The 70,502-nt window shown below is 44.0% G+C and overlaps 3 protein-coding genes and 1 non-coding gene across 13 annotated transcripts in view; 2 read left to right on the top strand and 2 right to left on the bottom strand.

Annotated features, from left to right (window-relative positions):
* The window catches only part of IRF7 (interferon regulatory factor 7), an 18,551-nt gene extending 4,607 nt beyond the window's left edge, over positions 1–13,944 (top strand). For 2 of the 4 annotated variants that reach the window (XM_060276527.2, XM_088665920.1), the window contains 11 exons: positions 1,032–1,173; positions 2,556–2,721; positions 3,427–3,622; positions 3,850–3,935; positions 5,031–5,079; positions 6,796–6,876; positions 7,350–7,571; positions 8,458–8,670; positions 9,082–9,465; positions 11,350–11,468; positions 13,351–13,944. In XM_060276527.2, coding sequence (XP_060132510.1) covers positions 1,151–1,173; positions 2,556–2,721; positions 3,427–3,622; positions 3,850–3,935; positions 5,031–5,079; positions 6,796–6,876; positions 7,350–7,571; positions 8,458–8,670; positions 9,082–9,465; positions 11,350–11,468; positions 13,351–13,497 — 1,686 coding nt within the window. In that variant the 5' untranslated portion in view covers positions 1,032–1,150 and the 3' untranslated portion in view covers positions 13,498–13,944. Of the gene's footprint in view, positions 1–1,031; positions 1,174–2,555; positions 2,722–3,426; positions 3,623–3,849; positions 3,936–5,027; positions 5,080–6,795; positions 6,877–7,349; positions 7,572–8,457; positions 8,671–9,081; positions 9,466–11,349; positions 11,469–13,350 lie in introns of all 4 variants that reach the window. The other 2 variants (XM_060276525.2, XM_035122316.3) reach the window with 1 other exon arrangement.
* A 716-nt stretch (positions 13,945–14,660) lies between these two features.
* TRNAA-UGC (transfer RNA alanine (anticodon UGC)) lies at positions 14,661–14,728 on the top strand. Its single transcript has one exon. It is a non-coding gene; the product is annotated as a tRNA-Ala (tRNA).
* Positions 14,729–18,949: 4,221 nt separating this feature from the next.
* Positions 18,950–35,783, bottom strand: LOC118088548 (malignant fibrous histiocytoma-amplified sequence 1 homolog). 3 transcript variants are annotated; one of them, XR_015948909.1, is made up of 11 exons: positions 35,581–35,783; positions 33,244–34,123; positions 32,038–32,329; positions 30,469–30,658; positions 29,103–29,293; positions 27,537–28,018; positions 26,302–26,433; positions 24,427–24,586; positions 21,626–21,696; positions 20,354–20,454; positions 18,950–19,252 (listed from the first exon to the last, which is right to left on the bottom strand). XR_015948909.1 is itself a non-coding variant. In XM_088665895.1 (11 exons), the coding sequence occupies exons 1-11, from the start codon at positions 35,597–35,599 to the stop codon at positions 19,235–19,237; spliced, it is 2,586 nt and encodes an 861-aa protein (XP_088522021.1). In that variant the 5' UTR covers positions 35,600–35,742; the 3' UTR covers positions 18,950–19,234. The 3 variants fall into 3 exon arrangements, 2 of the variants coding, with proteins under 2 accessions (XP_088522021.1, XP_034978193.1); XM_088665895.1 differs by having other exon boundaries at positions 26,276–26,433; positions 33,244–34,147; positions 35,581–35,742; XM_035122302.3 differs by having other exon boundaries at positions 26,276–26,433; positions 35,581–35,742.
* A 1,136-nt stretch (positions 35,784–36,919) lies between these two features.
* On the bottom strand, positions 36,920–62,628 carry PHRF1 (PHD and ring finger domains 1). 5 transcript variants are annotated; one of them, XM_035122389.3, is made up of 18 exons: positions 62,451–62,628; positions 60,072–60,186; positions 59,106–59,219; positions 57,146–57,366; positions 56,367–56,450; positions 55,644–55,762; positions 54,397–54,497; positions 53,699–53,871; positions 53,408–53,537; positions 51,685–51,809; positions 51,177–51,364; positions 50,732–50,851; positions 44,724–44,878; positions 41,235–43,973; positions 40,259–40,335; positions 39,180–39,440; positions 38,141–38,269; positions 36,920–37,938 (listed from the first exon to the last, which is right to left on the bottom strand). In XM_035122389.3, exons 2-18 carry the CDS (start codon positions 60,160–60,162, stop codon positions 37,801–37,803), a joined length of 4,965 nt encoding a protein of 1,654 aa, XP_034978280.3. In that variant the 5' UTR covers positions 60,163–60,186; positions 62,451–62,628; the 3' UTR covers positions 36,920–37,800. The 5 variants fall into 5 exon arrangements, with proteins under 5 accessions (XP_034978280.3, XP_088521999.1, XP_088522005.1 ...); XM_088665873.1 differs by having other exon boundaries at positions 53,699–53,865; XM_088665879.1 differs by having other exon boundaries at positions 57,146–57,360.
* Between the last annotated feature and the right edge of the window lie 7,874 nt (positions 62,629–70,502).

Raw genomic sequence — 70,502 nt, 5'->3', positions numbered from 1 at the left:
AATTTCAAATCGGGAAGGGCGAAGCCACCTCTATCCTTTATATCTATTAGAATTCGATGTTTAATCCTGCGTCTCCTGCCCTCCCATATAAATTTACATATTTCTTGTTGCCATTTTTTGAGGCAGCCTAGCTCACTCAGAATTGGGATCATTTGAAATAAGAAAACCAGTCTAGGGAGAACATTCATCTTATGATCAAAATCCTACCAAGGAATGACAACTTCAATTTAGTCCAGGTTTCAAGTTTTTTATTTTATTTCTTGCCAAGCTTTTATATAGTTATCCTGAAATAAATTTAGATTTTTGGAGGTAATCCAGATGCCCAATTATTTTGCTTTCCGGCAAATCTTCAGTCCTTTCTTTCTCCATGTCTTTCTTTTCAGTCGTAGGTACATTTTTAACTATTAACCTTCAATTCTTTCATAAACTTCCAGTACGCATTATCGAAAGCCATCTCAGCATCGACAAACATGATGGCTGCTGGTTTATCAGTTTTAAATCCAAGTACTGTATTCAAATACATTTATCAGTATTCTTATACTGGATTGCATATATGTTCCAGGGAGAAAACCTGGGAGTTCTGGTAATATTTCTGAGAGATTGTGATAGTTGCTGGTGGTTCATGTTGCTGTTATTATGGTATTTAGCCTCATAGAGGACCCTCAGATTTTGCACAACCTAATGCAGAGCTTTCCAGACTTTTCATGTTGGTGATACACTTTTTAGACATGCATCATTTCACAACACAGTAATTCAGTTTTACTAGCAAACCAGAGGTTAAACTAACCCCTTTCCAGCCCAGGGAGGAGTGTGGGGAGCGTTTGCCCGACATACCTATACACTGCAGCTGGCACAGTGATGTGTCGCGACACACAGTTTGGAAAGCTCTGACCTAATGCATACACCCTGTGCTCGCTTGGTAGCAACTCAATCATACAGTAACTCTGTTTTCTAACATGTAATAAAGCCTATCAAAACTTCCAAGTCTGCTAACATGGCTTCCGCCTTTTGATTTTCTCTGGTCTGTACAGATTTTGCCTCATGATCTTCCATTAGTCCACAAGACATTAAGCAGTACAAGATTCAGAGTGTGTGACTCTCATATTTCAACTTGCCACGAGGCATATTTTAAGACATCTTTGACTCCAGAATGGCTGCACCAACAAATGAGAGGTGAGTGTTCTTGTGGCAAACAAGAGGCATGCAGGCGTGGGCAGGGAGGGAGAACTGGGTGCGCGTAAATACACACACACACACACACACACTTCTACACAATAACTCCTGAAACTGTGTTGGTTGAGTTTGTCAGCCAAAATTGACATATTTATTTATTTATTTATGTGGTAGCACCCCATGGTAACTAGAACATGCTCAATCCAATCCTACACATGTTTACTTAGAAGTAATCTGATGTGTTCAGTAGGGCTTACTAGTAGTAAATGAGTTTTAGGACTGCAGACCTTACTGCATGAGACATCAATGGCCAAACAGTAGCGCCATTGAGGGTAGCTAAAATTGAGGTAAAACCTAATATAATAATAGGTCCAGTGTTTGTTCTGCTACACTTTTTTTTGAGGTTGTTCCTTTGATTTCCTGCTCCAGATAGTTTTAGTTTCTCTTGAGTGTCCAAATCCACTTTATGGTGAGCCTGTGCTTTGGAGTTTGGGCTTACCCAACTACAGCCCTCACCTGTGGTGAGTAGATATGTACAAGTTTCATGATTATTGCGCAAGAATCCAAGTGCACCTTCTTTACCCCAGCCTTGTAACAATAATAATTAATCCAAGCAGTTTTCTCATCAAGGTGAATTGCCCTGATTTTCATGGTTCAAATGGTAGACAAGTTCAGGTTCAGACTGAAGTCCACATCCAACTCAACTGTTGCCCTCCAGCTGCTGATTTGTTGACCCTCTTCACTCTCACGTCTCTTAATGAATTATATTGCTGGGCTGTCCTGTCCTGGGGGTATCCAGGAAGCTGCTGCTTTAAAAGTATTTTTGACATTTGTATGAGGAAAAGTGTTGCCTTCAAAGGCCAGAGCAACCTGTTGCCGATCGGAAGGTCAGCAGTTCGAATCCCCACGATGGGGTGAGCTCCCGTTGCTTGGTCCCTGCTCCTGCCAACCTAGCAGTTCGAAAGCATGTCAAAGTGCAAGTAGATAAATAGGTACCGCACCGGCAGGAAGGTAAACAGCATTTGCGTGCGCTGCTCTGGTTCACCAGAAGCGGCTTAGTCATGCTGGCCACATGACCTGGAAGCTGTACGCCGGCTCCCTCGGCCAAGAGAGCAAGATGAGCGCCGCAACCCCAAAGTCGGTCATGACTGGACCTAATGGCCAGGGGTCCCTTTACCTTTATGGTAATTGCCATCTATTTTTGTGTAGGATCCATGTCTTTTCTTTTTCCTAGAGGTCTGACATGAGTGATTTCTAGAGCCATTGTGCCACCTGTGCATCCAGCATAATTGACGGTGCTGCTGCATGTTCTGGTGATATCTAGGCTACATTCCTTCAGTATTTTTGAACCTCCAGTTCAGTATTTCTCTTTGCTGTTTCAGGGGCCGTCAAAAGGTCCGTTTCTTTGATTGGTTGATCAATGAGATCAACAGTGGAAGATATAAAGAAAAAGTGACCTGGACTGATGACACCCACACAACCTTTCGTATCCTTTGGAAGCACAATTCAAGGAGGAACCTTGTGGCAAGTGATTACAAGATTTTCCAGGTAATACTCTTGTTCTACTAAGGCTGACTTCTTGCATGTATTTGCCATGGCCAGATTCAGCTAATGGGTCGTGCCATTTAAGAACTTTGGTAGTGCAATTGGGATCCCCCTCCTCTCCTGCACCCCCATCAAATTGGCTCTGGGGGTTTCAGGAGACACCCACCCCAGAACAGCACCAGGGGTGGGGAAGGGGAAGAGAGATCATTCCATCAGGCAAGCAGAATGATCTCTTTAATGCTACATTGACTTCCTCCAACTCTCTAGTATAAAAGCCATTTCTGGCACCTTAAAAAGATTAACAGATGTATTATGGCATAAGCTTTCACAGACTGGAGTCCAATTTACTAGAGGCTGCAGCAGAATAATATGGCAGCTTCTCTGGTAGGCATGCAGAGTGCCCATTTCTGCAAACATGCAGTGTACCCGGCCTCTGAATGCGTCCTGCAGCTGGTATAATTTCCATAGTGGTTTCACAGTCAATCCCTCTTCCTAGGGAACTTGGAATTGTAGCTCTGGGAGGGTCACCTAACAACTCTCAGTACTCTTAACAAACTACAGCTCCCAAAATTCTTTGGGGGAAGCCATGACTGTTCAAAGAGGTATCATAGTGCTTTAAAAACATGGTGTGAATGTGGTCTTCATCAAAATACGGTAGTTCTTTCACACTTTTCCATCTCTTACTCTCCCATGTTTCTGTGTGGAAAGGCGTGGGCTATGTTCAGCGGAAAGTACAATGAAGGTGAACCAAACCCAGCCAAATGGAAAACCAACTTCCGCTGTGCCTTAAACAGTACAAAAAGATTTGAAGAAGTTGAATCGGATAACCCTGACTACCACGTGTACCGAATCATCTCCCACAGCCACAACTCTACATTGCCTGCTAATCCTCCTGCTGACACAAGTAAGGACAGAAAAAGGATGCAGGGTTAGGGCTTGATAAATTTCAGGAAGTGTGGGCATCCACCACAGGCTTTCTTTGTGGCATGATACTGCTTTAAATGTATAGTGCAGATGGGACCATAGTTCTCTGCAGCCAGGTCATGAAATTATGTATCTTCTCATATTGGCATTTCATCCCGGAACTGTTGTTCATTGTGTCATTTTCCTATGTCTCTCCTCCTCTCCAAGTCAGTGGAAGTAACCATAAAGTTGATCAGTTGCATATGAGCCCCTGCAGTGAAGGATCCCCAGCTCTACACCAGTCTACATCCCAGGTACAATACAGTACTCCTTGAGCAGGGGAGAACATTGCTGAAGAACTAATGGAAGGACAGGCATCTCAAGTGGTGGCAGAGACATGAAGAATCCCTGTCTGTAGGGATTCAGTCTGTTAGAGGCAGCTTCTCGGTCAACTTAAAGGTTTTTAAATTGATTAATTCAGTAGCAGATCAGTGTATTTGTTTCTTGCATAAATTTTACATATATAAAAATAACAAAGATTATCCAGCAGCTTCAAGATATGGACACATGTTCATGATGTTTTCATGGGAAGTTGGGAAGTGTTTATGTTTATGGAGCTGCTGGTGAAAATGATGTCATTGCCACGTGGCAGGAAAGGAGGGAGATGTGCTTGTCTTTGTGCTTCGGTGCACTAGCAAATAGTATTTGCTCAAAGAGTATTGGTCCCGTTGCTGGCCAGCTTTGTGCAGCTGATTACAGGAGTAAATCCAACAAACTTTCCAGACTTAATACATACTGGACATTTTCACAGGGGATGGTTATGTTGCAATTAAGCACAAGCCACTTTAGCAGTGCATTCCTACACAGGCTGACTCCGTAATAGACATGCTTAGGATTTGATCCCAAATTTTGTATTTGAAAACGTACATTACTTTAAATACATGTGAGAGATTCAAAATGGTTGAAACCTCGCATATGAGAAATGCTCTTGAGATTGTAGCTCTGAGGGAAGCTTCCCTCAGTATTAGGCATGCACAGCTGATGTGAGGAAGCCTTTGGTCCCCCAGATGTTGCTGAACCACAACATCTGGCTGAACCATTGGCCATGCTGATGGGAGTTGTAGTTCAGCAACACCTGGAGGGCCAAAAGGCTTCCCAATCCTGAATGTAAGACAATTTAGAAGGTCCAGACTAGTTCTTGTCTTTGTTTGGCCTAACTTCAATTTTTGCAAATTAAAAGGCAAGGCTGTTGCTCTGAATCACAAGAGTTGAAAGACAGTTGATTACTAAAAATGTAGAAAGTTCCTGGGATAAGCTGCAATAGTATCATTTAAAGATGCTGAAAACAGCATCTTTTGTATGCATTGTCTTGGTCTTGGAGAAAACTTTATTTTTCTGGTTTGCAGCAGGAGATCGATGATATTTTTAAATCCCTGTCACTGGAAAATCCATGCCCAGGTAAGCTGTCAAAACTTGAATGCTCATTTTCTGGTTTATTAACATAAATTTGGGGTAGATGCTTAGAACATATTTTTGCTATATTTATTCATTTATCATATTTGCATTCCAACTTTCCTCCAGGTATCTCAAGAGAGCATACATAGTTCTCTTCCTCCCCATTTTGTCCCCACAACAACCTTGTGAGGTAGGTTAGGCTGAGAGTGACTGGCGCAAAGTCACCCAGTGAGTTTCATAGCTGAGCAAGACATTGAACTGTGTTCTCCCAGTCCTAGTCCAATACTCTAACCACTACACCACATTGGAATGAAACGTGCCTGACAGAGCTACCATTGGGAAGCATGCCTATCCCTGTAGGATCACAACACACCCAGCACAGCAATTGAAAAATATCAGTTGATACTGGAAGATCCACTGGAAGTTCTAAAAAAATGAAAACCCGCACAGGAATCCCTAATCCAACCATTTGGAATTAGGGGCTGCTCATGCAAATTTCCAAGCCTTGAATATGGTTTGCATCAAGCCATTTTGCCCACCATTAAAAGAAATAATGACCAGAGAAACTAGAAAGAGAGAAAGAAGCTTCACAAATGAGTGATTACTTTTGGAACTGTTTCAATAAAAGGATTTTGACTGTGTATACACTTTAAGCTTTAACATGGAAACAAAAACAAACAGCATCACCACTGTGCAGTTTTCTGCTGGGCACTGGCTTTTAGATATCACTTTTTTAAAAGCTTTGGCAGATGCACAGCCAGTTCCCTGTCACCCGTGGCAACTGAAAAAAATCAAGGCATCCCCTTGTTCATCTGACAAATTGGGAAACCACTACTCTATCATGTCCAGAGAGGCGCTTTCCAGGGGCGTTTTGCTGGCAGTTGGGGGTGGTGCTGAACTAGCTGTGCCTCTGATTGGATTCAGAATGTTGCTGTTTTGGTTGCTTGCCAAAAATACGTGGCAGTCATTCATGCCTTGATAATCTTGCAGCTTGATTTCCGTAACGTGCTCTGTGTGGGGCTCCCTTGGGTTCAGTCCAGAAGCTGCACCTGGTGCAGAATTAGTTGCTAAGCTGCTAATGGAACTTAATTGTCTGCAGTACATAATACTACTATGCGACTAGTCCAGGTTTAAGTATTGATCTATACAACCTTGCCCGCTATATACAGGTGTGGTTGGGGCGGAGTGTATGCCCGCACTGCCCAGGGCTGGCACGCAGACTGCACCCCCCGAGGGGGGAGGGGCGTGGAAGGCACCCTTCCGTGCACCACAGTTCAGGGTTGGAGAGGAACGGGGAAGCTGCTGCCCACTCTCCTCCTGCTCTCTGCTGCCAGGTCAGGCCTTTGTAGCCAAGGAGAGTGGGCGGCAGCATTGCTGCCAACTCTCCTGCTATCTGCTGCCGGGTCAGACCTGACCCGGCCACAGAACCACTGCAGCTGAGCATGCCTTGCTGTGGCCAAGGAAGGCTGCTCTCTGCCGCCGGGTCAGAAGAGCTGCTGCAGGGGGTTATTTATTACATACTTGGCACTGGCTTCTGTTTTGTGGGCTCTGTCTGCATACCCTCCTCCTCTAAACTTGCATGAGAGGAAGAGAGAATTTCAAAGGCATTAAATGCTTTAAAATTCGGACCGGTGCAGCACCCACATCAACATCATTCTGAACTAGTATAGACTTCATCTGCCCAAATGCATCACTGCTCATGCCTGTTTTACCATCTAGATGTGCTCCAGTGGGTTTTGCAGCAAGCTGACATGGAAGTTTCACAAGTCTCCTGGGCCCCTGTTCCAGAACATCCTCTAGGTGGGTCTTGCTGTGGGCTTGGCAAACTCACCTTGCATCTCTTCCTCTGAGTTCTAAGGATGGCTATACATTTCTCTTTCTGGCTGCTGCTCAGATACTTTTAATAACAAATGTGATCTCATGCTCAGGGGCTTTAATGTACAATCTCTCTCTCTCTCTCTCTCTCTCTCTTTCTCTCTCTCTCTCTCTCTCTCTTGTGTGTGTGTGTGTGTGATGGGGAGTGAGCCAGTGCAGAGAGAAGCTATATATCCCTATACTGTATCAAAATTTATTCAAGAGGCATGGCATAAAAATTTCACATTGTCTTTTTGTTAATTTGTTATAAAGGCTAGTATGTTCTCTTGAGTTGCATTATTATTATTATTATTAATTTTATTTATATCTCATCCATCTGGCCAGGTTTCCCCAGTCATTCTGGGCAGCTTCCATCATCTCCCTTCCATTGATTTGTTTCTTTTCCACCCCCAATACAGCAGGGGAAGTTCCACATGCAATCCCTTGTATCAACCAAAACAGCTGCTTGCCTCTGGGGCCTGGAGTAGTGAGTGAACCACTGGCAAATAACTGTTGTAAAGTAGCAGACAGCTGGCTGGCTGCACATCCACCAAATGTGAATTCCCAGCCAATTGCCGTTCATCCACTGCAGCATCCTCAACAAAACACACCTCCTGGGATAAATCAAGCTAACCATGTGGGTGAGTAGAGTTACTCTGCAGTCTGCATGTTACAAAATGAAGAATTGTGCTAAAAAGGAATTTACTGAGCTGTGCAGTGGTATTTGGAACGTTGGAGAGATTGTTTCATTGGATCTCCATTTGATTCCTGGAACTTGCATATGATAAACTATTTTAAGATTTTCAGCCTGTTTGAATTAGTATCAGATGTTCAAAGCAAATATGGTAGTTCCTAATGAACAAAAAATCCAAAACGGACAAGGTGTAGCAAAGCTCCTGATTTGCTTTAGCAACAAGCAGAAGACTGTGGTTTCCTCCAGACTGCCAGTCGTTTGCCCCAGGGATTCAATTACATACCAGAAATTTATGTTTGTGCCATTAAAGTGAATTAAAGCACCCTGGTGCAAATAATAATGATAATAATAATTAATGATAATCCACTTTAAAAAGAAACCTTTACTTTTTGCAATTAGGAAACTGAGGGGGAAATGCACTAAAAAGTGTTGGGCTAAGGTAGGCATCCCCAAACTGCGGCCCTCCAGATGTTTTGGCCTACAACTCCCATGATCCCTAACTAACAGTACCAGTGGTCGGGGAAGATGGGAATTGTAGTCCAAAACATCTGGAGGGCCGAAGTTTGGGGATACCTGGGCTAAGGGATGGGAAGATGTATAAACCCTGTACAAGTGTGAATGCTTATTGTCACATAACCTCCCCACAAAAGAAATCTGAATGAATGCTCAATAAAGAGCTACATGTATAAGCCTTGTGCAAGCAAATCCCTGCTATGCTGAGACTGTTGAGAGTTGGCATACCAAATATCTGGAGGGCACCAGGTCAGCAAAGGCTGAGCTAGGGCATGAATAACATTTGTTAGAATTCCCAAGGTGTTCCTCTTCTGTGCTAGGAGAAGCCCTGTATGATAACAACTTCATTGAAAACGTTTTTGTGAATGAAGAACCTCAGGGAAATGGAGTGATGAACAACCTGTCGAGAAATGACTGTCATCTGTTTCCAAACCAGCAAGCCATGGTGGAACAGAACACATTTCCACCTCCAGTTGTCCCCTCCCCACTAGAACAACTCCCCCTTCATGCTGCTCCATTGCAGAACAATGCAGGTTAGTGAATCCATCCTATTTTTGAGCAAGTCCAAAACAAATGTGGAATCATGAGGGCAACGGGTGTAGGTCTCTGGGCAGCAAAGAAGAAATAATTGTTTTTACTTCTGGGCCAAACCTTCACTACAACACTGTAGGGAATATGTGCTGTTTGCTTAGCTATGGCTTATGTGCACCAGAGCTGTAGTGCTAACTGCTTTAATTTAGCCACACTGATGATAATATAGCTTCCTCTGTGTTGGATATGATGGTTCTATCAATGTACCTGCCGCCACCACCAAATGGCATTTTCCCTCTGTCAGTGTAACCGCTGTGCTGTGCTGCAGATGGCTTGTCAGCCTGCACCCCTTAGCAGGCATAGAGCTAGTAAGCTTCCCCCCACTAGATTAAGCACGGTCTTGTCTCTTGCAGGATGTGCCCCTCTCAATCTGGATGTCTCTATCTACTACCGCGGGAAGCTGCTGCACGAAGCAGGAGTAGAATTTAACAGCTGTATGCTCACATACAACCAATACTACAAAATTGAAGGAAACCCACAGATACATCATGTTCTATTTCCAAACCCGGAGGTCCTCCCTGATCAAAAGCAAGTTAAGTTTACCTTGACACTGCTGCAGAATGCGGGTCTGCTGCTGTACCAGAAGAACAAGAAGATCTGTGCCCGGCGAATTGGTCGATGTAAGGTCTTCTGGGCTTTCTCCAAAGAGTTGGACCACATAGCACAGCGTCCTCCATCCAGGTTGTTGGGACGGGAGGTAGACACTGACATCTTCAACTATGAAAGATTCTGTCAAGGTGATTCTCTAGGAACATGGTATTTCCTCTGTGGGCACGAAATTAAACTGTGTGTTTATGCACGACTCATTTAAAAACAGGCACATGATGATACAATTGTGAAACTGCTTTTGTTGAGTCATTTTTGGAGCAGCCTCCACCTGGAGAAAACACCTGACACATGGGTCAGGCCCAAAGGCTTTGATTTGGAAGCTTTGTGCACCTGAAAACCTCCCCAGTGTCATAAAAGGCCTCCCTTAGGGGGCAGTAAGACTTTTTGCTTAGCTGTGATTTGGCCATAATATGCTATTTCAAAAGCGCTTTGTGCAATGAATGGTGTTGGGTGTTATCAGTAGCCTGTGACTTTCACCCTACCCAGGCCTTACCATTTCAGCTCTTATGGATATGAGTGAGATGAGGCTGTTATTGGGTGCAGAATGTATCATTCTCAGAATCTCTGCTCCCCACCCCCTTTTTTAAAAGAACGTCTAGTCCACAGAGCTTCAGAACATGGAGCAATAAGCAACAGGTATGGTGGGTTGAGGAGCATGTCTTGGCACAGAGTTTGGATTACTTACTGCAGGGTACACATGGCACTAGTTGTGGCCCGTTTTCATTACGCCTGTCAAGCTTCTGGCAGTGCCAAAGTGAAGGAGAACAGTAATACTGCTTAATATTTTTGGAGTGGTTTAGAGAATATGAGGCAGTTCACGTACCCTATTTTAGTAATTCTTACAGTGATCCAGAAAGGTAGGTCAGTGTTGTAAGGGCTAAAAGCTGAGCATCTGACGCTAAGGCCAGGGGTGAAGAACCTCTTAGCCTGCCAGGAGGTCCACTTTCACCCACAAGACCTTACCCTAAGCTCCACCCGCCCGCCCATCAGCTGACACCACTCGCCACATCACCTGATGGGTGCAAAGGCAGGGTTAAATCCTGCATCGACCGCACACACCTGTTCACAGCAGAGAGCAACAGCACACAGCCAAACTGAAACCGATTCAGTGAGGGGTTTGAATCACAGTCCCCTGCTTAAAACAGAGATGGCGTCCCCTGTTGTATTAGCAGAGGTTACAAAGCTAACCTGCTAATCCCTCTGCTTTAGCAGATCTTCACTGTTCAGCCTCTGCTGCTTTTGTTATTAAACTACATTAACAGAACTCATCCACACTTCTGCTTGTCCCTTGCTAGGAAGCACGTGTCAGAGCGGTTTTCTGCTTGACCCATACTTTCTAGGCATGGGTCAGAGCAGTTTTGCTTTTGCCCCACTCCTTTCCCAGGGAATACCCACTCTTTAGTGCTAAATCAGAGCAAATGTCAATCCAGAGAAAATCTCAATTGCCACCTGCTCTGATTGAGTGCTAGAAAGTGGATCTTCTGTGGAAAGAGGAAGTGTGGATAAGAGGAAGTGTGGATAAACCCACAGTTCAGACTCAGTTGTCACCTGTGTATAGAAGTCCATTCCTACACGTTAAATCTCTATATGCTGTTGCAGTTGCAAATTGGCACTTGCAAACGGGTGAAGAGCTTATTGATTAACTTAAAATCACTTCTGCCTATATACTGCTGTTATTCCAAAGTTCTTTTCACATAGAAGGCTTATATTGATTTCTTCTTAAACTGGCCTATAATGCAATGCAAACATGTCTAAATCTATATTGCCTAGAGCAGGGATAGCAATATGATGCCCTCCAGATGTTGCTGAACTACAGCTTCCTTCATCCCTGACCATTGGACTGGGCTGATTAGATTTGGGAGTCCAGTATTCTTCATTAACCTTCACACATGACACAAGTAGCTTTTTACCAAGACAAGTGAAAACACCTTTGGGTTTTTTTTATTGCCCTTTCTATTCATGGATCCCCAAAGTGACTTAGAAGAGCCTTGGATCTTTCTCTTTTGTAACAGAACTGGTGGCTTTCCGCGATGGTCAGAGATCTTCCTCTCCTGACTACACCATCTACCTGTGCTTTGGCCAGTCCTTTGCAGGTGACAAACCCAAGGAATCCAAGCTCATCTTGGTGAAGGTGAGCAAAAAGCAGTCCTCTGAAGTTAACAGTGCACAGTCTTTAGGAATAAAATGACTTGCTAGTTTACTTGTCCAGACAAAATCTGAAGGCCATTTCCACCACTGGTATGGTAGCAAACCTGGCTTGCTTTCAGAAAAGGAACCATGGTTACTCTGGACTCCCTGGCAAGCATACCTGTGTGATGCATGTGTTCGCAAACACCTTTGGAGGCAGTGTAAAGTAATGCATCCTCCAAGTAGATTAGGGTCCTGTGCATAATTGTTGCACCTCCCCACCCCACCCCCAAAGTATTTTATTCTAGTAACAACTGTGTAAAGCAGCTTAAGCAGAATGACTAGCCCAAGGTTGCCCAGTGGATTTTAAAATACCATATTCCAGGGGTGGCCAACTCCCAAGAGACTGCGATCTACTCACAGAGCTAAAACCTGGCAGTGATCTACCCCCTTTTTAGGGGTTCAGGTCAAAGTTGTTGAACTTTTTTAGGGAGGGGGAAAGCCATAGTTTTTAGGGGTGCAGGGCAAAAATGATGAGCTTCTTTTAGGGGAGCCAGACTTGTTGAGCTTCTTTGGGGGGAGCCAGGGATCTACCACAGAAGTCCAATGATCCACTGGAGATCACGATCTACCTGTTGGACATGCCTGCCATATTCCAATATTTGCCAACCTGGTGCCCTCTAGGTATTTTAGGCTTCTACTCACGTCAGCTTCCAGCTATAAAGCATGGGGCTAGCAGAAAACCCCTTGGACCCGTGCTTTCTTGCCATTGAACAAGTGGAAGCTTGAATGAGCCTTCCATGTACTACTAATGAAGCAGTAGGTTGGGTTTGACCAGTCCCCTGTCTTTTATTCCTTTACTGCCCAGAGAGCTTCACCTGTTTCCCTCATGACCCTTCATATTAGTGGCTTTTGACTTAATTCAAGCTCTGATGTATTCATTAACCTACATTTTTCCTGCAACAGGGCAGTGTTCAAAAGGGGTTGTTTGGTGTGCATGCACACACACCAACACACACTTCCTACAACGTCTCACTGGCTTGTTGACGGCTGGCAGACATCTCTTGTTGCACTGTCTTGTCCCTCCTCCTGGAGGGAAACCAGCTCTATTTTTAGTTCCTTGATATCTATTGGAATATACAGGTGAAACTCGGAAAATTAGAATATCGTCGAAAAGTGCATTTATTTCAGTAATGCAACTTATTTTTCTTTTAATTTTTAAAAATGCTTTCTTTTTGAAATTCCACAGTAATAAAACAAATAGTTACAATAATACAAAAATAAACATCACTATTACATTCCATTAATTACATTCCATTTATAATTGACCCGCCTAACGACAAATAATTACAATTACAAGAAATAAAGGCTTGACATATCTTGCTTTGCATGTCATGCATCTATCTTATATATTGATTTCACCTTTTTGTTGTGTTACTGAAATAAATGCACTTTTTGACGATATTCTAATTTTCCGAGTTTCACCTGTAATGCTGAATCCTTGGCTCACATTCCTATAAGCACCTAGTAGGTAACAAAGGCAGATTCTTATTGCTCTGTTGTTTTTGGCTTAACTGGTTGTAGACTTGAGGCAGGCAGTGGTTTTTTTAGAGGGTTGGAGGTGGTCTGGGAGGGGCATCCTTCTTTTCAATCCTGCTATCTCCTTTGATCAAGCAGGTTTTGAAGACCCCCAGCCCTCTTTGCCAGAAGTGCCATTGGGAGAGGATTGTAGGCATTTGCCTCTTGAAAGAATTGCAGGCAGTCTGTCTTTGTTTTCTTTGGTGTTGGGTGTGCATATATTTTGGGGAGTTTTAAGGACAGCTGCATAGCAAAAAGGTATCTTGGGGTAAGTAGGCAAGCCTTAACAGGCTTTTTATGTCTTGCAGTTGGTGCCAATGGTTTGTAAGCAGTGGCATGAAGACCTGCAGAGGGAAGGCTTCTCATCCTTGAACAGTGAAAACATAAGCCTGCAACTCTCCAACAGCCTGTATGATATGATAGACCAGATAATTACCATGATGGAGACGGATTAGTTCATGTTTCTTATCAACATCTCAAATAGTAAGATGGAGTGTGTGGGTTTGTATGTGCGTTCACATTCACAAGGGGTCACTTCCACATTTGGCTTGCATGAGGAGCTACAGTAAAACTCATTTTTTTGGTCTCTGTATTCTGTCACCCTGCATAACTTCTGCTTTTTATCTGAGGTTGGAACTAACAGGTGCACATCACCATAGCGGTGCACAAGGAAAACAGCACCCCAATAACCTGTTGGACCACTTACCCCATCACATGATCTTGTAGCGATAGTTCCCCACTTGTAAACCACATACAGTAATTGGATTCCACCTTCAGTGGTGGGGGAATTCATCATGTAATGTAATGAATTTGGGGTGTTTCCTGGTGATGATTTTGCAGCATCCCTGTAATGCATATGATGTGTGTTTCGGTGTGAAGCTCAATTAATGGACTGACCAAAAGTTTAGGGTGTTGTCCTGTTGATGTTTGTGCCTCTTTCTTTCCCACACCCACAGAAAGGCTTCCTAAACCTTTTGGGAACAGGGTTACAATCAGGGTTGAATTTGCATCCTGCCCTTCAACCCAAAAGATCCTAGGAAGGTATGTTGCAATTATAAAATTAAAATAAACCAACAACATAAAAGTAAATATTGGGAAACAAAACATAAAAATAACAAAGCCAAAATGGCAATCTAGCAGCATTCCAGTTTTCAGCCAGTTATATATATACCTGATAAAACAAATGCACTGTCTGTAAACCATGCTAAAAACAGGGCTGTGTGTAGGTCCATGCTAAACAAGGGGGGGGGAACCTGCACCATGAGATGCAAATTCTGTGTCCTGTATAAATTGTGCAGGTTAATCTAATTAGCGCAACTTGTTCATGTTTTGCATGTCTTCATGGATAAAGCAAGATTGCCGGAGCCCTGCTCCAAACTGCTAAAAAATCGTTACCCAGCCACATCTCTGGCTTCTAAGGGTTCATCAGGCACACTTTTAAACCATCTTCATGGCAAGAAATACAAGGTGAAAGATGATATTCTCAGGAAGCAGAATTCTGAGGTCAAACCACAACCTGCAGATCTTCTCCTGTTGGATGCCTTTGACGTGCACACAGCCCTGTTTACGATGCATCTTCATGTGAAGGAATATGAGTTTCTCTTCCCCCATCTCAAAGTTGTAGCTCAGTGGTAGAGCATCTGCTTTGCATGCAGAAGGTCCCAGGTTCGATTCCTGGCATCTCAAAGTAGGACTGGGAGAGAACCATGCCTGGAACCCTGGAGAGCTGCTGCCAGTACTGAACTTGATATACAGTGTCAGACCATTGGTCTAAGGCAGTTTCTTATGTTCCTATTGCCATTTTTTTTACCCTTAAAAAAAAAACACCCAACTACTCCTTGCCCTCCACCCAGCTCTATGGGTAATGTATTGGTAAATTGTCTGAAACCGGTGTGGTGTTCAGATCATTATACTGGTTTCAGACATTTTTAGCTGGTAATCCATTGCACCAGCTCAAATTGCCTGCAAACGGCAAAGTCACAGGCAGACAGTGCCTAAGAAAGGTCTGGGTGAGTACCTTCTCATGATCTACCTGCCTGCACCTTTGAAGAAGTCCCCCACCCCTCCAGCTTGCGTGAGCCAGAGCGGTATGGGGGCTCGCTCAGCTGGGAGGTGGGAGGCTTCCCATCCCCCAAACTGAGCAGTTTAATGAAGCCCCGGTGCTCCTCCCGCTCGTGTGAGCCTGAGCGGTATGGGGGCTTCGGCTGGGCGATGGATCTCGGCTGCTTCTTCCTCCTCCTAAGGTGGGGATACATTCCAGACACCATGATAGATCAGCATATTGTGGTATTTAGCTGCTGATATATCACAATGTTAAAAACCCGGTATTGCCCAGCCCTAGCCCTAAGGCACAGAGTGCAAAAAGGATTAGCAATAATGGTGCAGTAGTTGGGGTGGGCCGTTCCCTTTGTAAGTGAACTACAGTATTCCAGTCAGTTTTGCCTGCTGGGATTGAGAAGAGCACACAGTGTGCATAATATAAAGGGTCAACAGGGCTTTTTCTGGATTAGTTTTTTTTTTTACTTTTCTTACCCCGCCCCCTCTGTTACCCAAGGGTGCTTCTGGGTTTGCTGCAAAAATAAATAAATGCAGGCATCCAGGTACCGCACTCTTGTGTTCCTTTCCCCAGAATGCTTTTCAGTGTGGTCAGGTGGCAGACTGCCTGAAGGCCAAGCTTTGATTTTTAGCTTCACACTCCTCCTCCCTGAGGGGTTTCAGGTGGATAGTTTAAGCTGCCTGGTAGTTTGAAGGAGGGGGAGCAAACCAATCTTCCCAGCCTTCTTTTCTTAGGTGCAGGGAGAAGTGTGTTTAGGTATTTATGATGTGTGTATGTTTTGCCTGCTCTTGGTTTTAACTAAACTATTTGTTTAGGAGAAACTCTTTGGTGCTTTACCCATTTTTTAGGTGGGAAGAAGGTTCTGAGCATCCCCAATTTTCCTTTTGCAGTACATGTACTGTATAGAAATTTTGTGGTGCCCAGCTTTCCAAATGGGCCCCAAACGATTAGGAACCCCTGGCTCTATGGGGTAGCAGTGTAATTTGAGAAGCGAATCTCCTGCAGTCTTGGTGAGAGACTTTGTCAGAGAGATGCATGCCAGCACTGTTTGTGACACTACAAGGCATCCTGAAGTGCCCACTGTTATTTATACAGAGCAGTTCTTTGATGTGGGATTATGACCTCTGTCTGCCTAACCAATTGCACATCTTGAGGGGCAAAGCAGCTCCTCCATCCAGTTACGTTTGTGTCCACAAAGGAAGTGGGTGTGTCTTCAGCTGGGCAGAGTTTTATCTCAAATAGTCACGATGGTTAAGATTGTGAGGGTTGCAAGCCTAGTCATGGGCAGCTGTGTAAGACTTAGCTGTGCAACAAATGTGCATTGGTTTGAACTGGTGTTCTCTCCAATTGTATCATCTGGCAGTGTAACTTCTATGAGGGGCTTGGGAGCCAGGGCAGGTCTTGGTGATGACAGAAAACCTACCTTGCTATATTAAACTGCCTTCATTTTAATAGCTACCAGGGGGCTTCCACACAGTTGTTTTTACCTGGAGAAGGATGTCCCACGGACTCTTTGCCCTCTTCCAGTTTAGAGGAAGTGTGTAGCAGCCCCTGGGACATAAAACTATTCAGTTCTTGATGGGTAAAATCAACCTAGTTATTCCTGCTCTTCCCTTTTGATGCGATTTGGCAGTCATGTAGTGACTTTACCCTACTGTTCTTATGAAGGGAATCTTATTTAAATATTTGTGCGGTTTTGGGGTTAGCAACTCCTGTGCCTCCTGCTTTAGGAGTTAGAGAGCTCTTGCATAGATGTGTCTTAAGATGCTCAAGGAGTGGAAAACATAAATTTAGCCTTTTGTTCTGATCAAGGTTTTGTAGTCAGGCCTTGTTGGTAGATGGTCTCAAGACATCATCCGTTAACACTCTGCCAGGCCATATTGTGCACACAAAAAAGCCCTAATAGGCCATCAGCAGTGCTTTTTTCCAGGAAAAAAGTGTCAGAACACACTTCCCTCAGAACTCAGAAGACCCACCCCAGATCCCAGGGGGGGGGTCTCATCACCAACCAGAGGCTTGTTGAGGCTGCTCCACTGAGGTGAGGGGAGCCTTCTGCTTCTCAGCTGAGCAGCTTAATGAGCCCCATCGGAGGTGCCGGGTGCATTCCAGCTGGAAAAAAGCCCTGGCCATCAGCGTCCTAAAATACAATGGGATGCGACTTTGCCCCAGTATAAGCAACATGGCATATGAGATGGGGTCATGAAGTGTTTGTAAGTACTATGGTGTGTGGTGGAGCAGTGAGACGTTACAGAAAAGATAGATTTTTTTTCTTTCGCTCTTAAGACAAGTTGCTGGCATAGTATTTCGTATTACACAAGTTTTATGGGAAAGGGAAGATACTGATCTCTGCTTCCATAATCAGTTTGATAGTTCAGATCTGTGACAAGAGCTGGATTGCTATTCCTGCTTAATATTCAACATAGGTTTTACATTCTATGAAAAGATGTGTGCGCGTCACACTTACACAGGGCTGTCTTAAGCATGTCTTAAGCATGCAAAGATCCACCCAGCACCGCCCCCCCCACAAGGTTGCCCAGTCCCAGGTGCGCAGGAGGGTGGAGCTGGCTGACTGCCTCAGTGTCTCGCTGGCTCGGTCGCCCCCAAACTCGCAGCGCAGAGCCACCCACAGCAGAAGAGCCGTCATGGCGCTCCAACCGACAGGCAGACTCTTCCCCGGCCTCAACTCTCAGGCCCTCGACTCTTGGCCTGGTGCCCCCTGAGAGCCCAGCACCTGGGTGCCCCACACCCCTAGCCCTTCACTTACAAAATCAGTGTTGAACATTACCCACAACTTGCAAGTAGGATCCTATCACTGGCCACTTATATGGACAAGTGAAATTAAAGGGACTGTAGAGGGCTCCTCAATTTTGGAAGTGGGCTGCAGGCAGAAGTTGAATATCTAAATCATAGCACAAAAACCGCTCTTGTAAAATTCACTGCCCTTGAAGTGACAAAACCAAGAGCAGAGTCAGCCATAAGCGGAGCACTTGGTTGGCTACAGTGAGTGAAGGAAGGGAGGATACTAATAAGATCTGGAATGAAGCCTCTGCCACCTCCCAGTTATAACACTATTTTCTCTGTACAACAAAATTCCCCACAAAACAAAAATCTAAAAGCTTGAAAATTCAATGTGTTTATGGTTGTTTTTTATTGGAGAGGTATAGTATAGGAGAGTTTGTTTCTGGTGCTCATTAAGTATTGGTCCTCTTTATATGGCATTGTTATTTATTTATTATTTTTATTATTTATATACTGCCCTTTATCAAAAGATCCCAAGAAAGTGTATATCATTAAGAAGACATTTTGCAGGGCATAGTAAGAGACAGCATAATAAAGTAATCAGAATAACATTTCAAATGTACTGTATGCAGTGCTGAATCAGAAGACTTATTTCTCGAGCAAAGAGGCACCAGAATTACTCCATTAACTCTTGTGAAACTACACTTGTCATTGATGCAGATATTGAATGGCGTATACTTTCTTGCTACCTGTCCAGATCCCTTGAGAATGGGCAGCTCAAACACTTCAGCTAATGTGCTTCAGACATGCCTTAACTTTCCTGTTAATAGTGTATCTGACAATTCTATTTTTACTTGTTACTATAATTACAGTCCCTAGTGTTGACATTTTTTGTGGGGGGTCTCTGTGAGCACTTTGGGTCTCTCTGGATGTTGATACCAAGCACTGTATTCCTTGTGGCACTTGCTAAAAACATTATTGTGTAGACAAACCTACCTAGATGCTTAGACAGCTGCAGTGGATTTTAAATTTTTTTAACTCGGGGGTGTTTTTTACAAACACATGGGGTATGAATGTTATGAAACAAATAAATGTGTTTTTTTTATATAAAAAAATGCATACAATCCACTTAAGGTGAATGACGAATCATGCTGAAGAATCCCTGCAAACGGTTCTGTAACTTATGGTAGAAGTTTATTAGGTTGCATCCTTGCACTTCTGTTCACATATATCTGTAAATAAATTGGCATCCTACCATGGAATTTGAATTGCATTTTCAACCTACGATGGTCAAATAGTCAGTTTAGAATGAAGTGTTTCTAAGGTGCTGCATGGAGCAAACGTGTCTCTGAAAATCTCTGCAAATGTTGCTGGCAATTTTTCTTGCATGGCTCTTGTCATTTGTCCAGGATATTCTGCAACAAAACAGGTAATGGGATAAAATTAAAGAAGTGGCCATTTTGTTAAAAGAAGACAACTTAATTTAAAATGTGTCAGAATTATTTAATAACATTTTATGCAAGGACACTCTGGGTCCCTTCACACCATGCATTTAAAGCACTGTGGTACCTCTTTAAACCAGTCATGGGTGCTGAGGGGTTGTTAAAAGGTAAAGGTAAAGGGACCCCTGACCATTAGGTCCAGACACGGACGACTCTGGGATTGCGGCGGTCATCTCGCTTTACTGACTGAGGGAGCTGGCGTACAGCCTCTGGGTCATGTGGCCAGCATGACTAAGCCACTTCTGGTGAACCAGAGCAGCACACGGAAACACCATTTACCTTCCCGCCAGAAGGGTACCTATTTATCTACTTGCACTTTTGATGTGCTTTTGAACTGCTAGGCTGGTTGTTAGGCAACCCCATTCCCCTCCAAGAGCTTGCAGTTTCCCAAGCAATCCATTTTATTAGGGAATTGTATTTCTGTGAGTAGAATAGGGGTCTGCCTTTTAGTGTAGAGCAAGCAGAGGGGTAATCTCCAAGCATAGCACTAGGGTCCTTAGTACTGTACTAATATGGAGAGAAAATCCCTCTGTCAAGATTTCTCTTTCGTTATTGCAAATTGCAAATAAATATTGGGTGAGCTTTGCAGGGTTTTTTTTTTTCGAAAGCTGTGCTAATAATAAGTCAAATAAACATGCTATATTCAATCACGCTCTAGGAAGAATAAGCAACATGGTGCCGTCCAACTGTGTTGGACTACAGCTCCCATAATCTCTGGTAAGTGGCCTTGCTGCCTGGTGCTGGTGGGAGTTGGCATCCAGACCTCCCTGGAGGGCACTGTATTGGTTACCCTGCTCTAGGGAATTGCAGTCTCCATTTCCCCAATTGGCTTAGGAAATTTTTGAGAAACACTCCAGCACTTTTGGGGAGAAAGTGATGAAGATAATATTATAATAATAGACCTTTTAAGGCTGTATGGTACACTCCAGCAGGACTCATCAAGACCGCCTAGACAAAAGTATAAATCCCCAAGAACAAAGCACAGTAAGCAGCAGCCCGCACATACATGCATACCTGACTTTCCACGTGGACAGTGCTGGATCCAAAGGTGGCGTTGCCATAGCTGGTGACATAATACTGTGCAGGGGCCTGGGCAATGCTCCGTTCACTTGGGACTAAAACAACAACATGGTTAGTTACCCAGCTAGTAAATGTGACTACTGACTGGGTGCATATTTCCCCCCTTCATACTCTTAGTTTTGCATTACTATTTCATATTCCCAGTGGGCTTTTTTTGTGGTACACACCAGTACTTCTTTCTTTTTTATGCTGCCCACGGCAGCCAATATTTGCTGACACCCCCAGCATTTTTATCAATAGAAGAGTGCCAGAACCTTTTCCTTTCTTTCATTCTTTTTAACTAAAAAAAGCGCTGCATTTTATGATGCTTTCTGAGCAAGTAGAGGAGGCAGCCAAAGCACAAACTCTGGGCAGTATGCTAAAATGGTAGCCGTAATAGAAATTATGAAGGCCTGAGAGGAGGGGAGCAAGGACACACTAGGCCAGAGGTGCCAACTTGAATAAAATATTGAGGAGGGGGACCAGGTAAGCCCCTACCCACATAATCGATCACATGACACTGCACACACACACCACACCCATCAACTGGGGGGGCAGTCCCCTCAAATATTTTATGGGAGGGTCTGAAGGGACCGCAGTGCCTAGGAGTTGGCTCCTATGCACTGGGCTATGGACACGAGTCAAGAGATGGAAAGCTCCCACCAATCACCACCTTGCTGTACTTTGGGCAAGATTCCAAAACACCCCTACTAGTATGATACTGTGATACCAGCAATTACAGTATCTCCTGTTTTGGCCACAATCCAGTGCAGAGGTAACTGCTTAAGCCCACTGAAATCAATTGCTTAACTATTAGTTGCTTTCTATATCATCCCCAACACATTCACAAAATGAAACAGAAGAAGCAACGGGTGCACTTCAGAGGGCAATACAGTCATACCTTGCTTCTTGAACAGAATCCATTCCGGAAGTCCATTCGACTTTCAAGAACCAAGGCGCAGCTTCCAATTGGCTACAGGAGCTTCCTGCACTCAATCGGAAGCCACAGAAGCCACATCGGACATTCAGCTTCCAAAAAAAAAAGTTTGCAAACCAGAACACACACTTCCAGGTTTGTGGCGTTCAGGAGCCAAAATGTTTTGAGTCGCAAGGCGTTCGACAACCCGGGTACGACTGTACTTGACAGTCTCTCCTCAGCTCCTGTCCCACACCAGCCAGGTTTAAATCTGTCTACAGTTGAATGAAACCTGAAATCTCCAGTCTCACCTTTTGGTAACAGCAGCTCAGTTTCAAATCGAAAGGCACAAGTTCCACATGTTTTGATTTCTTCTTTGGTCCTTTGGAGAAGGGAAGGAGTACCAAGGCAACAGTAAACAGATTTTGCAATCAAAATATTTATTTATTTTGGTAACTCTTCAGCTTGAAAGATGGCAACACAAAGGCTGTGTACACACTATAGCACATTTGAAGTGCCCCCCCAAAATAATAATTCTGGTTTGTTAAGGGCTGCTGGGAATTGTACCTCTGTGAACAATAAATTGCCAGTGCCCAGAATTATTTGGGTGAAAGAATGGGCTTTAGGGGTACAGTTTCCATCATTCCCGACAACTCACCATGCTGTCTGGTACTGATGGGAGTTGAGTTCAACTACATATGAAGGGCTCACCAGTGCAGTAGGGGTTGTATTCCCACATTGGTCATACTCAAGAGTAAACCCACTGAAATTTATGCACATAACTTAGGTAATCCAAATGTGCCAATTCTGGGTAAAACAATCCTAGGATGCTGGACATACAAAAGCCTATTCAGATCTCACCAAACCCCTGCTAAGCTCTTGGGAGGGGGGGGGAGTACACAATGATTGGTCTGACTGGCAAAATCTGCCCATTTGTGTTGAACTAAAGCAGAAATGTTCCAAAAGGCTTGCAAATACCATCTTGGTAGTCAAGGTAACCCCAGACTAATTGGTGGTTGTTGCAAGAATGAGCCTGTATATGTTTATACTCCCTTCCTTTGATGTACAGTCGTAACTCGGAAGTTGAACGGAATCCAATCCGTTCGACTTCCGAAACGTTCCGACTTCCAAAACGTGGCTTCCAATTGGCTGCACAAAGCTCCTGCAGCCAATTGGAAGCTGTGGAAGCCCCGTCAGACGTTCGGCTTCCAAAAGAATGTTCAGAAACCTGGAACATTCACTTCTGGTTTTCGATCATTCGGGAGCTGAAACATACGAGTTCCGGGGTGTTCGAGAAACAAGGTACGACTGTGTGCTAATTGGTTTGCTTTGCTGTAGTGCTTATCGGCGGGTCTTGAGATGCTGGGCTCTAGGCCCAGAGGGACGAGAAACTTTGGAGAGCTGCCTCACCAACCAGGTGTGATAGGGTGTTCTGGGCAAACCAACCTATGCTGCTTTGTGCATGAAGGCTGCATGAACGTTTGTTTGGGTGTGGATACCCAGAGCAAAAAGAAGGAGGAACTTCAATGCTGTACTTCCCCCATCTCTGTTGGAGGCCCTAAGAACATCAGAATAGGGGAAGGAGAGAGTGGCCTGTGAGAGAACGTTTGTGGCTGGCTCAAAGGAGGCTGGCTGCTATTTCTGGAACTTGACAGCTGTGAGAAACTTGCTGCTTGTTATACTATTCATAAAAACCTGACAGCACCTGAGAGTTTTAGCCTATCTGGTTTAAATATTTTCAAACATAAATGTTTATATTTTACATATGCCTTAGATCATGGGTTGACAAATAAGGCCCGGGGGCCAGATATGGCCCAACCGCCTTCTAAATCCAGCCCACGGACGGTCCAGGTATCATCATGTTTTTACATGAGTAGAATGTGTGCTTTTATTAAAAATGCACCTCTGGGTTATTTGTGGGGCCTGCCTGATGGTTTTACATGAGTAGAATGTGTCCTTTTATTTAAAATGCATCTCTGGGTTATTTGTGGGACATAGGAATTTGTTCATTTTTTCCTTCAAAATATAGTCTGGCCCCCCACAAGGTCTGAGGAACAGTGGACCGGACCCTGCTGAAAAAGTTTCCTGACCCCTGCCTTATCATGAATTTTAAATTCATGATAAAATAGGCAATACATTTAAAAAGTTATCAATGGCTGATGTTTAAAATAATCAGCCATCGATAACTTTTTTTAATGGTCAATATTGCCTATTATCATGAATTTATTTTATTTTAATATTTAATATTTAATATTTTAATGTTTATTTGGCTTGACATGTTTTGAAATGAATTGGTATTAAGACTGTTGTAATTATGTGTTCTTCCTTTTTTTCTTTTTTTTGCTCTTGTGTGGTATGAGTGAGTTTAGACATACTTATGTGGAAAAGAGGCATGCAAACTGAAAGAACAAAAAAAAAAGAACTTGCCTGGCCTATCTCACAGGGTTGTTGTGAACATAAAGAAGTATTTGAAATGTGAGAACCTGTTATGTGTTGCCTATGGTCTCTTTGTGGAAGAAAGAAAAGCTTGATAGATAACTTGTCTGATTTATATATTGTGCAAATTGAGGTCTAGCTAGAAGAATGTGAAGCATAAAGGAAAATAAAATATCCACAACACATCACACATCAAATAAGAGGTGATAAGAAAGATGGACAGTTAATTTGTTTCTTGATATCACTAGTGGAATATGGTAGAGCAAAACAAAATGGCCCCATTGGAAATACCGTATATGAAAGTTTATAAATTGACTTTGATGGGTACAGAGCCATCCTCCTAGTTGCTTTGAATTCAGAGCACTTTGCCTCTGGGCCAACATCAGGGCTTTGTTTGAAATACACTATGTGTTCTCAGGGTATGGCCAAAGCTACTATAGTTGTAACAAGCATTATGCAAATAACAAAAGGTACCTGTGTTGGCTCATAAGAAAATCAAAATTCATATTAAGGCAATACCTTTATTAGGCTAACCAAAATGTCACTAAACAGTGTGCAAGATTTCAAGTTCTCCAGAAGCCTCCATCATGGAAGATGGAATTTGCTGTTTTTACTGCTGAAAAGTTAGGAAACTTCATGCTCTCAGGGCAGGGGAGCAGAGGGATGAAATACTTACACTGTGCTTTTGTCATCCACATCTGGCCAGACAAATTCTGCAGGGCAGCCAGCTGTCCGACAAGGTGTCTTCACGCAAAGATGGAGACCAGGCCACTCCTCCAAGAGTTTATTGCTGATGGAGATTATTGTCATAACAAAGTCCCACACCAACTGGAATCCTTTAAAAGACAACAGAGAAAGGGAACTAAGTGGGATTTTCTGTCTAGATAGTCAGCTTAAGGGAAATGTCAACAGATGCATCTTTTTAGCCAACATAAGTTGTCGGCAAAACAATTTATCTGCAAAAAATAAATAAATTACCAAAAACAACAAGAGACTCCTGTAGTACCCTAAAGGCAGCTAATCTAGCTTTCATAGACTACAGTCCACTTCATCAGATGCATTAAATGTTACCCCAACTTGCAGGCGCATTTGTATATCATTGGGGAGGAAACTGTAAACAGTGAGATCAGAAGGAAAGAGATGCAGAAAAATGCAGACATAATTACTTATTAACAGTGACTGTTCACAAAAATTGTGGTTAACGCAAACATCCTGGCATCAGCGACGGCAGAGCCACAGCACACATATACAGTAAAGTGCATTCAACCCACATTTAAACCATGTGGCTTCCCCCAAAGAATCCTGGGGACTGTAGCTTCTCCCCACAAGTCTACAATTCCCAGGATCCTTTGCAAACTACCATTTCCAGGATTCTTTGGAGAAAGTTATGTGCTTTAAAAGGTGTGTTGGGTGTACTTTAAATGTACGATGTGGGAATTCCCTCAGCTAATCAACACATCATCAAATAACCCATTATGTTTATTTAATCCACAAGTGAATAGAACTGAAATCAAACAAGTCCCAAAGTTTTGCACTAAAAAAACCATGTTTTGAACTACTCTCCAAATTGAGGAATTGATACAGCAAACCATGGTTCGCAGTTAACACCCAAGAATCCAACATCGTTTGATTCACTCCACACTGGTGCAAAATGCAGGGTTTGTGGTGCAACATGGTGCAAAAGCTTGGCGCTGGTTTGGAGGGGATCCCAAATTTCAGGGTACGTAGTTCATGAAGCTTTCCATTGAAATTACATTGAAAAGTTCATTATTATCACTTGTGGGATTGAATCGGCACAATTTTTGATCACACTACATGTTAGCTCACCAATGCTAGGATGGTTATGTTATCAACTGCTGCCACATCTTGCTCTATTGGCCGAGGGAGCCGGCGTACAGCTTCCAGGTCATGTGGCCAGCATGACAAAGCTGCTTCTGGCAAACCAGAGCAGCACATGGAAACACCGTTTACCTTCCCGCTGTAGCGGTTCCTATTTATCTACTTGCATTTTGACGTGCTTTCGAACTGCTAGGTTGGCAGGAGCTGGGACCAAGCAACGGGAGCTCACCCCGTCACCGGGATTCGAACCGCCGACCTTCTGGTCAGCAAGCCCTAGGCTCAGTGGTTTAACCACAGCCCCACCTGGCAGCCACAGTTAGTAAGGTATTTATCTTCATCTGTGCTTTTCCACATTTCCTTTCCCCCATGACCTCATTGTTTACAAATCCCTCCCCCAACCATGCAACTGCAACTCAGGATAACACTACATGCAACTGAAACTGCCAATTTTAACCTACGCAAAAGTTTTCTGCTGTTTTGTGCCTTAGTTTGGTGCTGCCACCATCGGGTCTGTGTTGGCACATCAAATCAAGCTTCAGAATTAACACCCTAAACCAAGCATGATCCTATCTGCTCCAATTTCCTGTAAAAGTTTTGTGCTTGATATATGATAATGCTGGCTTTTCAGGAAGGAGATCGTTTCTAACATCCAACAAAGTGGGTCAAAGTTTGTCCTTCTGTGGTACCTGCCCTCTCAGCTGGTTTTCTGCACCTGAGTTCAATGTAGCTATATCCTTTCTGGTTGTTCGCTTTGATCAGTAAAGGTTTGCCACTGCAGATGAGCAGGCATATCGCTTTTGCCACCCAGTGGGTTGAGAAGAAGGAGCAAGCTTTAACCATGAGCCTGGAAAGAGAGAAACAACAGCCAATGCCTTCAGATCCCATCATGGATGTGCACAACATATTTCATTGGGTGTGCAGCCAGGGAATATATGAATAGATAGATAGAAGTAAAATAAAAAAATTCCTTCAGTAGCACCTTAAAGACCAACTAAGTTTTTATTTTGGTATGAGCTTTCGTGTGCATGCACACTTCTTCAGGTATCTGAAGAAGTGTGCATGCACACGAAAGCTCATACCAAAATAAAAACTTAGTTGGTCTTTAAGGTGCTACTGAAGGAATTTTTTTATTTTACTTCGATCCAGACCAACACGGCTACCTACCTGTAACCAGATAGATAGATAGATAGATAGATAGATAGATAGATAGATAGATAGATAGATGCATAGTTCTTGCTTATAAATTATATTGGTTTAATTTATCAAACAAACTAAAGAAACTAAAACTTAACTAAACATAACTTTTTAAATTAAACTTTACTTAAAAACTACAAACTCTTCAAAAGAGACACAAAATACCAAAATTTTGCTGTAGTGCAATTTTTGCTTGATAATTTCTGTGGGAAATGTATGTATGTTTGTGGCTGACCCAGGTTATGCAAATCAGCCAATTTTCATGACTGTGGCCCAAATTCAAAGGAGACTGCAAACAGCAGAAATTGGTCACAAGCTGGGCCATCACTTCATATTGGCCTCTATGCGATCAACAGTCTGTTTAAACAGAGCTTTTTTTTCAGCTGGAACTCACCAGAACTCAGTTCCAGCCCCTCTCAGGTGGGCACAATTGCCATTCTAAGAGGAGGGAGGTGTTCTTGGTAAGTTCTAGTTACAGGTAGGTAGCCATGTTGGTCTGACGTAGTCGAAACAAAATAAAAAAATTCCTTCCAGCAGCACCTTAGAGACCAACTAAGTTTGTCATTGGTATGATCTTTTGTGTGCATGCACACTTCTTCAGGTACCTGAAGATATCTGAAGAAATGTGCATGCACATGAAAGCTCATACCAATGACAAATTTAGTTGGTCTCTAAGGTGCTGCTGGAAGGAATTTTTTTATTTGGTAAGTTCTGGCACCTTTTCCCCTAAAAAATAGCACTGTGTTTAATTACCTTTTGAAGAAGCCCTCTGGGATCTCTGGGGAAAAGTAAACACGGATATGAAGGTCTTCTGTGTGGTCTCCTCCCCACATTTTGGAGACCTCCTCACTCTGGTTGAGATAAGTGGGAAATAAGTAGTGAGTGTCCTCATGGCCTTGTGCGGCTTCCCACGGCAATCCAGGCACAAACACTCGGGCTTTTGGATTGAGCCCCTCTGCATTTCTGACCTCCAGACAGATCTCAAAGTGCTCCAACAGGCAAAAGAGCTTCCCCTTCTGAGATCTGCTGCCCACCATTTCCTCAAAGACGTCTCTCATGCCGTCCAAGTAGAGCTGGTGTTTGAGCAAAGCTCTCATGGCCTTCTGGCACAACATGGCCTTTGACTTGAATGCCCACACCCAGTTGGCCCGGTCTCGAATGGTGGCATGTTCTGCTATCAAGATGTCCACAGCAATGCTCTCCAGCTGCTGCGTCAGGCCATACCGGACAAGAGTCTGGAAGAACAGAAGCATTTTTTTTTATAAAAAAAAAACAGGCATAGAAAAATTAAGTCTTAAATACACGCCAGATAAGGCTCACATCAGGGGTAGCAAATACATTCTTCAGATGTTTTGGACCACAACTCCCATCAGCCCGAGCCAGCATGTTCAGTAGACATTGATGATGGGAGTTGTAGTTAAAACTATTTGAAAGCACCAAGTTGGGGAAGCCTGCCTATCCCTCTTCGCATATGCTGCAGCTATTAGGAGTCATTGAAAGCAAAATGGCTTCCAGCAAAGATGTGGGTAGCAGGGGGAAATTCAGAACTGGTCTCTCTCAGTAGCTGATATGCACAGGTGAATCAATACACATGCCTGACTAGTCCATCCTGCAGTATTATCTGCAATCCTATTGTGAGATGCAGTGTCTCTGCTGATGCAGTGTTTCAAAGATGGCGGGGGGGGGAGGGGACACTGTTCCTATAGTCCATTCCTGGCTATCTTTCCATAGCCTATTGATAAACCCTTTCGGAGCAAGCGGTCTCATTTAGACAATAATTACCTGAAATCCCCATTTTGTGCTAGAAAACAACCAAGGTGGTCATAAAAGTCCTGCGTTCTCCTCTACAGCTTGCAGTGTGAACCTGCTGATCTGAAGGACATGCTTGCCTTTGGAATGCAAGGGATCAAGTGTGGTGAAGTTGCACTACTGATTCCCTCAATCAGGTTCAAACTAGATGTGGTTAGTGGGGACAATAAGATAACTCCCTCCTCCTGTAATGAGGCATTAACCACTCCCTGGACCCATCCAGCCAATTCCCACCTACTAGATTTTATAGTGGTGTATAATGAAAAGGCACAGAACATCCATTTGTAAACCAGCTGGCAATCTCAGGCTGAGCCTTGGCACTCTAAAGGATGTTTTCTGTTGATCTCCTAGACAACTTTCTGTTGTGACGTGGTAAATAAATAAATGCTATGCTACACGCTTGTGTGGCACCTCCATTTTCATTCCCCTTCTAGTTAACTTCAGAAAATCAATGTCTCTACAGCATAAAGAGATCTGGTGTGGAAGCAGCCAAGGACACCTGGCACTCACTTTGAAGATGGTTATGAGAATGTCCGGGCAGAGAAACACTGTGCTCTCCAGCTGCTTGACCTCTTCGTACCACACGATTAGCCCAACGCGGTGAAGGTATCTCAGGATATCCCGCAGAAGTTCTACATCAAGGTGGGTCAGGTAATAATGATAGGAAAGCTCTCTATGTAACAGACTGAGATCCATTATACCTAAAGGACCATTAGAAGAAGACTTGTTTCTAGTGACTGCAAGGGATCCACAGAATGAAATACTTTGAGTAAGCACGTTTGGGATCAGCCTATCCCTAGACAGGGATGGATGGGTGGATTTGTCAAATTTGGATTCTCTCCTTTCCCCATATTTCCACTCCTAAACTCGTTTATCCACATTTCCACATGACTTGGCTATTTATTTATAAATTTTGAAGAATCGCTGTCTGTCTTTCAGTTTGCGTATTGTTTCAGAAAGTGTGAATTAGGTAAGGTTCGTCTCTAGATGTGATCTGAATGTCTTCCCCATCCCTGTCTGTAAGTGATGGAAATGCTGTAGTTCTGCTGTTGGAGCAGAACTAGAGGAGGACAGTAAATATTAAATAGGTCAATGCTAATGAAGAATCGCATCCTTACTTAAGCTGGCTCCTTCAGCAGGTTAACAACTATTTTGGAATTCATTGTAGATCTGGGAATGTGAAAATGCTCCCATGGTTTTAAATTTGAATGTTTGGGGTTTTTTCTCTGTGGTCTTGCTGCAGAAGGGGATCAGGGCCATCAAGCACTGATCATTTTATTTTATTTAATATGCTTTATACTTGGTTCAAATGTTGTTATGCTTTAATTGGATTTTTATTATTTTTAAAACGGGGGCCTGCCCAACTTTTCAGGCTGAGTGGACTATAAAAATAAATAAAAATTGACCACAGAAGAGAAGCCAGTATCAAACTCCTGCTATTGCCCCAGCTGCCTGAGGGACTGACTCAGAGAGACTTGGGTTCTCCCCCAAGCCATCTAGAGGCCATGACCTTTATTGCAAGTGTTTATGAGATGGGTGTGATGGTGGCTGTGTATTTCAACGAAATACACTCTGTGCATAGAAAACTGCCACCTACTGAGTCTGACTATTGGTCCATCTTGCTCAGTTTTCATCTATGCTGATGATCTCCAGGGTTTCAAGGCAGGGAGTCTTTCCCAAGAGATGCTGGGGAATGAACTGGGAACCTTCCACATGCAAAGAAAGCAGATGTACTACCCCAAGCGATGTCTCTTCCCAAAGGTTCAGAAGGACCCTGTTCTGCATCATGAATTCACCTATTCAAGGGCTAGGATCTTGCATTTAAAAAGGGGAAGAGAGGAGAGGCGCAAAATGCCCATTCCTAACAGTTACTTGCCATGCTTTGCCAACTCTTCATTTTTTTGCACAATATTCACAATTGCAGCTTCTACTTGCTTGTAGATAGGGGGAAGGACTTGGATGACATTCGGGAAGACAACTTCATTCTTGACGTGCTTCAGAATTGTGCCTTCGAGTGTTTTGATGTCCTCGTAATCCATGCAATTGACGGGAACAAGGTCCAAAACCTGGGGCAAAAAAATATTTAGATGCCACAAACAAACAAAAACTCCAGACAGTTTACAAGCAAGCAATAGATGCAAACGACCAAAGACTCAGATTGGCATCTTGTTATTCTGGTGGGCAGTCCATGGTTTATGCATGTTGGTGGGCAGGGGGTTTGCTCGTGTCATAGAACTTGAGATTCCTACAATCAAACAAAATCTCTAGATGGACATGAGATTCAGAACAAATGAAAGGAAGTATCTTATTCATACAGTATTTAAGTGAAAGGAGTCATCTATCAGTGGTGGCTGGATGCATCCTCCCAGATCTGAAGATTTATGCCTCAAAGAATCAACTGCCGGGGAACAATAACTTCAGGTTCCACTTGTGGGATGGCCACAGGCACAAGGCTAGCCACTACTGGAAGCAGGTCGCTGGGCAGGGCCAGAGGGAAAACGGGGTGGATCAACTCATAAATTTTACCTTTGTGCAGCAGGATAGTTTGTAATTCACTCACACACTGCTCTCAGTCCTGCATTCAGGCAAGCGAGAGACATTATCAGAGTTCAAGGACACATTCCAGCCAGGCCAAAGCACTCGTGGAAGGTGTAAAAGTAGGGCCAGTGAGTGGTGTGGGCTGGTAAAAGGGGGATGTGGTTAGGGTGAGTCTCAATGGCCTGCAGCGTGAACCTGGCCCCTGGTTCTGAGGTTCCTACCCCTGGAATGAATGGACTTTGGGTCTGCTCTAGGCACCTTATTTTGTTCTTAAGGTTCAATGTCCCAGCCTCCAAACTGTCCACATACCTTCCCGACAAGGTTGCTGCTTGTTCACACCCCTCTTTTGACTAAGGAGTTGACAAATTGGGGCCAGATGGGAAAGAGCCATGTTACTGCCTGTGCTTTCTGACTGCTGTATGGAAAAGCACATGAATCTGACCTTTGAAGAGTTTGTAAGTAAACTATTTTTAACTTCCCAAACATGTCCCCCCCCCCCCATGATGGGGAAGTGGGAAGTTTTGGAACTCACAAGGACATACTTTAAAAGTCCAAGAGTCTATTTTTACAAATTTCACTTTGCTGCATATTTTGTTATTTTAAATCTCTGCTCACCCAAGGGTACTTGTCCTAAACCTGAATCTTGGCATCCAGGGAATTCTTTTTATTTACTTAATTTTTCTTTCCCAACCAACACTATTTGGAGTTTATATCACATCATATTCTGTAATGCAGGGACTGGAAATTTGTGGCCCTCCAGATGTTGTTGGACTCCTGACTCAGGTCAAGCCACAGCCATTGTAACTGATGGTCAGGGAGTTCTGTCAAAAAAATCTGACGGGCCACAGGTTTCCCACCCCTGCTGTAGGGCATCCTAAATATTCAAACTACATCACATTTTCCTCACCGTAAGGGTGCAGTTCTCCATTTCCTTCAGCCTATTCCACTGGTCCACAAAGAACTCCGATTCCTCATTGTCCTCCAGGTTGGCAATGAGATGGGCTAAGGTGCTCTTCCTCTCATCCAGCATGTCCTGGATCTTGCTCATTATATCCTCTTTCTTTTCTTTAACCTCCTGCTCACAACAAGCATCTATGTGAGTTCCAACGGGAAGGACCACAGAGTTGGGCACTCGCATAAAGAGGTTGTTAATCCAAAATCCAACAAGCTCCTTGAAGGAGTCATCGCTCCGCTGATACCTAAAAAGGGGAAGTTCCAGATCACTCACAGACTCAGCCCACTGCCCTGACATTGTGTGGATAAGCCAATTTGTTTCTCTAATACTGGTAGCTCACAAAGAGAGTGAGATCACATTCACACTATGCACTTAAAGCACATGATTTCCCCCAAAGAGTCCCGGGAACTGTGGTTTGTTAAGGGTGCTGGGAATTGTAGTTCTCTGTGGGTAAAGTACAGCTCCCAGTATTCTTTCAGGGAAAGATATACGCTTTAAATATATGGTGTGGATGTGACCGGACCTTAATACAGATATTAAGAAGTGGCCTCTGCTGTGAGAAAATTATATACTTCCCGGCTTGCAATTGTGGCACTTGTGAAAATATCCATAAAAATAGAGTAATAATAATTATCCATAAAAGTAATATTAATCGATTGGTGGTGGCCAAGCAAAAAAGATTTCACACAGTGAATAGTGGAAAACATGCTTTGTTGTTGTCTTTTTTAAAATTTTGATGGAGTGCAATGATGAGTAGTGCACTTCAATGTCTAGCTAAGGCCTCTGCAACAGGTTTCAGCCACCTCCGATTTAGAAGAACAGCATGCAGTGCAAGCCTATGAAAGTTTGCTTGAAATTGTTCAGTGGAGCTTACTTCCAAGTGTGCATAGGATTTCAGCCTTAATTCGTTCACTGCTCTCTGATGGGCATACTAGCAGGGATAAAACTCCTGCAATTATTGAGTTTCTGGCTGACAAAAAACATCTAACTTCTTACACAGGAGTACAAATTTAGCCAACGACAACACATTTAAGTCCCATTCACTTATAAACAGGAATGTGAAGCACACGTGTAAATCGACCCCGCTGGTGCCAACAGGACTTAAAAGCCATGCTCCCGTTTGCCCTCCCTTCACAAGCTAAGCAAGGTGACACTTACTGCTGGAAGTTAATGACCAAGATGACCAGAGCCTGTGGCGTGATGAACATGTGGTGAGTCATATAGTATTCCAATTGGCCAGCAAAGTCCCAGAAGAGAAAAGTGAAGCCTTGGATCTGGAACTCGCTGATCTCAATCCCAACGGTCCGCTCTTCCGCTGACATTCGAACTATTTGCCTTTGCTTCAGGCTTTTGCAAATGGTGGACTTCCCTGCTAAGGACATCCCCAGGAACATGGTCTTGACTCGCCTGTCCTCTTCCGCTTGGCTGTTTTGCAGCTGGTCGAAGTAGCTGATGATCTGCCTGAGGCCTCCGGCGCAGACCTCGTAGGGAGGCTCCCGGAGAGGATTCCCGCTGACCTTGAACATCTTCAGAGGCAGCTCCTTGAACATCTTCATGGGAAGCTGGCGCAGCTTGTTGTTATACATGTAGAGCTCTTGCAAACGTTTCAGCTCCAAGACCACCAAAGGGATAGCTAGGAACAAGTTGTTGGACAGGTTGAGGTACTGGAGGCTGCTGCTGCAGACTGCCAGGTCCTTGGGAAGGCTATCTAAGCGGTTGTTGTTCAGTCGAAGATGTCTCAACTTTGGAAGGCAGGAAAAGACTCCCTCTGGGATAACGTGGATTTGGTTCTGATTGAGTTCCAGCTTCTCCAGATGGACCAAGCTCCCGATTTCCTCTGGGAAGTCTATGATATCATTTTTTGACAAAATCAGCTTTTTTAGGTTGCAAAGTTTTGCAATCCCAGTGAGGTGTTTCAGCTTGTTCCGGTCTAAATTCAAGCTTTCTATGCCATTATTTTGCAGGACCTCAGGTGGAACCACTCGGAGCCTAAGTCTGGAAAGAGTCACTTCATTGGGGTAGTCTTCTTGCCCTTGATCTGATGAACAGAGGGCGCAAGATACTGTGATTTATCATCAAGAAAAAGGACCATAGTTTCCAAGTGAGTAGCTTGCCAGACACTCTGCTCAAATTATTTCATGCCCCCCCCCACACATAAGTAATGCTCCAGCTCTTAACCGTGTAATGCTAAACACTTTTACTAGGGACAAAGCCTAATTGTTTACAGAGGGAATTATTTCTGACATAGAGAGAATTTTACAGTAAATCACTTAATCTGGAATTAACCTTTTTTTCTACTGCCTGGTTCCGAGTATAGGAGGGTAGTTAAATTATAACCAGGTTACTGTAACTGTATATGCAGGTAAAGGCAAGAGAAATTGGAGACAGGATGGGGTAGGACTTGTGGTATGCTTAAGGTCCTACATAGCCCACTCTTTTATTTTATTTTATGTTTGTATGTATGTATTCTTAAGGAAATCAGCCCTGAGTGCTCCCTGGAAGGACAGATCGTGAAGCTGAGGCTCCAATACTTTGGCCACCTCATGAGAAGAGAAGAATCCTTGGAAAAGACCCTGATGTTGGGAAAGATTGAGGGCACTAGGAGAAGGGGACGACAGAGGACAAGATGGTTGGACAGTGTTCTCGAAGCTACGAACATGAGTTTGACCAAATTGCGGGAGGCAGTGCAAGACAGGAGTGCCTGGCGTGCTATGGTCCATGGGGTCACGAAGAGTCGGACACGACTAAACGACTAAACAACAACAATGTATGTATGTATTTTATTTATATCCTGCCTTTCCTCTAAGGACCTCAAGGTGGCAGACATGGTTTTCTTCCTCCCTACTGTATCCTCACAACAGCCCTGTGAGGTAGGTTACGACTAAGAAGCTGTGGCTGGTCCAAGACCACGCAGTGAATTTTTGTATTTTCAGTCAGAAGTCATTCTTACCGAGCTCGACAAATGAGGCAGGATTTAAACTATAAGTATGCCCCACTACCACCAGCTCTCATTTCAATACAGTTCCTCTAATGCCAATCAGGCCTACTTCTGAACACATTATTTGAAGGAAAAAAAAGATCCACTGCGTTGAACACAAAGGGCATAATAACAAAGGGATGGAACAAGCCTGTGCTGTGGGCAGCTTCCTCTGGCCTTTTCACTGCTGCAGCTCCCGTAGCTGGAGTTAAGCCGCTGTAGTTGACAAGGTCAGCTTTAAAACATCTTGCCCCTTCTGTCTGTCACTCAATGTTGCAATGAGAAGGACTGAGAAAGTACTGATTCTATGCACAGTCTGTGCCCAAACTTGAATGTATGTCCTTCGGCACGATTACTATTTTAAAGATGGCAAGTTCTCTCATCCTAACAAATGGCACGTAGGCCCAGCATCAGCACCCAACTCCTGACCAAACCCTCCTCTAGCACTGCCCCTTCCATTATTTTTCTACTCCACTCCAAGCAGCAGCAATCAGTAGGAATCAAAGGCAGGTACTCACTAGATCCATGCTGGGCCATGTTGTTGTCCTGCTGCTCCCTGCTTCACAAGCCACGGCTATATCCTTCTGACGTAACCACCTGCTTTCATTTCCTCAATTCTCTTTCAAAAGCCTTTACCTCCTCCTTCTTCCCACAATTCATTTCAAAAGACCATACGGCCACATTACCACTCTTGCGCAAGATGTGAAACTTTGTGTGGGGCAAAATTGAAGGCTCAACATAGTTAAAATAACCACAGCCATTTCCCCAGTATATGATTGCCAGTGAAATGGGGAGATATTATATATATATATATATATATATATATATATATATATATATATATATTCCTTCACACTCGCAGGTGTGACAATGGCCCTTTCTCAGGGCTGGCCCAAGGCATGTTGCTGCCTGAGGCAAAGGACAAAATGGCACACCCCTCCTTTATGGTTCTGAAGCCAAGTGGGGAGGTGGTCAAATCTTACTTCAACACCATTGATGGGATAGCCTCCTCTATTGCCCCGGAGGGCAGCAGGCTAGCACAGGCAGGCCATGTGGGGCATAGCAGAGGGGAATAGTTGGGGGCCTGCAACCTTTGGCCCCCACCCCAGCATCTGCCACCTGAGGCAGTTGCTTCCCTCTGCTTAAGGCTAGCCCTGCTTTCTTGGGATTGTGATGTTGCTCTCTAGACCAGTCAAACTCCACTTTCAGTTAATAACATATTCTTATCTGGGGTGAAGGTAGACAAAGACCCATACATGTAGCTATCTTTGTGGCCTTCAGGAGGGAGGGAGAGGACGTTGTCCCCAGCGAAAGCTTTATGGCAGACCTAACCGACAGTATGTTATCTTCTTGCTGATAAAGACAGACACGCAACTCATAAAGTAGTCCTCCTTGCAAAAGGTTAGAAACAAACCTGTAGCTGGGTATTATGGTGGCCATCTTATCTGATGGCTTATAGGCAGAGCCCATCATCGGTGTGTTTTTATTCAAAGTTGCCTTTGTGTTTTAATTTGTACGTTGGATATCCTTCATAGTATTGCAAATCTATAACTAGTTTCACTGTTTAAAAAAAGGACAGGTGCTGAACCTACTGGTCATCCCAGTTTGGGGAGGGGCGGGGAGAAGAGAACAGAACAATGACAACAGATTACTCCAAACAGGTAAATCTCAAAGCTGACTTGTGCATGTAAAGCCAAACCCAGATGGAAAGGTGGGGAGACGGGTGCATGCATGCAAGCTCACAACCTGTTTCTGATCCCCAAGTCTTGGAAACTGTATCTTTGACTACCCCCCTAGCCTCTGCACTTAATAGATACCAATAATGATACCACAACCAAAGAACCACTATGAACAACAAACAATTCAAAATAACTTTATAAACTGTCACATTTCTCCTTTGTACATCCTTTTTGCTGCATACCTCAGTTTTGTAATTGAAAGTCTGCAAACGGTGCTTCTCTGCCTCCACTCCCCCCACCCTCCCTGTTCAGTGAAAGGCAGCTCGTTGAATGCAAAACGACTCGAAACCAGCCTTCAGCACATTATTCACAAGAGCTTCAACATAGTTCAAATCCCCTTCCACCAGTTTCCACCCCCGCCCTTTCAAAATGAAGTTCCTCATTGAGATATTTCAACAGAATGGTAAATGAATGCCATCTCTGGAGCAGTGTTTTCAGGAGTGGATTTAGAAAGGGTAGCACACGCCTGCAACTCCCATAAGATAGAGCGAGTCAAAGTTCATCACAGAACAGGCTAGAAATACTGCGGTTCAAGTATTAAACCAAATTTCTGAGAAACCGCTAAAGAATCCACATTTCTGATAAATAAGAACACAGTGGGAGCAAGTATACATTGCTGTACACTGCATATAAAAGTGTCTGTTTTAAACTGGACAGACAGGTGCAGAGAACAAAAAAGGGGGGCGGGCGGGCGGGCAACCAAAGCCATGAAAATTGATAGTGTTGATCTCCCCAACACACACATACTTTTCTTTGTCCAGCTACTCCACAAGTTGAGTGGGATATGCTGACATTTGGCTCTTGAACTGCAGTCCAATCCACGCCCATCCCTGTGTGAGAATGGGCCGCCCTGCAGGAAGGCCCGACCACGTTCAGTTGCAGAGTGGGGAGGGGTGTCTTGCAACATGCAATTGCATTATCCCTGCTTTCGTCTGCAGAAGAAGAAAATCCTTGGCTAGAAAAGCCTCCACTTGTTTCATCTTTGGGGCTTGGCCTTTCTCAGTTCCCTGTTTCAAGGGGCTCTTCTTCAGGCTCAGCCTTCTTGTGTTTCCTTATATGTTTGTACTTCTCAACATAAGCCTTCACAAGATTAGCCACCTTCACCGGGTTAATTTCACCACTTTTGCTGTGGCAGATCTAGGAACGGTAAAAGGGGATCGAGTTAGTTTCTGTGAACCTAGCATTAAATCACCCTACCTTTTTTGACTTCAAATTCACTACCTGAAAGAGCAGGATAGTCGTGTGCAAGCAGCTAATGTTCAGTTTACAGAGTATGACTTAAATGGGGCTTTTCACAGCCATTTGCCTATGTTTAAAATAAGATACTCCCTCTTGTTACCTTTTGCACCGCCTTCCGAAGAATATCTTTGTATTCCTCCTTAGTGATTTCCCTCTTCTGGTAAAAGGGCTTAATTGCGAGTTTCACTTCTTCCACAGCCCTCTCTTGCATGTGAAGTTTCTTCATGTACTATAAATGACCAAAAAAAAAATCAGTTAACCAAAAAGCTGCCTGCAAATAGGGTTTTCAAACTGAGTTATCAGAGGAGTGGTTTTTAAATTACAGGAGGAAGATATGCTGCTTCCCCTGTGGCAGTCCTAGTTATGTTGAAATGGGGGTGGGGATCAAGTGGGACATGCAGACATTGTATTATTTCAGGCCTCCTCAGGAAGTAGAATAGGTTCAGGGAAAACCTATTAATAAACCACAGTGTTAATTTCCTGAATGCCTTGCTACAAAGTACAGTGACAGTGAATAGCTTAGACCAGGTCTCTTCAACCTTTTCAAATCCAGAACCCGCTTTTAACCAAAACATATACTTGGGGCCAATTTCTTGATCTTCTACCATATATTTGCATGTTCATAGTGCTCCCGTTGCAACCCACCTAGGATTAGGCTAGCTGAACCAGTGGCTTAGGTGTATCTAAGAAGCATCAGGCACATTCATACAGGACAGGTCTATCAACAAAATAGTTTAATGTTTCACCAAAATAATTAAATGTTCAGTGTTGATTTACTTCTAGCAACCAAGGGTTGAGTATAGCTCTCTCCATGAAGCATCTTTTGACTGTTCTGAAAGACTAGAGAGCCTGATGCGGCAGGAGAATTCTTAGATTTTATGGGAGAGATCCTATGCAGTTTGAGGGTTGATGTTGTGCAAGCAGTAGCACAAGAGGTAGTACACAAAGCTTAAATGACACAAAGTAGAAGAGTACAGTACTGTAGTTGCACTAAGACAAGCACTGGACTTGGCTGTTGTGCTATGCTAAGAATGGGGCTCCCACGAGCGCAATGGCTGTTGTGCAAGTGGGCTGCTCCATTTGGGTTTCACCCATGAGTTCAACTTCATCATCTTAGCGAGCCACCCACCTCCACTCACCTCCTCATTTTTTGATTTATCCACAGGGGACTTAGGTGCTTTGACTTTCTCCTCTGTATCTCCTGTGGAAGCTGCCTGAATTCCTGGTTCTGAAGCTGTTGCCAGATTGCCAGGCTCTGGAGTCAATCCTTGTCCCGCCACACAGCTGAGCAGAGGGAGACTCCCCTGCATGATGAACTGGACAGTGGGCTGACTAACAGGCGCATAGGGGGGCAGACTCGAGGGCAGTGGTGCTGTCAGAGGCAGGTTTTGGTTGTAAACCTGAACAGAACAAAACGGAACAGAACAGAAAAGAAAAAGATCACTTCTCATATCACAACATGTTCTCTACTTTTGAATGCCACTGAATACCAGTTGCCAGGAATCACAGGCAAGGACAGTACTGGTGGGGCAAGTCCTACTTTTAGGCTTCCCTGGCGGGCTACTATGAGAACAGGATGCTGGACTCACTGGGACACTGGCCTGATCCATCAGACTATTCTTATGTTCTGAACAAATGAGGGTGGGGATATGATCCATAGGGATTACAAGAACAGCTTTCATTTAAAGGGACACGCATATCACTTTCTGCTAATTCTAAAAGGGAAAAGTTTGCTTTAAATTGTTGTAACCTATCCTGGGATATTAGGGGGAAAGGAGGGTTATAAATTAAGATAATACTGAGCTCACATCAGCCTCACTGGTGAGCAAACAAAAGTATGTTTGTTTGCAGTCTAATAACTGATTTTAAGATATCCAAAGAAAACCCACACATATTTAATAAGCTATTGGAAATTAGAAGTCACAAGCCCATTGCAAAGCAGCAGAACACAGTTTCAATTTTTAAGTAGGGGAATGTCAAAGTCAGAAAAATTATTGCAGTACATGGGCTGAATGAAATGTACTACATGTGGGTTGGGGGGAGGAAGAAGACTGTTCCACAATGAAGTCAAGTTAGGGGCACAAGTTTACAGATGGAGTGGAATGGCCTCCCATGACACTTGTTTTACGGCGTGGGAACCAACCTGGGAGGAATCTAGATCAGGAAACATAGGCTCAGGAATCATATAATTGGTTGGAGGAGGCTCTGTTAACTGCACCTGATTTAATGTCTGGGTCAAATCCTCCGCTTTCCAGACCCCTTCTTTCGTTCTCTGCTGTTTGCAGAATGGCACCCCTGAAAGATCCCCAGGAAGAAAAGCGTATCAGAACAAAACATCTAGACGATCACAGCAAATAAACACACTTCAAACCATCAAACTTCATGACCTCAGAAGAATTCAGTACAGATGGTTTAACAAGCTTCCCCAACCTCTTAAAATGAGATTTTAGTCTGCAAGCACAAACACGTCTCTAAGTTCCTAGAAATACCTAGCAAAGCTGAATTCATAGCTTAAAGCTCCTTAAAATTGGCACAGACATTTAGTTTATGAACTGTGATCCAGGATGAGCGTGGAAGAGTTATGCTTGTTTATAAGTTAGTTATGTTTTTATAATGCACATACCCATGTTATATTCTTCACACTACACATGTAACAAGTGAAACGGGAGGAATCAAGTCTCTCTGTAAATAACTGTAGCTGTTTTGGAAAGTTTTAAAGAATTCCCTGCAGTACTAAACACTGGTTAAGCACGCATGCATATATGCTAGAGAGAACTCCGTGGCTTACTTAACAAAGACAAGCATTGTCCACCATTACATCAGAAATGGAAAACCATAAACTTCCTCTCCAAACCAAGAAAAAATATTGCTTTGGAATTCTGCCTTGTAGGCAAAGAGAAAACCAGTTTTCCAGGTTAGAGGTAATGGCAAACTATGGATTGCCACCAAAAAAATGTCAGAGGGCATGAAGCAAGGAGAGAGCATGCAAGGTGAATACTCACTAACACAAGTGCCAAACTATAGCAAAACTGCACCCCTTATTTTTAACATAACCTGAGGCTCTCATTTAGTGGGACCAATCCAACCTTGAACTATGACAAACAACTACATTCTGTCTCACTTCTAATGAGAAAAGCAGCTCCTATCCCCATGACATTGACTTTTGCCATTTTAAAGATTTACCATGCACTTACTTGATGCTTTGTCTGCAGTCACTGCATCACTTTCTTCCTCTTGAAGATTCCACGTAACTCTTTTCACTGGTGCTTTAGATTTCAATACAGGACCTTGAGCTACTGCTTCCGGTTCATGTTTCTTTACATCAGTGGCCTTCTCACCCAATATAAGGCCCCCACCTTTAGCCTCTGTTGGTGTTTTGATTTCAGGCAAAACTTTAATTGGCATTGGCTCATCATGCTCCTGTACAAGTTCCTCCTTCATTGGAAGACAGTCTGATAAAAACGGACACACATCATCAATATCTTCTTTTTTAACTTCAATTTCTTCCAATTGCTCACTACTCTGGCTATCAAGTCCTGGTGACTCATAGCCTGCTGCCAATTCCTTCCCAGTGGAAGAATCTATATTGTCAGGTAGCACTCCAGAACTTGCACACTCTGCCTGAGAAGTTATTACAGTTACAAGTTTCTTGCAGATTTGCTCCTTTACAATGGCCTCTTCTAAATCAACTTTCATTGCTATCTCTTTTGGAGGGCTCTCCTGTACAGGCATCAGGTCCAGATGAACATTCAATGATTCTTGTGTTGAATCTTCCAAGTCTTGGGTCCAAGGAGGAGCATGATCAAGAGAACTGCTCAGGTTATCATCTGAGGATTTCTGGCCTTTCTGTTCTTTCTCTTGAAGAGGTAGCAGTGGCACCTCTTTCGGCTTATGCTTCCTTTCTTTGGAGTGTGACCTAGATTGCAGTTGTTTCTCCCTAGACTTAGGCCCTTTGGACTCCCGGGGTCTTGATGGTGAGGATGACCTTGATCTCCTCTTTCGCTTCTCCCGGGATCTAGATCTAGATCTCCTTCTCTCTCGGGACCTTGAGGTTCTCTCCTTCTTGTACCTGTCATGGCTTCGCTCTCTTCTGTGCTTCTTTTTCTTCATTCTCTCAGCACAGTTTGATGGGGAACATTCCCTCCCCCTTTCTCTAGTGGCAGAGTGCTTTTTCTTTTTCCGACTTTCATGCAACTCAAAAGAAGAGTTGCCTGGACTACCAGATCGTGATCTAGATCTCTTGTGTTCTTTTGCCCAGGAGCTTTTTGCCCTTTTGTCTTTCGTCTTATCCTTTGCTTTCTTTTTCTTCAATTGCTCATAACTACTGGAGCAGTCACTTGAGGAATGCCGAGTCTTTGATTTAGTCCTGTGGCTTTTGCTGTATTTTTCTTCAATGGAGCGAGAAGTAGATCTGGAGCTTCTATCTCTTGAACATGTTCTTGATCTAGATCTTGATCGTGTGCTTTTGTAGTCTTTTGTAGCTGCCTTTTTTCTTTTTAATTTGTTCTGGCTTCGAGAACTGGAATTTGATGGGGATCGTGAAAAAGATCGCTTTTCTGTTTGCTCATTTTTGGGTAACATCTGTAGACTGTTTTCTCTTATGGAACTGTCTGCCTCAATTTTCACTCTAGCCTTACCTAGGTCATCTTCAAAAACTACCCTAGGACCATTCTCATCCTCCTCATTTAAGTGCTCTACATCTGTAATGGCAGAGGATGTACAGGGTAGACTTGACAATTCCTCCTCCTCAGCTTTCTCTTGTTCTGTATCGGATACCTGCTCCACAAGCCTCTCCTTTATCATATCGTCATGAGACTCTGTGTTACTTGATGGCACACCTGATGATTCGGCAGCTGATCCAAATACATTTTCCAGTGTGTAAGGGGTAATGCGGCGCACTGTTTGGAATGTCTGGACTTTTGGACTCGCTATGGATATTGTTCTGGTGATATTAGCGAGGGGCAATCTTTCTGGACTGCTATTTGGTGAGCTTGAATCAGAGCCTGTTGGATCAAAAGGATCATATATTTCACTTTTGACTGGTTTAGTCTTTTTCAGCGAAAAGAGGGGCGACGGATTCTCCTTTTGCTGTACTTTACTGTCCACAGGCCGGAAAGTATTGCAAAACCCAGGATTAGACAGTCTGCTGGAATGCCCAGCATTTCCAGGGATGTTGATTTTAAAGCTCTCAAATGATGAGCTTCCAACATTCCCCCTTGAAGCAGGAAAGGTACAACTGGCATGGGCAGCAGCGGAGCCGCCACTTGTGTGCGCTTGTCTCTGAGGAGCACGCGACTTGCTGCTCTCCATTTTACTAGCGCCGACTGGTTGGTTTGTACTCCCTTTGCCAGTCAACTGTGTTATACAGGAGCTGGGAATATCACTGCTTCGGTCACTTGCCGGCTGCAATCCCAAATGTCCACCAGTCGATTCCTTTTTAATCTTTGGTATCCTGGGGAGTTCAGAGATATCAAGCCTTTTAGGAGACAATTTCAGAGGCTGCCGCACAGGTATGGTTTTAGAGACTGAACTCGAGGTGTTGGACGATAATGTAGAAGATACAGAAAGAGGAGCCCCGGGCAGTTTAGAGCCTCCATTAAATCTGAATACTTCGCCCAGTTTGAGGCCACATCTATTCAGATTTGCTAAATTCTGAGCCTGAACAGACCTTGGAGTCATTGAGTATTCAAATCTAATGGGAGCCCTTCCAGACGTAATCTGCAATGGACTCGCTGCTTTGTTTGCTAGGCTTAGTGAAGAAGGGGACAAGGCGCAAGTATTTGAGACAGCAGATTTGGAGTTTGAATTCAGTTGTGAAGAAGCCAAAGATTCAGCAGCAAAGCCACCACTAACTGGAGTCCACTGCTGGGCACTGTCCTCCAAGCCTTCCCCCGCTCTTGAATTGCTTGCTGAATTGTCATGCAGCAATGAGACTGAAAGAGACACAAGAAAAACCCATGAAAGTTTTCCCAATCATTTGCTTGTACTATTCCATACCGACAATAACATCCCATAATTTTAATATGAAGTTAACATGGGACAACAGAATAGGGGTTTTAGCAACTAATTAACACTATGCAAGTGAACTGTCAGCTATGCCAGCTAGCACAACTTCCAGTATGACAGAAAGTATCAACACTTAAAAAATAAAAGGGTGCCAGGATGTTGGTCATTGCACCCTAAGCTCTCTCATACTAATTCAGTATAACCTTTGATCGCCAACATATACTGCTTACCAAATAAAATGTGAGCAATTGTTCTATTTTATGAAATTCAGATTAATGTGATACATTATAGAAAGCACAACAGCAGTACGATGTTAATAATCCTATACTGTTCTCTTCTATTGCCATGCTTTGACAAATAAACAAAATACTGATCGGTACTGATTTTGTAACTCAGTTGGTTAGCGTGTGCTGCTGATAATGCGAAGGTTGCAGGTTCGATCCCCGTAAGGGACAGTTGCATATTCCTGTATTGCAGGAGGTTGGACTAGATAATCCTCAGGGTCCCTTCCAACTCTATGATTCTATGATACCCTATGAATAACTCTGGCTACCAATTCAAGGCATACTATTAAAGGCTGCAACCTGGCATTTGCTTGCCTGCTCCTTGCAAGAATTAGAAAACGCTCGTGTGCATAACACACTAACAAACTTCAGATCAGGCTAACTAAGCATTACCTGCTTTCTTTGCTGTCAACGATCCATCTCTATTAATGACGACATCAGAACCACTCATCATAAGGAGGCTCTGTCCAGTCAGGATGCTCCCCAACAGGTCGGGCACAGGGGCTGGGCCAGCTTCTGGCTCAGGTGCCAAGGCAGGAACACTCCTCCTATAAATTACACAAGGCATGCCTTTTGATTTCACACTATACTGGTTACATCAGAATGAACAAAGGATCTTTTACATCCTATTAATATAGGTTTGAGACTGTAGCACATCTCCACACACCTGAGGCAGCTACATAGGTTAAAGATGAGCCATCCCTAACCAGTCCTCTTGCTACCAGTGTTTTCAGAAGATATAGCCTACCTTGTGTCGGTGGCATACAAAATAACTATAGCTATTGGGATAAGAAAACAAATGGTCAAGTATTATTTTCTTTATAGAGGGCTGAAAATACTATGAAAAGCCTTCCTATTGGGGGGTGGGCCGGAAACCCAGTAATATGCAGAGTTGTCTGTACTCCACAATCCAATGCAAGGGTAGAAAACCTGCAGAATCTCATTCTCATTTCATTTAATGTTTGCACCCACTTTTCCTTCCAAAAATGAAGCCTGAAGCAGATAATATAATGAAACACATATAATATTGAAACCAAAATAATATAAAAATGAAAAATGCTGCAATAATTGTTTTCAATCCAATACTTGTCCACAGCTGGATAAGCTATGTGAACATTTACCAAGACCAGGACTTGTAAAGGAGGGTGTAGGTGTTCCAACTGGTATTTCTGAAACCCAGAACCTTCAGATAACACAACTACATAACATTTGTAGTGCCATCTTGGCTTTCTGCCTACTACACTTTCATACCAATCTCCGAGTCTGAGACAGCAAGAAAGAACATGGAGCACAATCCAGTCATAAGTTGAGCACTTTCAACTGGAGAACGGAACATGTGGTTAAGAGTACAATCCTCTGCAAGTCTACTCAGAAGTAAGGCCAACTGAGTTCAATGGCATTTACTCTCAGGATAAGAGCGTATAGAAATGGAGCCTAAATCTGCTCCGCCAAAACCCAATGGCCTTAAAATGTTTTAGTCTGCCCCATTCATACCAGTGGGCACTGCAGTTTGTTTGTTTTTTTAAATCATTTTGGTCCTGTGCCAGCATACTTTTGCTGGACAGTCATCCAATCTTGTGCACTGTGTATAAGCAACCTGCTCAGCCTGTATAAGTCTTTACAGCAGCAGCGTCTCTTTGATTTGCTGCAGCCTAACAGATTCTTCCTGCTGCTCTTGAAGCAGTTGCTTTCTTTTTTAAAAAAGCAAAATATAACAGCTTTTAAATATTCAAATGAACACAATAAAAAACCCATCTCACCCCCATTTTTATTTAAAGAGATATGAGTAGCAAAGAAATAAAAAAAGAAAAAAACTCAGTGTATAGAACAAACTTCATTAGTGAAACAACTCAGCTGACCTCTGCCAAATAAAAGCTGAGTTTTATTCACATCTCTGCTTTGATACTGTGAGCTTGAGCTTTCCGCCTGCCTACTGCAAAACATGGGTATTACAAAAGAAACCCCAGTATTTTAGGTATCAGTGCCTTTGCACCCAAGAAGTTCACTAAACTCAACCATCTCATTAGAAGGTGCTCCAAAATGACAAAATGGGACTCCAAACCAGAAGATTGGAGGAAAACAATGCAGAGCAGACATTCCATAAAAAAGAAGTGAGACAACTAAGATGCTCCACTGATGTTTTGGAGTGGCTCCAAAACATGTACCTCTTGTGGAGTCCTAGATCCATAACTCCTTCTGCTTGGCCAAGGCCACATTTGAGAGAAAAGCTAGCTGCCTCTACACTCTTACCTGCTTTGCAGCTGAGCTAACAGGCTTCACACCTATTGCAGAACAATTAGCTCTGCCTGCAACTCCAAACATACTAACCCTACAAACACTCTCAAATAACACCAATGTTACAGCATAAGCAGAAGGACTTCTAGTCACTCTTGCTTTTCACAGTAAGCATTCTATACTGTACATCACACCTCCCATTATTACTTTTAAAATCAAAGACATTGTGCAATTGTCAAGAATGCGGAAAGCTAATGAATACTGATCTAAAATATATGGAGTCATTATATGCCATGCATTTAAAATGTGGCAAAGCAGTGTAACTATAGCAAGTGTTGCCTGCATACCATGGAAATATGCCCAGCAGGTATCACCAGATCTGGCAGCAATTGTTCATGCTTTAGGATGCACACTGATCTGGAAGCAAGTCCTACTGAACTCAGTGAGGCTTACTTATGCATAAGTTGCATAGGAATTCACAACTGGTCACCTCCAGGTTGGCTTACTGTAATGTGCTTTTTAATGGGGCTGCTTTTGAAGACAGTTCAGACACTTCAGTTTGTCCAGAATACTGTTGCTAGGATGCTGGATGATGCAAGCCAACTGGAGCATACCACTTGCATCTTACACTATCTGCACTGGCTATCAATTCATTAGGATATTTATAAACCACTAAAGAGCCCCGCACCACAATAATGATATAAAATAAAAACTAAACAGGTAAGAACAAATAAAGCTGTTCTAAACAACAACAAGCTCCTGCCAACCTAGCAGTTCGAAAGCACGTCAAAATGCAAGTAGATAAATAGGAACCGCTACAGCGGGAAGGTAAACGGCGTTTCCGTGTGCTGCTCTGGTTCGCCAGAAGTGGCTTTGTCATGCTGGCCACATGACCTGGAAGCTATACGCCGGCTCCCTCGCAGCTGCCATTGCACCGAAAGGTTTAAGTCTAAGCTGACATGAAACAAAGTTCTGATGCATGAGGTTCTACTAAGTGGGCTCCCATACAGTGCTTTAAAAAAATAATTTAAAAAAGGTGCTGGGACCATGAAGTTGTTATTTAAGTGCTGCACTTTAACATTTTTTTATTGGGGGAGGGGGTAAGGTGCCAATACTACGTACCCTTGAGTATCCCCAGAAATAAAGCACTGCGCATAGATCACCTTAGTCAACAGACAGGTATATAGGGGAGTAAGGTTCTAAACAAACTCGAATCATAATACATGAAGAATCACTGCTGCCCATATGAATTTTCTAGTAGACCATCTACTGAAGCCCTGCCCTGAACTCTTTCTGTCAGGGAGGGGTTTTCTGGGAAAGTGCCAAGAATATACAATGCCCTGCCAAAGGAAATACACCCAGCCTATTACTGCTTTTCAATGAGTAGTGGAGGCATATTGTTCAGCAAGATTTTGTAGGCCCACTTTAAAAAATATTTCCTGACTCTCTTCAATTGAGTTTTTTATTGTTTAGTTTTTAAATCAATGATAGCTATACTGTTTAATATATTGCTTTAAATTTTGTTGTGGTGTTGCCACCATGAACACTTCTTGGAAAGGCAAGATAGATACACAGTACTGCAATAAATAAAAAATATTAATATATTAAGTGTCCAAACTGGAATGGCCATAGCATCAGACATACATCCTGGTGTTCCCCAGGAGCCTTATCCTGAATACACACACAGACACACACCCCTCTTAAGGTAAGCACTGAAAAGGCCAAACTGCTGCAACAAGCTACTTCCCATTTTGGAACTCCAATTTGCTTTTGCCTTACCTGTAATAACTCACCTGGAACTTGCCTTCTTTGGAAGCAAACATTTGGCTGCATTCCTGCTCTTTGGTGGATTCTCCCCTAATTCTCAATGAGCTTTGGCCCTCTTTGGCTCTAGAAAGAACATCTCAGTGATTTCGGCTTACGCTTTGGCTCCTAATAAAAAGGAAGCAGAAAGCTCCCTAAACCTTAAAGCATTTTTTAAAAATTTGACAGGCATGGATCCACAAGACAGAAGCTTCGTTTTTGGTAGTCTCTCGGGGAGAGGAGCAGGAATCCAGTCAAATGACCCTGTTCAAATCCTAAGTAAGGAAAATGATTCTTTTTCCTCTGAGAATACTTAGTATGCAAACCTTGAGCTATCTCTTGGCCTAACCTACCTCACAGGGTCATTGAGATAATAAAATGGGGCCAGGGAGAGAACCACTGAGCAACTTGGTGGTAATGAATTAATAACAACAAAACTAACAAAAGCGAACAGAAATGAAACTGCTTTACATAACTGTCTCAAGAGAGCCCACAGAATTTGTGAATCATGAAATATGCCATCCATACACCCCTTCTGATGCGGTGAAGACCCCCCCCCCACCATCATTTATATCGTGAACCGAAACAGACATGTGAACACAAAACAAAACAAAACAAAACAGCCACTTCTTATCATGTTTAGTTGTACTCTGAGTCTTCAGCCACAGGGACAAAGCCAGGCACCAAGTTCCCTCACTTCCTCAAAATCCACCTTTTCAAAATCCAATTCCTCAAGTCTCCATTCCCTATTGGAACCGAGCCCAACTGCATACCCTTCCCCTCTGTACTCCCTGCCTCCATCAACTCCCTTGTACCATATTCTAGCACAACAAACTGTAAGCCCTTTGGGGGCAGGGATTGGTTCCCTCATTCTTTCTAATGCACCATGTAAATTTAATCTTCTTAAAGCAACAACCACAACCAAAAACATCTTTTTCAATGTGATAAAGCAGGGCTGTGACAACCTCCACCCCACCCCCCAAAGAAAACCCTCTAGATTACCCATGTTGAAAATCCCCCTATATTTGTCCTATTCTGTTTGTTGTCTTCCACTTTTTCTGCTTACTCACACAGGTACTCCTCCTTGCTTGGCAAATCTCCCAGTCGCCCACCCTTTCCCTCCAGTTTGTTTAGGGCTCTCCGCCCTCTGCTCCCAACTGCAAGAGAACCTCCCGGCTCCGACATTCCGCCTCATGCCCCAGTTAAAGGGAAACTGCCTCAAAACGCTCCACTAGCAGGCAGACACCTGATCTGAACAGGGTTCCCAGGTACTCAGCACTGTAGGCAGCAGCAATGTTAGCATGCCAAAGATCAGTAGCCCAGGACTGAATGAACCTGGCGGGCTAAGAGCTCCTTTAAACACATTGCTGAACATTGCATGGGTAAGCTTGCTGGGCTTTTTTTTTTTTTAGCATGCTTCCAAAATGAGGCCTGAATAAGCAGGGAATGGGGATGAGCATGCAGTAAGGTATTCTTCACACAGGAGGCAAGCTCAATGGAGAGCCTCTCTCTTTAGCCCTCTCCCATGACGGAAGCAGCAGGGATGCCTGCAGTCGGAAATCCTCTCACTGGAATAAGTGACAGCAAGAGACAAGCAAAGATTTCCTTCTCTCCTGTGAAGAAACAATTGGGCAGACTGTGCTTGTCCCTTTCCTGCTCTCGGATTCCTCCCTCAAATTTGATCTCAGGAATATGCTTGCTTAGGATTTCATGGTGGTCAACAGAGATCTCCCGCTCCCCTAATTAGAAAATTTCCCACTAATTTTAGGGGTCTTTCACAAGCTTTCCTAGGAATTCCAGTCTTGAGCGACATTTGTATCAAATGTTTCCCTTCCACCTGTCTGGTGGAATGAGTGTCAAACTAGTGAGAATGTGTGTATGAGAGAGAGAGAGAGAGAGAGAATATAGAGTTATATGGTTGCTATTTATAATTGCTCACTAAGGTGAGAGTCATCACCTTAGTAATTTTAGGAATAGTGACCTATTCAACAAACTGAGAACAGAAAGGAAAAGATTTTAGCTTCTTCAAGCCAACTACAGCTAAACCAGGATTTGAACTGTCTTTCTATCTATCGTGGATGCTTTAGCAGCGATTCCTGCATTGCAGGGGTTTGGACTAGATGACCCTCAGGGTCCCTTCCAATTCTACAATCCTATGATTCTCCACATATACACATACCACACACACTAACTATGCTATAGTCTAGCACTGATTCATGTGAATCTATGAAGACTGCAGAAAGGGCTTGAGGTTTCAACGCAGTGTGCAAAACAGGAGAGACCACAAACTAGAAGAGAACTTTGTGCACTTCACTTCTCTTGCTGCTGCTTTGTATAATAAAGCATCATGTGGTTGGCCTTACCCAGGAAGCCCCATAGCGACTGGTCGAGCAACAGGACGATGTGATCTTAGTGCTGATTGAGAAAGGCCTCTTCTTTTGCTGCTCACAGGTGAGGCTGAATTTACAGGAAGCTCTTCATTACTAAGAGAGAGTAAATTTTGAAGATCACAACCAACTTCCGTCTTATCTGAGCTTTGCCTATTTTCTTAAATGAAATATTCAAACTAAGAAGATCAAATTCTGTCTTCTGATATACTATTAAAGTTTTTGAATTAGCAGGGAAGCAAATGGGTTAAGGAACATATGGAGTAGGCACACTTAAAATATTAGCTTCAACCTGAATAAACTCTATAATCTAATTTGGATTTAGCCCCATTTTTCTTTTTTCTTGTCTATCACAGAAAAAGACTCCATGTATTTCTGAATTGCAGTTCTTTCTTTTCTTCCCATTTGTCATATTTCATACCTGTTATAAGGATCCAGTTCAAAAGGATCTCCAAACACAGAGAGAGAGGCTGCTCCAATATCTGCTCTCATAAGGCCAAGAGAGGGTTCCATTGGTTTGTACATGGAAGGGATTGAAATGCCACGTACAGGCTTGCCAAGACGAAGGGTTTTTGCAATTCGGGAACGAGAAGTCAGCTCAGTTTTCACCTGGATAGAACAAGGAAGGTTAACTTTATGCTCAGAACAGGATTCCCACCAAACTCTATGAAAACAGAAAACATGACTATGTATCACAGAAATGTGAGGGGTTGCATTCTCTACTCTGCAACCCTCTTAAAGGGTATCATAGAAAGTAAATTAAAACCTTGGCCAGTAGGCCTGGAGATTGTCCTAGTATATGAAATAAATTAATAATTACTCCTAAATAAATAATGCTGTATCACAAGAAAATTGTAACAATGCTCTACTACAAGAAAAGCATAAACAATAGAAAAATTTCTGCATCAGTGAAAAATCCAGGAGCATACTTTTATTTTTTTCCCCTTCCTCCGCCTTGCTCGCCGTTTGCGTCTCTTAATCCAAGTTCCAGCGCTCTTTTTTCCAGCAGATGACTTTGCATGAGGTTTTTTACCTGATGATTTCTTTCTCCTCCCTGTATTAGGTAAAATATAGAAAGATTTTGGAGTTGGAGATCAGCAAATACAGGTTATAACCTGAATCACATCTGTAATCTGCATGCTAAATACAATCCACTTTCAAAAGGAAAAGAAACACGTGTCAGAAACATCACAGCCTAAATTTAAAGAGAGATGCCCTCTTTAAATTATGGAATAAATGGAAATTATTCCAGAGGTGTTCTTTCTCTATTGGCCTCTCATTTTCTGTGGCTTCAACAAATTGGGATTAATTCAGATGGCCCTGCAGACAGTGGTCAGATTCATATGTCATGGAAAGCCATAGTCTAAAACAAACTAGTATTTATCGCGAATAAGCAACATGATTGTGCCCTCTGCTAATTTGCACCTGCTTTGCACCACCTTTTTCTCAAGCTGGGAGAAACAAGCCCCCACACTTGGCTTAGGTTACACAAGAACCGGTGCTTGTGGTTTCTCTCCGACCAAACCATGAGCAGAAGTCAAGGTTTGTTCTTGGCCTACAGCTTATTTAGAGGGTAACCAACCACAAGCACTGGTTTCACATATAAAACTAGGCCAACCACCCTGTGGTCTGTTTCCTATCTCCAGGTGGGCTGAAGGGAAGCAGGCACAACCGAGCAGCATGCATCAGCACACACACTCGCTCACAGTAAACCATAGTTTATTTCAGACTATGGTTTGCTCTTATGTGTGAACAAAGACACTGTAAAGCCACCAGAGGTTACAGACCGTATGAAACTAATGGCTGGTCACTTGAATGCCTGAAGCATGCATGGTGCAAGATCCTCCAACCCTGGCTTATCTGAGGGTCCATAAAGTGGCTAGTTACCTCACCAAAAGAAAATCTGTAAGGTGTTATTATGTCAAAACAAACATCTGAATCAATCCACCAGGTTCAAGTGCAGCTGCCATCTGAATATTCATTAATATGCCACACACTTGGTAGCGGCTCTGTTTTCCCCTAGAGCAGGCATCCCCAAACTCGGCCCTCCAGATATTTTTGAACTACAATTCCCATCTTCCCCGACCACTGGTCCTGTTAGCTAGGGATCATGGGAGTTGTAGGCTAAAACATCTGGAGGGCCGCAGTTTGGGGATGCCTGCCCTAGAGTTACTGACAGCTACATAGGGCCTGCTGCACCCACATGAACCAGGCCACGCACTTCGATCTTCAGAGAAGGCTCTGCTGCGTGTTCTGCCTTTCTTGGCTGCCTGCTGGTTTTATTGGTGCTGCTCATATTCTGGGCCTTTTGATGGTTGTTTTACGCTTGTCTGTTTTGTTTAGCTGCCATTGAGGCTTCACTGTGGAGGCTAAAAGGAGGCACAGAAACAGTTTACCAATAAATAAATGAAATCCACCGACTGCTTGAGTATTGAAAGAGTTAGTGATGTCATACTGGGGGGGGGGCAGGGAGACAAAGGTTCAAATCCACTGTGAGCCATGAAGCACACATGGTGATTCCCTGGCCTATCATACAACTTCACCCTAACCTACCTCCCAGACTTATTTGAAGATGAAAGGGTGGAAAGAGAGCTGTGTAAGCCTCATAAAAAAATTAACTAAGAACTATCACCACTGTTCTTAGCAAATTACCTCCTCTTCGTTTATTCTTTGTTGTGGTTCGAGGAGTCAGCGGTCTCTGATATACGGCTGTGCTCAGCCCTGCTGCAACTGCATCAATGGTTTCATCAAGAAGGGAAGACATAAGGTATCTTGGTACATGCTAAAAATCAAGATAGGCAATCATCATTATTGATTTACTACAAAATTAAGAAAGCAGAAAAAGCCCCACCCCCCCAAAAAAATCTTCCTAAATCAAACCATCTCTTTGCTACAATTAGGAGCTTTCTCCACTCAAAATCCTCCCCTCAGAATGTGCAGTACCTGAATTCGCTGTGCAGTTGTTATGCGATTCCTGTTCACTGTTGCCCGCACACGCTCACTCTGACGTGTTCTGGCTATAGCTCGAGTTCGGACACTGGGACGTAGTCGACTGGTGGTAGGGACGACATCAGCTATGAGGGAAGCAACTTCCTCTTCACTCACATGATCTGTTTCTTAAAACAAGATCAGTTGTCAGCTGTGTTTCAACCAGCACCTGAACACCTTTCTAGAGACCTAAATCCAGGCATTCTGCTAAGCCTCCAGAACAAAACTTGCAAGGGTTCTGGGGAAAAAGAAAGCTCCTTAAATCCCTTTGCTTTAGAATTCCCCATGGATAGTGCAATGTTTTCCCTTCCAAGGCAACTACCAGATCCAAACACCAGTTTAGATAAAGAGATGGCTATGGAGCAATTTACTGTTCACCAATGCCAATGCAATAGTGTGGCTAACTCTAGGTGTACCAGGCTTGTAGACTGGACTCCAACATTAGCTGAAGAAGTAGAGAGATCAAAATGTCGTTTTGTTACCGGTTTTTAACACTGGACGAGGGTTCTTTTATTTACAGTAATATTGATTTGATTTCTATGGGAAAATCCTATCTCAATAAAAGTCATGTTGCATAAGCTGTGGGAAAGTCCTGTTTTCTTGAAGAACAGCTCTCTACAATGCAAAGCTCAGCTACTAAAGAAAATACTTGCCAGCATCGACAGACACAGCATTTGTTGGTGCACATGGTGGGCAGAACCATTCATCAACAGGGATCTCACTCAACGGAGGATTAAGGCATTCCATGTGGTATCTTTTAAAAATAAAAAAGCGTAACATATTCTTACAGAGCAAGAGGGTGCAAAGCATGTAATATGTAATTGGCCGTACAAACATATTTCCCCCCCTAAGATGATACATGCAGGAGCATCCTAACAGTAGTGCAGGCACTTGTAGAGACATACATAATTCTTTGGAGTGCAAATGAAGTTCTGTAACTCTTTGAAACCTCCTCATCCCACAAGCCCAGCTGCTTATACAAATCTTCAATCAAAACATGGCTCCAAGTACCTCATGGTTCTAGCATTAGCACAGCATAGGGCATACATTATGATTGCTCCTGTAGAAGTATCTCCCAAACAAGGCCAACTTATGCCCTATGTTGTATTCATTGACCTTCTCCTATCCTCTTCTTAAAGGCTTAGAGCAGGCACCCCCAAACTGCGGCCCTCCAGATGTTTTAGCCTACAATTCCCATGATCCCTAGCTAACAGGAACAGTGGTCGGGGAAGATGGGAATTGTAGTCCAAAACACCAGGAGGGCCGAAGTTTGGGGATACCTGGCTTAGAGCATTTCCTGCATCTAGGTACATTAAGGACCACCTCCCACTTAGCTTTAAGTAATGGGCACCAAAATAAATAAATAAATCCCTAGAGAAAACAAAGCAAGTTTTCTTTTGAGCCTATGATGACTTAATTTCATTTTTATTTTATAGCATGTAAATATCTGGTGGCTGTTTTCACACCTTAAATTGTTTTATAATTTACTATTGCACACTCTGTTTTTATGGTAGAAGCTGCCTTATCTCAGTGCTGAGGGAAAAAACCACCTACATTTTCAAGTTCTGCCTCAGAAAAATGAAGATCTTCTAGCAACAATGATTTGCTAGCATTCCCCCCCCCCCCCGCAAAGAGGGGGAAAGGCAGTATACCCATCAAACATGTCAACCTAGCAGGGCAGAGGGGGTGGTGGTGAGAAGAAATTATGCTATAAATTTTTGTGTTTTTATATTGTGAACTGCCCTGTGATTTTCAGATGAAGGGTGGTATAGAAAATTAATAAAATAAAATACAGGCAGCATACAAGAGAAAGAAGCAGCTACAGGCCTAATTTACTGTGAAAGCATCAGGGAAATGTAGCACACCCAAGGAGGGTTTTTTTAAGGCAGAAGCTCCTTACCCATGATCACAGCCATCGCACAGCAACAGGCGATCTTCTCGGTCGCTTCGGCCACACACTTCACAAAAGGTTGGGTCCTCCTCCAGATCCTCCTGAGATTTTGCATTCCCAACAGGAATCTGAGCAAAATTGCACATTTTTAGGAAGTTTTACACTATCGTGTTAATAGCTACACTAAGCATAGCCACTACTGCAAACTCCTGTCAAGTCAGTGCCTGGCCAAGCACCAGTCCGCTTTTGTGCAATGGGACACAACATTCCTGTTCCCCTATGAGCTCTCTACATTAAAGCATGCTTCACTGGTATTTCACCTGCAATACAAGCCACAATGTTCTTAGGCTAGGACTAGACCAACCATCCCGCAGAAAGCCATCATAAAGAGAGCACATATGGATTGGGCTGTGTATAGAAAGGCCCTTTTACGCATACACATATAAGCCAGATCTCTAAGTGACAGCTGTAGCCTACCCAAAAAACATTACTTCTGAAAATCAGTGTTGGAAAAATTGCACATTCCAAAACCACAACCATTCATTCAAATGAGCAATTCCCATCAACAGTGCCATTAATGAAAGGTTTCAAAGCTTTAGGATGATACCCAAGAAGGGAAAAATTGATATGAATTCCAAGTTGAAGGAGAAAGCGGACACAAAAAGTTTTACAAAAACTGCATGAAACATGGATTCTGACTTTTAACTTTTCTTATGTCAATGGAAAACCTACTTTCTCCAAGATTTCTCCACCCAGACGCACTCGAACACAGATAGACTTAAAAAGTATGCGATCCACTGGACAAGAGTTGGCATTCTGCAAAGAGGAGAAGGAGGGGAGTTGTTATTTATTTGGTTTCTTACCTGCCATTTACCATAAAGTATCAGAAAGGGTACAAAAATAAAATATGCAATTATAAAACAATTAAAACAGCTAAAAATGAAAACTAAAAGTAATTAAATTAGTCCATACATAAAACCATTAAAAACAATACTAAGGTAAGGGGACCGCAGCAACCACAATTTTTAGCTAAGGTAAGCCAAAATCTGCCAGATTCTGCCAGAGTAGCAATTTTGGTTTTTATATCACCCAAATAACCAAATTGGAAGCAATTAATATAATTGGTATTATAGAAAAAGATAACAAAGTAATGAACACATGCAGTTTTTAAGGTCTACTGGGTTCACATTATTACTGCAAAAACTAAATGAAGGTTGGGCTCTAGTTGTTCAGGATAATACTGTAACTAAAATGCATCATGGTAGATTCTACTGGTCTAGTTCTTCCTTGCCAGTGACTGTAAATCTGCATTACAACTTGATCCCATACAATGAATCTCTACAAAAATCATGAAGTATTTTGCACAGGATGATCCGAAAATTGCCTCAGGTATGGTATTATTTTCATCAGGTCACATCAAATTATTCCTCTTTATTGCAAAAAAGAAAAAAAGAGACAAATTGAGTAAGATAAATTATGCAACAAATCACATTTATCTAAAGAGTTCTTACTTTAGACCACTCGACTATACAATCCAAGCAGAAGTAATGGGCACAGCTTTCAGGCGTTCCAACAGCCTGATCCCTGAATGTGTTGAGGCATATTGGGCAGTTTTCAGCATCTTCATCAGAGGAAGAAAGAAAGCCATTAAGGTGCGGCTTTGCTTTAACCAAATGTGTTGATTGCGTAGCAGCCATTTCCATTTCTTCCTCCTCCTCTTCCTCCTCTGAATCTTACAAAACAATAAAAGAATTGCTTAGTATTTATTTCCACACTAGTGTCATTCAGCTCTTTAAGTAAACGGGTGCTAGCCGGGCGGGAACAGAGGGGAAGCCCTGGGACCGCGCAGGCGTCACCTCCATCGCCGCCTCCACCAGCGGGGATGTGCGTCAAGGGCCCCAGGCTCCCACTGGGTGGTTTGCTGTGGCGGTGGGCGGGCGGTTTGTGTGTGTGTGTGTGTGTGTGTGAGAGAGAGAGAGAGAGAGAGAGAGAGAGAGAGAGAGAGAGAGAGAGAGGAGAGAGAGAGAGAGAGAGAGAGAGAGAGAGAGAGAGAGAGAGAGAGAGAAGCAAGCGGGGCTTCTCCGGGACGCGCTGCCTGCGCGAGCTAAGGGGAAAAGAAGCAGCCGTGAGAGAGGAAAGTTGCGGCTGCGCTTCCCTCCAGTCGAGCTGGGAGTGGCGGCTAGAGCTTGAAGGGCGGGAGGGCGAGGGAGGGAAGGAGGCAGGCAGGAGGTCCGACATGGGGCAACTTCCCCTTCCCCTCAGAGTCGGACTCTCCCCACCCCCTCCCCAAACCGTCGCCAATTTCCCTCACAATTTTGTCTCCTTTCCTCTTCGGACACTACCCCCCCCCTTCTCATAACTCCACCTTTCTTTACTTTTTCTTGTGGGGGGGAATCCCCAATGGTGCCTTCCATTATGTCCTCTCAGCACCGTTCAGGGGGGTGGGGAGAGTGTGTGTGTGTGTGCGTCCAGTCTCTGCGTCCAATCCCTGTGTCCGTGGGGCACATGCGCAGTAGCGCAAACCCAGGGACACAGGGACTGGACACAGAGACACTTGGACTTTATTATATAGGATAATGCATTTTGGATTGAAGTGCCCTATGATCCTGAAGAGAAACAACAGTCAAATAGATTCCTGGGGGAGCATGAATACCCACTTTCAATGCTAAAGCTTCATAAGGCTGCATTATTCAGAACAGGCACTCTACAGCGATCCCATCTACTTCCATGATTCAACACCAGTAGGTGCACAGTAGCCCAATGCTATATTAAAATTTCAGTTAACTTGCAGTCATCATATGTATGGCTTGCTTCACAGGAAAAAGCAAAACCCAAATAAAGTCACAATGTTTATCAGGGTATTGCACAGCAAGAGGGAGTGCAGTACAGTGGTTAGAGCAGGTGTAGGGAACCACAGGTTCTCTAGGTCTCTCTATCAGACTTTTGGGGCTCTGCCCAGCAGAGCCAATACCCATTCTCTAGGCCACATCTCTCACTGCCCCAGCTCTGCACTCTCCTCTAGTGATTTTACCTGTCCTTGAATTGTGACAATACTTCTTGCCTGGATAAAAGAGTGGCACACAACCACTTGTGCAACACACACAATTGGTATGAAAACCTCGGGAGAAAGCTGCCCACTAGGTAATGTGGCCTTCTGGCTGAAAAGGGTTCCCTGCACCTGGATCAAAATGTTGAGATTGAAGACCAGGTATTCAAATTCCTGCTCACCCACAAAGATGATTTCAGTCTAGGTTGTTATAACCGTTCCGCTCACATAGAGCATGAATGCCGCTTGAGATCTTTGAAAGAATGGAGAGATAAATATGCTAATGACAGTTTACATTCTATCTCATCTCATCTCATGTGTGGACCATGGTTCAACAAGCTATGTCCAATTAAATAGCTGCTGGAGACAACTTCATTCCATAAAATAGTAATGAGCATAACACTGAGCTGTTATTTTATCATTACCTTCTAGATCTTCATCTTCACCTTCTTCATCCTCTTCACCTCCATCTTCATCAGTATCACCTTCCTCCTCACTGCCCGTGTCATCAGAGTCCCCACTATTTCCATCGCTGCTTTCTTTTGAACAAGAGGAACATAAGAGGGGCAGGGAAGGGAAGAACATGAGTGCTCAGGGCCAACTATCATGTAAGGCAAAGAAAAAGCAAAGTCTTTACAAAAAAATCCAACCACCCATTAACATGTAGTACTGGTGGTATTTCCCCGTCCATGGTTGTGTGTACCATTCCATATATCGGTTATATTTGGTTTTCTACGGCAAAAAAAGGATAGTTGTTGTTCTCTTACTTCCTCTGCTAAGAAAACCCAATAGATGGTTGAAATCTTTATTACGGCCAAAGGCCCACAATGCCCAATAGATGTATTGCACCACACACTAACATGCATGAGAGTTTTAAAGGCTAATGCTTGCAATTGCATTTGGCTGTGTAGGGAATTCTAGCCATCTGTGTTAGTTAAATAAGGGAACCATGTACAGTATATGAAGCTTCAGATTGCTAAACATAAGAAAAGCTGGTGTGATGTAAACAGCCTTCCCCAAATTGGCACCTTGTTGCTAGAGTACAAATCCCACTCTCCCTGACCAATGGACATGCTGACTGAGACTGATGGGAGCTGCAGTCCAAAACATATGGAGGGTCTCAGGTTAGGGAAGGCAGATGGTTTCTAAAAAAGACCACCAAGTTGCGTTCTGTAGAAATGTCTTAACGTTTATAGAGTAAAACTGCCAACCTTACATCCAAGCTTTGAAGTGACAAGGAAATAAATTATGCTATACCTAGAGGTGTACAGTTGTGAAGCCATGAAGAATATCTCCAAACACAAACCACAGACCAGTTTTCTCTTGCAAATGCCTTAAGGTTCAGAAGCTCCAGCAGTTTTAAGAATAAGGCTCTGACTAGTTTCAGTTACCTGCGTCGCTGATGAGCAGTGCAGTCGTTCTTTTGACTTTGCCTACTGCAGCATGCTTGTTAATGAGCTCGTCCTGACTGTCATCGTCCATTGCAGGGCATCTGGAATTGGCTCCCTAACAAGAAACAAGATTCAAATTGAAGGCAAACTTTTGAAAATGACACAAAATGCTGAATACATTGTTTTTGACTTTGTACATGCAACTTGAACCATGTCTTTCTCTGGGTTACATACTGATTTTTTTTCTTATTAGGGAATATTTAAGTTACAAACTAAGAGGCAATTAAACATCTTTTGCAGGAGATGTGGGTACACATGTTAAGAGTTTGGTGGGCAACAGTAATAATCTGTATATACTTTTGTGTGACATCATTTCCATAATGATAGAATGACAGGTGTCAAGATAAAAAGGTAAAGGGACCCCTGACCGTTCGGTCCAGTTGCGGACGACTCTGGGGTTGTGGCGCTCATCTCGCTTTATTGGCCGAGGTGGTGGGTGTCTAAAAGATAGTGAGCAAGGCAGGTCCAGTTTCACCTTGTATGTGACCAAGTCAGTCTTCTTCCACTGATTATTAAAACACTTTTCAGACAACTGCACACCCATAATGTTTTCACCACATATCAACAAGTAGAAGGCAAGTCATATTTCCTAACAGGATTGGAGAACCAGTTAGGCAATAAAATTATTTTTCCAAGAAAGTCACCTGTCCCACAATTGACCATCCCTGCCCCACAATTAAATTGGATTTGAAAACAAATTGATTCTGCCATGCTATCTGAGAGCAAGCCTGGACTTCCAAGTCATGTTTTATCTGCATCTAGGGAAATTCCAATTGCATAGAAATGTTGTGCTAATACTTAGAAATATAGGAGATTTATTAAGCTATAATTAATTTATTTAGTAGGTGCTAATAAATATGAAATAATTTTTCCCACTACTGGAATAAAGCAAGCAGTGCTGAATTTTTGAGGGCTTCAGACATGACAAACTCAGTCTAGGACAGCTATGAGGATCGGTTCTGTTGGTACAAGAGTCAGTTTTGTAGAGTTTGGAAACATCCTTTGTTCCTTTATTGATACTGAGTTTCAACTGGGTTGGACCTCAGCCTAACCCTATATCCAAGACTCCATTAACAGGTTGGAACATCTTAACTATATGAATTGGGGCATGGGTATCTGATGGACCACCTACTTCCACATGAACTTGTCCACTTGCACAAGCCCAATAGCACCTGCCTCCAGAGGTCAGATGGGTGGCAGACAGAGGCAGCATTTTCTGTTATGGCACCCCGTTCATGGAGTGGTCATCAGTTATGGCATGTCACTAATGGAATGCTATCCCTCTGGTCTGGCACTTGCACTTGTATCTTTTCCAGTGCCAGGCAGACGTTTTTCTTCACCTATCTTTAAAATAATAATAAAGATTGCCTGAATTGGATTTCACCCTACTGTGCTGAGTTGTTGGTGGTTTTTTAACCACTATTTTTCTATTTTATTGTTTTAACATATCTGGGGGTTGCAGTGCTGAAGGGTAAGATTCATAAAAGTCCTCCAAACAAACAAAATACATACTTTGCCTGACTAGTCAGCAAACAGTGGTATCAGTCCTTCCCATCTTACCTTTTCCCTCATAGGAGCGGCAAATCAAGTACACACCAATAAAGCAAAATAAATACAGAAAACAAGTCTTTGGCAAGAATGTCGTCAGGTGCAACGCAAGACTGTTGCACCAGGCGGAAATGGGCCAGTCATTTTTGAATTCTAGTACTTATACCGGGGATGGGGAGGGAGGGGGCGCTCCTCAAGGCAAATCTTTAAAAATGTAGTATAAACACTGACAACTGGGAAACACTGGCCTGCGAACGCTCCACTTGGAGAACAGCCTTTACCAAAGGTGTCATGGGCTTTGAAGACACTTGAACTCAGGACGCAAGAGAGAAACGTGCTAAGAGGAAGGTACGCTTGGCAAATCCACACCGTGATCAACTCCCACCTGGAAACCAATGTCCCCACTATGAAAGGATGTGTGGATCCAGAATTGGCCTCCACGGTCACTTACGGACGCATTGTTAAAACCGTGTTTATGGAAGACATCTTGCTCGGCTACGAGTGATCGCCAAAGAAGGACAGCTCCCACCATCCCAGACCACGGGGCCACTGGGAGTCCAGTAACAACTGGAAGGCCGCCGGCTCCCCACCCGTGACACAGGGCACCCACCGGACTGGGAAAACAGGAAAGTGGAACGCAATCTTAAAATAAGAGAAGGAAATGCGAAATTCTCCAGCGAGCAGCCTAGCGCAGCCGCCTTCCTCGCCCGTCGGTGACGGGCAGGGGATGCATCTGAAGGACCACCATGCCGGAGATGCCCCCCCCCTCACCTGCCAGGAGGAGACCCCACAAGGCTATGTAGACCGGAACAGGAGAAGAATGCGCTGCTTTTTTTTCCACCCCCTTTTCCCACAAAGGAATGCAAAGCGGGGCGGGGTGGGGGGTGGGGAGGCAGACACCGCGTCGCAAAGCAGGACCGCTGGGAAGGCCGAGAACGCCTCCGGAGCCGACCCGGAAGGGAACGCGCAGATGTTCCGGGTTTCCTGACGCGGCAGGCGGCAAGAAGGGCTGTTCCATTTCTATGCAAAATGCGGGGGGGGGAGGAGAGAGAGCAAAGGCAGAAGAAGAGGAGAAGTAGAGCGGAAGCCCCACGGAGCCGCGACGCAGTGTGAGCTCCCGGATTCTGCTCGAGGGTAGTGGCTGCGATTGGGCGGCGCGATTTCGCGACACAGCGAAACGGTGGGCGCAAAGCGGGCTCGCTGCCTGCGAAACTGACGGCGCTGCTCATCGTTTTATCTCTGGTCTCGGGAAAGACCCTTGTTGACTTGAGATTCTGGCTTGGGACCTTCTCAACCTGGGCACTTTTGCGTTGATTGGTTGATCTAATCTATGTACCGCCTTTCATCCGAAGATCACAGGGCGGCTCACAACATAAAAAATACACAGTGAAAATGCGTGCAAAACATTTTCTCTCTCGCAGAGGTGTCGCCTCCTAAACTATTAATTACTGAACAGAGGAGGAACTAGAGGGGCCCCCATCTTACGAAAGAAACAATGCAAAGCAACTCCTCCGCTAGTCAGGAGATGGCCCTTTGCACGAGCTCCAGGGCGCTCTTTCGCCGCGCCTTCTGTGGCGACCCAGCGCCTGCACCTTGGGCAGCCCGATTCTGTGCCTATTGGGTCAGAGGTCGAGGTCAATGGGATTTACAGATGCGGGCTTTCTCTGGTAGCACTTGAAAGGGGTGGGGTCCCTTTTGGCGACTGCAACTTGTCATGCAGGGCTGAGAAAAGGTTCGCCTGCCAAAACTCCCTCTTGAAGGAGGTGACAAATGCCGAGGTGCGGGTGGCAAATGCCGAGGTGCGGGAGCTCTTCATGCCACCCCCCTCCCTCCAACGACGCCCTTCTAGGTCGATGCGCAAATAAAAACTAATTTAACTAGTGCAGACGTTATGACTTAAATAGCAATCCAGCTCTTTTTATCCGATCGCTTTGCTTAACATCCAACCGGACGAAGAGTTCTGGTGGACTCGGAAGCTTGCTCACTGCTTTGTGAACATTTTGGCTGGCCAGAAAGGAATTTTGATTTATAGAGAGAGAGATGGGGGGGATTTTAAAAATTATATAACGCCATCGCCCCTGCCATGAAATAAGTTGTCCTCCCCGCTCGCCACCTCGTAAATCACGGGAACTGTTATCCTTACAGTTTAGAAGGCTGCGGATCTGCAAGAGCGAAACAAACAGATATAAAGCTCGATGGAAGGCAGGGACATGTCTGAATTTTCAACACCGTATGGAATCAAGAATTACAAATCTGAGCTTTCCTTTCTTTAAAACAATTGTGTGCGCCTAGGTCACGAAAGAAGCGCTCGGCTTCTCCAGACACAGATTCCCACGCACGTACGCATTCCTGACTTTCTGCAAGGCCCCTAGGGAATCGGAAGCGTTGCTCTACTAACTTGGTAGGTTCCTTAAAGCAGGCTTCAAGCAAAATCGTCTGTTTGATTGGTTGAAAGTTAAAGCAGTATCCGCGTAATTCGGTTTAGTGTTGCCAATTGTGACAGCGGTCCCAAGTATGCTCACTACACAGAGTGAGACCTATTGAACTAAGCAGAGGCTTCCAGCCTCAGCACGTTCAGGATTGTGCTCTCTCAGTGGAACGTGCTTTGAATGAAGGCCAACAACGTCTGTGCAGAGCGTTTCCCTTTTTTTATCTGGCAGTTTTAAGAGATGGGGACCTCCGCGCTTCTGCACCAAGCGGCAGTTCCGCAGTTCTGCCACAAGAGGTCTCTGGCGCACCCATCCACGCCGCCGCACCCTGCAGTCGAATGCGAGCGAGCCGTGCGTGTTAAACCCCGCGGAACGGATGGGCAGGACTGCATGCCAGTATTCTCTTGCTAAAGAGTTCGGGATTATAAGGATTATACAGCTAGCGCAAGCGGGAAGCCCGGTGTTATTAATGCTCCAACTAACTCAGCGAGACAAAACAAAACGCGCTCGTGGAAGCAAAGAGCAAGAACCAAACTGAGAAAGGTTAATCGCTTGTTTTCGCTGCATTAAATGTGTCGTTATCCGAACGGGGAATGTAAATTCACATACAGACACACACACACATGCTTCCTGGAAATGCATGGAGTGCGCTTTATGGCTTCTATGGCTGACAGGGCAATCCTAACCCCGACTACTGTATTCGGAAGAAAATCCTGCTGAATGCTGCCAAGGTTGCTCCCAGGAAAGGGGCTAGAATTGCAACCTTAGCTAGTGGCCCTCCTCCTCTCTGATTTCTTTATTTAGATCAGAGCTTTCCCCAAACTGTGTGTCGCAACACATTAGTGTGTTGGTTGCAGTGTGTAGGTGTGTCGCGCAAACACCTTTATAAGGGGTTAGTTTAACCTCTGGTTTGCTAGTAAAACTGAATTACTGTGTCGCGAAATGATGCATGTCTAAAAAGTGTGTCACCAACATGAAAAAATTGGAAAGCTCTGATAAATATTATTTGTACCTGGCTCTTCAGCCAAAAGGGCTCCCAAAGTAGCTATGAAACAATCAATTAAAACAAGATGATCCTTACCTGAAGACTTTAAAAAAAAAAGACACACAAGGAAAAAGGGACACAGGATGAAGAAGAAAATAAAAATCAAACTCATGCACCAATTCTTAAAATGACCAGGCAGCACAGTTCAGGGGCAGGAGGTGCCGGTGGAGCTGGTCTTTCCGCAAAGCTGATGGAATGAGCCCTGCTTCCCATCTCTCCCACTGAGGCAGCCTGGTGGAATGGCTGCCCCAGGTGATATGGTAGCTGAGGGAGAGGAGGCCTGATGGCAGCGAATGCCACACATTTATCACACACTGTTTGTGAAGGTCTTTCTTTTGTCTGCCTGAAATCTCCTGCCAGTCAGTTTCATTGGGTAGTTCTAGTATAATGAGCAATAACATCCCATTCCTCTCCCCCGAATTCATTCATAATTGTAATGTATAGCCTTCCTCAAGTCCCACACTAGTTATCTTATTTACGAAGTTATTTTCCTCTGTTATGAGAACTGCCTGTTTAATCTAGGCTCTTGTTCCTGAATACATTGATCCACCCACCCCATCTTACTAAGTTTACTCAGGGCCTCTGGTGAGGGACTTAAGCAAAAGATTTTGGAAGTCCAAGCATACAACCTTGGACTTGTTGGAAGTCTTGTTGACAAGGTGCAAGAATGCCCAAAGTAATGCATACACATCAATTATGGCATGCAATTAAAGCTACCGTTCTCAGATCCTTTGCAGTGTAGTCCTTTTAAAGCCAATGTGACTACTTAAGAAAAAAAACAAATAGGCCTTGCACTCTTAGTACGAATTTGCACTACCACAATATGAATTGCACCTCCCAATGGTACCTCTGTTACTATGTTCAGTTTAGTGATGGCTGGAAAAATGAGCCATTGTTTCAAAAGTCCCTGGGGAAATGGCATTAAAGGGAAAGGGCAGGTGATTCCAGGATACAGAACAACTAACTTGATGCCTAGTAGAGTTGCCAAGCTTCCACACCCTTTCAGTGCCATAGCTGTGATGTAAGTGGAAACGAAGCCAGTGAAACTTTTTCCAAGCATGCCATGGTGGGGGAAGCTACTGCTGCTCCATTCCTATTTGCTATGTGACAGCTAAAGCAGCTTTGTAAATAAGCCCACAAAAGTTACTAGCCTCCTCACCCACCCAATGCACCAGCCTGCTGGGGTCTCACTAAGGACAGACAGAGTGCTCCACCAGCCTCCTCACTCACCTGCATGCAACTCCTCGTCACCTATGGCTACCAGGCTAGTGCTTAAATGCAAGGCTGAGTAAAAGGCATAGTAGTTCTCCCAAGAAAAAAAGAGTGGCAACTCAAGCTACCTACGGGGACTAATCGAGACATGACCCAGGAGATAAGCAATTGGGATCTCCTGTATCCCACCCCCCCCAAAAAAAATCAACAGCTTCAAGCTCATCTTTCTGCATCCAGTTTGTTTGTTTGTTTTTCTATCCCACCTATCCTCCAAGGAGCTCCTTCCCATTTTATCCTCACAACAACCCTATGAGGGAGGTTAGGCACTGGAGGTAGAGACAGTGACTGGCCTAAGGGCACTCAGTGACAGCTTCATGACACAGTGGGGATTTAAACCCTGGTCTCCCAGGTCCTAGTCCAACAATCTGACCACTATAGCAGAGTTTGGGACTGCAATGCTGGCAGGGGATGGAGAGGCTTATTCCCTCCCCCAGCTCCTGGGCAAATGTTTTCCAAGTAAAATTGCTTCCTCAAGCTATTTTTGGCCTGTAGAGGAAATGTACAGGTATTTGCCCTTCCTCTACAGAATAGCAACTTGGAGGGTGGGGTTTTAATTGGGAAAACAAGGGGGTGGTTATCTTCCCCTCCCACATTATGGTCCGAGTATCATGTGCCGAAACCACAGAGCCTAGGGCTTGCCGATCAGAAGGTCGGCAGTTCAAATCCCTGCAACGGGGTGAGCTCCCATTGCTCGGTCCCAGCTCCCGCCAACCTACCGTGGCAGTTCGAAAGCACGTCAAAGTGCAAGTAGATAAGTAGGTACTGCTCCGGCGGGAAGATAAACAGCGTTTCCATGCGCTCCTCTGGTTCGCCAGAAAGCGACTTACTCATGCTGGCCACATGACCCGGAAGCTGTATGCCGGCTCCCTCAGCCAGTAAAGCGAGATTAACACCGCAACCCCAGAGTTGTCCATGACTGGACCTAACGGTCAGGGGTCCCTTTACCTTTTACCATTTGCCCACAGTAGCTGTTAATCGATGCTTAAAAAACAAACAGTCTGGGAGATCCTAACACCAAACATCCATGCTGCATCTGGCAGTGCCTCTAACTCCCACCCCATCCAGCAGCTGACCAGCTCTGTGAGAGAGTGCCTGGACTGGGAAGCTGCTGGGGTGAAGCAGTGGGACCAGGGAGGAGTGGGAGAGGAAGCTTCGCCTGGCGGTCTCTGTCTCCCCAGTGCCTGGCCCACTGCGACCAGATCAGGTACTCCCTCTCTTCACTCCTAGTCTGAAAAGGATTGGGCCTAAGCTTCCCAGAATCCTTGGAGTTATTCTTTCCACGTGCTTCTGGACCTGTTCTGGGGAGGACATCATAATGGATGGGCAGCAGGCAGCATGCAATAGCCCCAAGGTGGAGAGTAGCATGTTCTCCCTTAGGGCTGCAATCTGGTGACATGCATAGGTGGCAGCAAGCTCCATTGAATTCAGTGGGGCTTACTTCTGAGTAGGCACACAGAGAATCCGACTGACCTTTGACTTTATCTGTAAGGAAAGGCAGTTTGTTGAAAGCAAAAGACTCCAAGGAAACTGGGAAACGTACGGAGCAATCTCTCTCCCTTATACATAACATGTACTCATGAATCATGTAGGTTTCTTGATCCCAGCCTTGGGATGGGATCTTGTCAGAAACCAGGGGAGGGTTTTAGTCCCTGGTAAGACTAAAAAAAAGCGAAGCAAGAACAGCACCAGCCTCAGCTGTCCCTTTCTAGCAACGCTGAGAATGAAACGAAGCAAAAGTAGGAAACGGCCTTTCCAGCTATAATTCATGAGACACTGAATGTTGAGGAGGAAAACAAGGCCTCCGCTATGAATGAAAGACCGCCCAGATGCAATCTGAAGCACTCTCTTTTGGAACAAAGCAGGATTTGTTGCTGCTTGGGGCTGTTCTTAGCAGAGAATACAGTTCCAGGGGGGGATCAGAGGAAGAGGGAAGGTGGGCCCAGGAATTAGAGAAATTAGTTTAGTGCTCCTAAACCCCAAGTGCTATTCTTTCATCTACTGCAGTGTCTCTGTGTAATCACCTGGTGTTTCCTATTTGTCCTTGTGCCTGTGCCGGCACCTTGAAATGCAGAAATGTAGCAGACAAAGCTTTTCCTGGATTGGAGAGAAGAAAGCTCTACCTGTGGAATTTCAGCCTGTTGGGCTGGTTTTTAAAAAACACAGGCGTGAGTCTAGTTTAGAAATAAAGAATAAAGGCCAATGATGAAAAAAGGCAGCTGGTGTCTCAAAGTTTATGAGAAATTAAAAACATGGCTGTGCCAAATGTCACTGCTTTTCTTAAATCTGAGTGAGAAACTTCAAAACTGAGACTGCAGTATAGTCGTACCCTGGTTTTTGAAAAGCTTGGCTCTCGAACATTTTGGCTCCCAAATGCCACAAACCTGGAAGTTAGTGTTCCGGTTTGCGAACTATTTTCGGAAGCCAAACTTCCAACGGGCCTTCCACAGCTTTCAATTGCCTGCAGGAGCTTCCTGCAGCCAATCAGAAGCTGCACTTTGGTTTCTGAACGTTTTGGAAGTGGAAAGGACTTCCAGAACAGATTTTGTTCGACTTCCAAGGTATGACTCTACTCTGATGAAAAACAATACAGGAGTACACTGTTTTAAGTTGCTAGGTCAGGAGTGGAGAACTTGCGGCCCTCCAGGTGTTGTTAAACTACAACTCCCATCAGCCCTAGCCAGCGGCGGCCAATGATCAGGATTGTTAGGGGAGTTGTAGTCCAACAGCATCTGGAGGGCCACAAGCTCCCCTTACCTCTGCCAGATATCTGGCACATTAATCCTAAAACGGTCAAAATCCAAACCACTTCTCTTCCAAAGAAAGTATTTCGGAGTGGAGCTAAAGTTACGTTCTCCACCAAGGATGTCATCCTTCAAGCTACAGCCATTCATTTCTTTTCGACTTCTTCACAAGCCTCTGCATCACCAGTAGCAGCCGGCAACCTATGGCCCATGGATCTCACCCAGCCCTTGGCCTACTTCCATATGGCCCTCAGTCTAATGTCATGTGGCCCTCTTAAAGCAATCTGTTCAAACCTCTGGCAAGAGCTATCTGTCCCCCTCACCTGGTAGCCCACTGGACAGGAGGAAGGAAAGAAGAGAGGCATCAGAAAGAGATAAAGGGAGTGGTGCAGCTACTCATTGCTTGACTGTGGCCCCCAACAGATTGTCCATAAGTGAATGTGGCCCCCAAGAGAAAAGGTCTCCCATCTCTGCTATGCATAGAAGCGGCAAAGAAGGTAACATTGGGAAGGGGAAGCTGGTATCTGCAGCACTTGTTTTGGACAGCTGCAGATATCCACTAAATAACCTAAGGATACGGAAATAATACCCCTAGGAGAGTTAAGTAGGAATACATTCAACTTCAGCTGGTACTCTCTAAATACTTCAAAAGATATCTCAACCATTTAAATTCTTAGATGCTGGAGCTGTAAAACAAGGGGAACACAATGCCATACCCTCCAACCATGGGCGTAGGAAGGGAGGGGTGATGGGGGCGCTCGGCCCCGGGCAGCATGATCCCAAGGGTGCCATGGCAGCTGCCCGCCCCACCCCCAGAACACACCACGCCCCTCCGGGCTGCACGCCACGCCCCCAGAACGGGCGCCAGCCCCGCTCCCGGTGCCGGAGCATGAAGCTCCGCCAGTGCCTCCAACATTTCTCCAGTGGAAATAGGGACGTCCTGTTCCATAATAATAATTTTACTATTTATACCCCACACATCTTATTGGATTACCCCAGCACTCTGGGTAGCTTCCAACATATATAAAAACATAAATCTTTTTTTAAAAAAACTTCCCTACACAGGATTGCCTTCGGACAGCTCCGGGGTCAGATAACACTATACCTTTCCAACATTTCTTCAATGAAAATAGGGACATCCTAAGGAAAAGCAGGACATGCCGGGATCAAATCAGAAACCGGGATGGCTTCTCTAAATCAGGGATGTCCCTGGAAAATAGGGACACTTGGAGGGTCTGCAATGCTGACAAATAAAGCCATAAAAAGCTCCTGGCAAAGTAAAACAAGGAGGATCTGCCTCTGAAGATGGTTCAGAAACTGCGGAATACTGCTCCTG

This window comes from Zootoca vivipara, chromosome 1 (genome assembly GCF_965207765.1).
Source record: "Zootoca vivipara chromosome 1, rZooViv2.hap1.1, whole genome shotgun sequence".
NCBI classification, from domain to species: Eukaryota; Metazoa; Chordata; class Lepidosauria; order Squamata; family Lacertidae; genus Zootoca; species Zootoca vivipara.
Note: the sequence above shows the minus strand (reverse complement) of the source record. Positions and strands in the feature narration are given on the sequence as shown.

Excerpts from the sequence above, each read along its gene's own strand:
- LOC118088548 (XM_088665895.1), bottom strand. Across the intron at positions 29,294-30,468 it reads TGAAGAGTTGGCAAAGCATG|GTATAATGGATCTCAGTCTG; the intron begins GCAAGTAACTGT and ends ATGGTCCTTTAG. Across the intron at positions 28,019-29,102 it reads TTCTCATAACCATCTTCAAA|ACTCTTGTCCGGTATGGCCT; the intron begins GTGAGTGCCAGG and ends CTGTTCTTCCAG.
- PHRF1 (XM_035122389.3), bottom strand. The coding sequence starts at position 60,162 with ATGGACGATGACAGTCAGGACGAGCTCATTAACAAGCATGCTGCAGTA. Across the intron at positions 51,365-51,684 it reads GGAAGGGGAAAAAAATAAAA|GTGAAAACTGAGCTGACTTC; the intron begins GTATGCTCCTGG and ends TGTTCTATCCAG. Across the intron at positions 39,441-40,258 it reads TGACCCAGACATTAAATCAG|GTTTACAACCAAAACCTGCC; the intron begins GTGCAGTTAACA and ends TGTTCTGTTCAG.